At 42.3% G+C, this 71,256-nt stretch overlaps 2 protein-coding genes and 1 long non-coding RNA gene across 4 annotated transcripts; 1 reads left to right on the top strand and 2 right to left on the bottom strand.

Annotated features, from left to right (window-relative positions):
- Positions 1-15,497: 15,497 nt before the first annotated feature.
- LOC134416668 (uncharacterized) lies at positions 15,498-28,393 on the bottom strand. Its single transcript, XR_010027321.1, has 3 exons — positions 28,280-28,393; positions 16,406-16,578; positions 15,498-15,576 (listed from the first exon to the last, which is right to left on the bottom strand). It is a non-coding gene; the product is annotated as an uncharacterized LOC134416668 (long non-coding RNA).
- A 5,522-nt stretch (positions 28,394-33,915) lies between these two features.
- Positions 33,916-49,943, top strand: PDIA6 (protein disulfide isomerase family A member 6). The gene is made up of 13 exons (XM_063150832.1): positions 33,916-33,988; positions 36,894-37,035; positions 37,849-37,906; positions 38,539-38,665; positions 39,168-39,274; positions 40,642-40,775; positions 41,188-41,302; positions 42,203-42,343; positions 43,520-43,604; positions 43,698-43,770; positions 44,771-44,929; positions 47,515-47,611; positions 48,346-49,943. The coding sequence occupies exons 1-13, from the start codon at positions 33,955-33,957 to the stop codon at positions 48,412-48,414; spliced, it is 1,341 nt and encodes a 446-aa protein (XP_063006902.1). The 5' UTR covers positions 33,916-33,954; the 3' UTR covers positions 48,415-49,943.
- On the bottom strand, positions 48,105-69,914 carry ATP6V1C2 (ATPase H+ transporting V1 subunit C2). 2 transcript variants are annotated; one of them, XM_063150833.1, is made up of 14 exons: positions 69,858-69,914; positions 68,693-68,910; positions 67,487-67,554; positions 61,211-61,296; positions 60,604-60,633; positions 57,038-57,132; positions 56,241-56,332; positions 54,546-54,644; positions 53,434-53,502; positions 52,415-52,507; positions 51,912-52,005; positions 51,478-51,575; positions 50,928-51,057; positions 48,105-50,239 (listed from the first exon to the last, which is right to left on the bottom strand). In XM_063150833.1, the coding sequence occupies exons 2-14, from the start codon at positions 68,819-68,821 to the stop codon at positions 50,144-50,146; spliced, it is 1,179 nt and encodes a 392-aa protein (XP_063006903.1). In that variant the 5' UTR covers positions 68,822-68,910; positions 69,858-69,914; the 3' UTR covers positions 48,105-50,143. The 2 variants fall into 2 exon arrangements, with proteins under 2 accessions (XP_063006903.1, XP_063006904.1); XM_063150834.1 differs by lacking the exons at positions 60,604-60,633; positions 69,858-69,914 and having other exon boundaries at positions 68,693-69,504.
- Positions 69,915-71,256: the final 1,342 nt, after the last annotated feature.

The raw sequence follows: 71,256 nt of genomic DNA, 5'->3' as shown, positions 1-71,256 counted from the left end.
ACCTGTCTTCCCTCCTTGGCCCTCCTCTGGCATGAGGAAAGAAATGAGTTGTGTGCAGGCAGAGAAACTGAGGACAGCAGCTATTCAGGAGGGCTGCAATGCCAGCCTGCAGGAAAAACAGGGAAAAGCATTTAACATTAGAGAAACTGTATGAGGACTTGGAATTTTTCCTCTAAATTCCCCACATTCTCCAGACTCTTTGGGCACTATATTTCCAAATTCACATACCCATCTATAAATGATTTACCAAATTTCTAGATTTTTTTTTTAGGAGGAACTCTAGGATTGTAGGGGAAAAAAATGCTCCTAGTATTCTGGGTTCTTTCTCTTTAATTCCACAGAAGTTACCAGAGACAGTAATTAATGAGACATGGGACTGTGATAATTATTACTATCCTTTCCCATTATTGTGTCTTAAAACATGAAGTTTGCTCATATTTATTGTAAATCCTCAGCTGATCCTACCCAACCATTCAATTGAACGACACAGGCCCCACAGGTGGGCAAGATGCAATTTCCCCTTATACATTTGTACTATTACAGGTTTCTGAATCTCAGCAGTATCAGAAAGCAAACTCTTCTACCCTTTACAAAAGCTGATTTATTACCGTCTCAGAAAGCGAAGCAGCATCATTAAAAATGTACGGTAATTTGCTGCTCTTAAAATCAATCAAGCACAGCCAGCACTGGCTGCCTTATTGACAGGATAAAAACATGAGCCTGGCTGCTGCACCAGCTCCAGCACTGCTGGCTGCCATCTCATCAGGCTGGAGACAAAAGTGAACACTGCCAGCTGTGTCCCCACGGAGTTCACAAAGATCCAGCTAAGAGTAACTCAGAGGCAAGCAGAGAAGTATTTAACATTTCCTTAATATCCTTCAGAGGTGCTCAGATATTCTAGAGGTTGAAACCCAGCAAAAAAATGGGCAGCTGGGAGCTGTTAAGATGAGAAGAGATTGACTTCAGAGGGACCGAGGAAACTTTTTTGCTTTGAATGACTTACAGAAGGAGCAGGGAAAAGGAAGGTTTCCTGCTGCTCCTGTTTATCCCAGGGGAAATGGGTTGAACCAATGCTGTGCTGCACTGTCCAGCCCCACCACTGTGAATCCCTGGTCTTCAGGGTCACAGATACCACATTTCCCAGTGCCTCTTGATTCCAACAGGACACCTGAACTAAGGAACCCCCTTCCTCATGGCTTTCTGCAGATGAGAATACTGAGTTCTGTTAGTGGGAACAGTCACTTGGTATCTACCATAGGTCACAACTGCTGTTAGCCCTCGAGCCCACACTTAGAGTCACATCCCCTAAGTGAGGTGCTCTTGGGTGACAGGCTGCAAACATTAAGATCCTTTTAACCAGGACAGCCTGCCAACTGTGACACACTATTGAGTGCTGTTTCAAGGCTGTCTTCTCTACTGGTGAACTAAACAATGCCAGAGCCCCTCTTTTACCCACAAAGCCAGCAGTTACAGTGGGCTGGTGTCCTTATTGTCAAAAGCAAATGTGTGTCACCACATCCCAGTTGTCTACTGGGACAAGTCTCTGGCTCATGGCACTTTTTAGATCAGGAATCCTTTGCAGGCGTTCTAGTTGATCTGGGATTAAATAACACCATGTTTTTCTTTGCAAACCCAAAAATGTTCAATCTCAAGGGCCTGTGCCTACTTAACTGTAGAGGCAGCCTTCTGTAATGCAGATAGTCAATATCTATGATGCACCTGTGAAATTTTCATGTTCAGCAGAGGTTTTGGTGCAAAATTACGAAGAACTACTCTGGTAATGGATCATTTACTGGTTTAGAGGGTTGCAAAAATTCCAAAACCTAGAATGTAGGACCATCATATTCACTTCATGTTTTCCATGAGAGCCTCAGCAAGTCTGTAGCAGTTAATCTATCCCTTACTCTGAAATGAGTTTACAGTGAAATAATGGTCTTGAAGTCATCTTTCTACATTGTGAGAAGGCACTCAAAGCAGGGATTCTGCACAAATGATCAAAACTAGCTATTGAATTTTTTCTATTCATTCTAGGGACAAAAATCTCATATGGCAGCATTCTCCAAGGGTAAGGAAAAATGAAAAGGAAGAGTAGATTTTAAACAATTTTGTGCATTCTCAAGGAAATTTTAAAATATAGAAAATTTAAGGAAGGCATACTACTGATTTATTTTCTTGGTTTAGGCTTTCATTGAACTTCTAGAAGTCACTGGTTTATGCATAATATTCTCTGCCCAGGTACTAAATCACTGTGGTGATGTCTGTGGCATAGAAGCTGAGATAAGGAAAATGAATTTAAGGCTGTGGCAGATTGAAAGGTCTGTTGTGCTGTGACATCTTTGCTAACATAAGTATTGTAACCATGACATTCTTGCTACAGGGATAACATTATCCATCCTTCCATAAACCCACAGGGTAGTTAAAAACCTTCAGGGCAGATATACTTCCCAGTACAGCTCCAGTTCTTAGAATATTTGTTTATTATAAATGGTTAGGGACAAACTATGAACAAAATACCTAATCAGTGTCACAACTGCATCTGTGCTATCTCAGAACAATCTCCCCAAAAAGCAGACATCCTCTTCTTAACTATAGAAAACATTTCTCTAAGCTGCAGCAACTTGAATTCATCTCATTCATCTTTGTACTCCTGATGAATTGAGTCTAGACTACCAGTCGGGGAGTGGGGGAGAATCTGCCTCATGCAATTATCTGTATTTAAAAAGTGAGTGCAGACATTGGGACTAAACAGCAGGAAAAGGCTCTTACTCAGACTGTGCAAGGGCAATCACATTTTTGATTTGAGTTTCTTGTCTCTTACTTCATGAGTCAGCTTTGCCATTACTGTTAGCAGACAGACCAGCAGAAATATTTTGAGTATACTTCACTTCTCCTTCACTTTATGCTGCACTGGATCCCCCCGAAAATAAGTTCTTAATATGATCAGATACTAAATGAGGTTTCAGGTTTTGTCCATGCAAGTGGCATTAGAGCCAGCTGATTTTAACAAGAGTTTATGAGGGGCTTGACTCAACTCCACTACATTAGCTCCGGCTAATGATGGATGCGGTTTTGTTGGGAGCATTTAGATTTACCACATAATCATTGTTTCAGATCCAGACAGGCTCAATTTACAGAGCCTATTTGTCCTTAGGAAAGCTACATTTACTTTTCTGAGCAAAACGTCTGAATACTCAAAAGACATTTCCCTGGGGTGTGAATGAGGGGCTATTTGGCAGGAATGGAAGTGGCAGCCTGAGAGCCAAGGTCTGCAGAAATCTTGAATCAAATTGTTCTCTCAACCCTCTGATTTCCAGGACTACTTTCACATACAGCCACAAAATGAAAATATTTTGCAAAGGAGTGTAGGGATAGAGAAAAAATCCTACCACAATGTGCATGCTATTTTTATTAAGTTACCCTGCAGGGACTGGATTCTGCCCTCATCCAGATTTTCTATCATGAAATGCTATAACTTCTGTGATCACAGAACCACAGAATAGTTTGGGTTGGACAGGACCTTAAAGATCATCTACTTCCAAGCCCACTGCCATGGGCAGAGACACCTTCTACTAGACCAACCTGCTTAAAGCTCTTTCCAACCTGGCCTTGAACACTTTCAGGGATGGGGCATCAACACCTTCTCTGGGCAACCTGTTCCAGTGCTTCACCACTCTCACAGCAAATAATTTCTTCTTAATATATAATCTAAATCTATCAGTTTAAAGATATGCCCCCTTATCCTATCACTACAAGCCCTTGTAAAGTCCCTCTCTAGCTTTTTTTTAGACCTTCCAGGTACTGGAAGGTGTTCTAAAGCATCCCCAGAACCTACTCTTCTCTAGACTGAACAAGCTCAACTCTCTCAGCCTCTCTCTGTAAAAGAGGTGCTTCAGTCTTTTGACCATCTTCAGGGTCTCCTTTGGACTCACTTCAACTTCACTTCCATGTCCTTCTTATGCTGGTGGCCACAGAGCTGGCTGCAACACTCCGGATGGGGTGTCACCAGGCCAGAGGGACAGAATCCTCTCCCTTGTCCTGCTGCCCACATTCCTTTGGTAGAGTCCAGGATACAACTGGCTTTCTCAGCTGCAAGGACAATATTGCACTTCTTGAGTTTTATGATGATGCCCACAATCCATGTCCTAATCCAAGTCTCTCTGCTTTAATAGGAACAGTTCCACTATCTTCAGTGGAGCCATTACAGAAAGCCATGTAATAAGCAAAGCTGAAATTTCAAAGTCTGTATTTAATTTAGTGTCCTAATAACATTGCTTTGCTGCGGAAACTGAGGGCAAAGATCTCAGTCTCTTAAATGAAATCTTTCCTTAGCATTTGTGCGCCAGTCAAAACAGTCTGTTTAATTACTGAAATAAATAACTTATAGACATTCACCTTCTACAACACAGAGAACTGGGAAAGCATATGGTGTTAAGTGCTCAGTGAATTCTTTGGCAGATATTCTGGAAGAATAGTAAAGCAGGAAAGGAGACAGCAAAACATAATAGCAAAACAAAGAACATACCACATATAAATGTTTAGTGCTGCACTTTATTCAGAGTGGACCAACCTTTAAAACATTTGACATCAATTTCATTTGAAAGCTTTGAGCACTTACGGGATTTCTTAATGCAGTTAAGTAACTATATTGGAAGAAATGCTTTACTGTGAGGATGGTTAGACACTGGAGCAGGTTGCCCAGGTAGATTGGCAATATTCCAACTCTGGAAGTGTTCAAAGCCAGGCTGAACAAGGCCTTCAGCAAGCTGTTTTAGAGGGAGCTGTCCCTGCCCATGCCAGGGGAGACTGGGATTAGGTGATCTTTAAGGTCCATTCCAACCCCTTAACATTTTATTATTTTATTACACAAATCCCTAAGAGAGATGAATAATAACAATATCTGAGACATTAAAACCATTTGATTGCCTATGTGCTCTAACATCTTTGTGCTGGCCTGAAACCCCTCAGCAGCTCAAGCACAGCAACTTTAAACAAGTTCTGTAAGCTGCTGCAAGCACGTTGGCTGCCCAACAAGATGTCACCACCAAAATAATTTGCGCCTGAGGCACTACAACAGGTCATTGCACACGACTTCACCAAGAGTGCTAAAACCTACTACTAGGTTAGAGAAAACACTTGCAGGCTCAGAGTAAATGGCACTGGCTGTGCTGATAGGCAGACTGCACAGTGTGCATGATCCATACAGCAGATTGCTGCTGGAAATTGCACACCAAGTGCTGGCAGCTGTCTAAAGCCCTGCACAGTGGGAAGTAGGTATGGAGAGCAAAGTTGGGGTGGTTCATCCCTTCTCCTACTTTCTTTGAAGGAGCAGAAGCTATCCCTGAGAGTCACCACAGCCAGAACACAATGTCTTACAATATAGGAAAGCCCCTTTTCTACCTTCCTTAGGAAAGACATGTTTAATTTAATTGGCATGAGGTTTATTTGTTCCTAGATCATTTGGAATGCAGCTAATGTTCTTACATGTGTTTGGGAGACATCTTATTTATGGGGAGATCTGATAAAACTCTGTAATATGCTGTTAAACCCTTCACAGAAACCACTATCAGCTTTCAAAGGAAGGTTTGCCATCAGTCCCACCTCAGCCAGAGCAGCTCCCACAAGGAGTTTGGTGTAACTGAAGGGGTGGCCAGGGAAAGGCCTGGCAGACTATGAGTGCTGCCAGAGGGATTCTACCAAGTTTTCATGCAAGGATGGGGGAGAAGTACCTCTGTAGTTTCTCTACTGGCACAGCTGTGCAGGGACTGGTACATCTGCCCTCATGTCTTGGAGCAAACCTCTTGCTCTCACATTTGTCTTGAACAGAAACATTTACTTAAATCCAAAGGGAAAAAAACTGGTCTTGTGATTCTATGCATTGTGAAAACAGAGGAGACCTATAAACTGTGTGGTTTACCTGCTTCATGTGTCATCCCACCACATAGCTGGCTCTAAGGCCTGCCCAGAAATAGAAGTGGAAAAAACAGACAGGTATAAGACATCTCTAAATAAGACTTTCTGAGGCAGGGAACAGCAACCCATTCTAACCATCAGTTAGAAAGACACTATTTTCAGCTGCCAGCTATAATTAAACAGCTTATTTTCCTACGGCAGAAGAAGATCACAAGCTTCCTCCACAGAAAAAGGTTTCGGTTTTTAATTAAGTTGCCAAGGAGCTGCTCTCACAGCCAAGCCTGCAAGATCTTGAGATTGTGGGGTCGGTCTGAGGCTGTCAGATATGTCCACATTTCAGGAGAAAAACTACATACTTTAATGAAGAATTAAATGAGCAGCCTTTTAGGCATTTTACCTTTTTCCTGCTTTGTATCTTTGGACAAAGAAGTAGGAGCTATTTGAGTAAAAATGCTTGGAATTATCATGGTCTACTGTGAGTCAGTCTCTCTCAGAGGACATTTTCCCAACACTGAGGAGCAAACTAGGACTGCAGGCAAGAGGCAGGGTCCCAGGGTGGCCAGAGGGGTCTGGGAGGAAAGAGAGAGGGGATTGCAGTCAGGGAGGAACAAGAGTGGAGGCCCATCCATGGGAAGGGCTCTCCATACCACCTGTCCTGCTGGGACCAGCTCTCCTCTCTAACATCTGCTACCACCCAGGACAGCCACTTTGCATGTCCCTGTCACCTCCTCTCTCCAGGGACTGGGAGCCCACAGACAACCCTGGACTAGCTATAACATAAAGAATGGCCATGCCCCACAACATTGCAGGGAGAGCAAAGATAGAGACATAGACAAACACCACTGCACAAAACCAGTGTCATGGGTGTTTGGTGATATCATGTTATTTTTTTTCCCCTCTCTTCCCAGTCCTATTGTTCATTATTTACTCTGATTTTATTGTTCAGATCTTGAATTGCACTATTTTCTAAAGCATGTGTCTGAGACTCAGTGAGCTAAACAAATATGTCTTACATGGCATAGTATTGCTGCCTTGAGCAGAACTTTAAAAAGATGGGCTCTGTTTCCTTGAGCGCTCCTACAAGAAAGGCAGCATTTCTTTGAGACCAACATGCTGAAATGCAACTCAGCACTGCTCTGGTCAAGAGCGGCAGCTGGGATCACCCCCAAATGCTGCTCAAAACCCTCATGCATGGCATGGAGGGCTGAAGGAAGATTAGAAGCCTGTTTTAGAGTTGTGTAGGCTGTGCTTGTTGAGGGTCAGAGAGGAGAGGCTTACCTACCTAGAGACTAGGTTTGCACAAGGTATGGAGAATTAAATGAAACTGTTACATTGCTGTCTGTAATTACAAATTATTATTTTTCCCTAAGAACAGACAATATACTGCAGTTCCAGTAGGGGCATAAATGCCTTGCCTTATTGTTTCCAAGAAACCCTTTATTTTTCTAAGAAAACATTATTTCATTAGATACATGCTGCTTTCCAACACCCCAATCAATATTTACCCTTTACTGACAATGCAATTAGGCCATCTGTTTCACTTGATATCCATTTTTCTTCCTAACTTCTCCCATGTCCCTTCCAGTCCCCACCCTTGCAGAGCTGCTATACCCCCAATAGCAATGGCAACTAAGGCAGCCAAAAGTGGTGACAGCAGCCAATGCATCCAACAGACTCTAAAAGTTGTAAGGGAAAAGAAGGGCTTTCTACATTCTCCTTACTTTAGTAACCCTGATGCATCCACTAGGTCTGCCCAGGGGAGCCCTTGTGACTGAGAAAATTCAAAACTTGAACTTTGCAGGTAAGATATAATTATGAGGCTGTGTGTGCTTTTTTCTTCTTCCTTTTTTTTTTTTTTTTTTTATTGGGAAGCTGAAATTTGAGAGAAAATACTTGTATCTCTCCATTTGTCTCGATTTATATCATATCCCTGTAAATAAAGGTTTCTTTCTATGGCAGCAACATTAAAACTACTGAAGAAAGAAAAGGCATTTATTTTCCTATAAACCTTTTACACTCAACTGTCTCCCCCTTGGCACTCTACTGGGAAGTGGGACAGCTTGCTTTAATAACCCCTGTGTAGTCTGTGCATTCCTTTGAAGTTTTGGATTTCTAATACTTTCTAAATAAAACACCAAACAAACTCATCATATAAAGTGCATCCAGTCACCACCTGAATTTTAATGCTCCATTTCTGAAGTCTGTTTTCTGCCCCACGGATTTTTAAATATATGTTCTTATTGTGTGTCTGGAAAAAGACATGACTCAGTGACAGCTAAACCCATTTAAGTAGCCATTTGCCTCCAGATACAGAAAGCTTGTGCAAAGCTTGCAAAGCATTGATCTGTGCCCATAAACTGTATAAAGCCAGGGAATTAAGTGGAATTGCCTAACCTAAAGCTTATTTACAAAGAAGGAAAGCTAATCACATTTAAATACTCAAAAATGAGAAAACTGTCTGGGTTAGATGTCATCCAGGAACATGTCTCAAGAAAGGAGAGGGTGGACAGGATTTAGGAGTGTAAATATTTGCTATTCTCACAGAATCTGTCAAGCAGGTGTTTCTTGAATTCCTGAGCCAGAGGCTACATCCAGACAACTATATTTAATAGCTTCTGATGGACCTGGCCTCTCCTAATAGGTACAGTGCCTTTCTGAACCCATTTTCACCTGCTGGGACCATGATGTCCTGCAGCAATGAGTTCCACAACTCTGACTCTTTAGGAAGACATCTCTGTGCAATGCTTCTGACAAAGTCACAGGAGCAACTTGCTCTGTTTTGCAGCATACCTCTCACCTGCCTTACATCACAGGTCTCTGTTCTCCCTTCTGAGGTTTAGGGAATATTTGATTTCACTGGGTAGCACTAGCTACAGTTAGTACTGGAGTTGTGGGAACTGATTCCTACAGCACCTAAATGACTAAGTATTTTGTTCTCTGGTTTTTTTCTCTTAGTAATCCCTAATGTTGTCTTTCCCTTTGAATTTGAGTATCAGCTCTTCCCAGAGTGCTGGTAGCTAAATCATGTTTGCATTTAGCTAGGGCCATTCCCTGCCCTGTGCTTTACTTGCCATCACTGATAGAATTTCACCTGTCATTTTCTTACCAGGTCAGCCAGCATCGTGAAATTCTAGAGCAAGATGAACTATAGATACCAATTCAAAAATTTAAACAGAAAACAAACCAACTTTGTCTGCTGAAGGGTGAAAATGAGAGAAAATAGTAGGACAAAAGCACACTGTTTTACAGCACCTCATCCCTAAAGGAGCTGCTGTTCAGCTGTCTGCTTGGTAACACAATGTATAAATTCCTTTATCTTGCCAGAGATTAAATTTTCAACCCTGCAAAGGATCAGTGTTCAAATACTTCCCAGGTTCTTAACAGTGACCTTAAGAAGGACTTAGGTAGTGATTAAATTTTATAGTAATCTCAAGACACAGAGCATTCAATAAGGTCCTATTTGCTCAAGAAGCTAGAGACTTCTGAAGGAAACTTCTATATCCAAGACAGAGGGCACCAGCTCCACAGAGGCTCTGGCTGGTACCACAAACAGTTGTTTGTGGTTGCTGTGACTTTCATACCCCAAACCTGGAAATGGCTCATGGAGGGACATCCTGCCAAGGGTAGACTGCGCCCTAGAAACTGAACAAAACCATGTGCTTTCAAAGAAGTAAAAGAAATACAAAAGAGGTTGCATTTTTGAGCGACCCTAGGAAGAAAAACAGCCAGATAAATCTTGGTTTGTGTGTTAGTCAATTATTTTTAAAATTTACACCAGAAATATATAAGGCTATACATAGCAGAAGCAGAAAGGAAAAACAGAAAATGTTTCAGTGAGCAACAATAAATCCCAGGAACTACAAGCTCTAGCAGCTGTAATGGCACTAAAATTTTTAAGATGGCTTTAGAAAGTAGAGGCTCTACCTGTAGAAGTCAGGTTCTATTTAATTATTAAAGCCTCTGTGGAATAATAAAAAAACAGATCAATCAAGCAGATATTTAACAGTGCAGAGGCACTGGACAAAAAACATACTCAATAAAATATATTTAACCCTCTGTATGCATCTGCATACTTTATAAGTATGCTACATGCTGTAGCAAGCCCATAAGAGTGCACCTTCACAGCCTATTAAAAAAAACATTCAATTTTCCAGCTTGTGCTGGCAATGGACTCTCTTACCATTAGTGTTCAGTGCTTGGGCACTTCTGGGCAGGGAAATTAATAGTCAACAGGTCATAGCTCATACCCAGGCATGTAAGTAAACTTTATATTTTTCATGTGTGTTTCTTACAGAAAAATGTACTTAACTTTGACCCACAGGAATTTATATGTAACTACATTTGTATCTTGACAATCACAGGTAATTTCTTTTTTCTATCTCGTATGCAAAAGTATTAGGAATATTAATAAAGGTCACAGAATGATGTTTGTTAATTGATCTGTTACAGCTTTAGAACGCAATTCTGTGCACACAAATATAAAGAGACTAAAACTAGGATTTGCTTAATATACAGGATTCCATTTGCAGAAATGTTCAGCTGAACTGCATGAGTTTGTGTTTTATTTTCTGAGGTTGACAACAAAGAAGCAGGTTACATTTTGCTTGTATATTAATGTATATTAAAGATGTAATATACAACCCTTCAGAGGTGAAGGCAGGTAATATACATCTTTCTCATTTTCCACAATACTACTTGACTCCTCTGAATTTGAGCATTCAAAATTTTTTTATCTCATTATGATTAATTATATATAATTCCAAATAACATTATACTAATATTTATATGGAAAAGCAAAATGGCTGCTTTTGTTCAGAATTCAGTTTGGCTCCTTTCCAGCAAACAAATTGGAAATTTTCAGTTTTCATTAAATTTTCCCTTTTTTTAGGTATTACTCATTTCAGCCTTTTTAATCAAAGACCTTCAGTTTCAGAATATTTTAGCTGATTTCATTAAATCTTTTAATGTACATCTTATTTGACTAGATCTAAATAAATTGCTGAACTAACAAAAAGACCAGATATGTAAGGAAATTGTTTCCCTGAATTTAATTAGACATACAGGCTTCCTCTGGACATCCTCCTCTCCACAAAGTATTTCCTGGAGTGACTTCACTCTACTTCTATGTTTTAAATGGCCAGATTTTACAGGATACTCAAGTCACACAATAATAGAGTCACAGTCTAAAAGGGGGAAAGTAATTGGGCAATTGTTGTTCCAGATGCTTGTATAGAAATACATATTAAAAGAAATGCAGATAAGGAATACTTCGCAATATTTCCTCTTATTTGTACCCAGAACTTGCTGCATCAGATCAACAGTAAACTCTTGCTTATTACCTATGTCTCCTCCATGCTGTTGTAACAGAGGATCACTGCAGTCCCTGAATAAGTGGGTTTCAACTCTATCTTAGACTGTACACCCAGGACATGATTTAATTATCCTGCAGTATGAAAGTCAATTTTAATACTTTTAAGAGTGTGGATTTTGCAAATGTGAAGGCATTTAGATGTTCATTGGGACTTCCAAAAGCATCTAAGCATATGAAATTACCAGGAGTTCAGCCCTCCTACACAACCTGCACAGCGCCCATCTGCTTTGTTAGGCACTGAAATGCTTGTTAAAGTCTTGCCCCTTGCTAAGGAAAACCATGGCCCAGAACTGATTTTTTCAGCTATTCAATGAAGGCAATTATTGTGCCAGTACCGTAGCTGACCCACCTTCCAAAGTACTGCTAGAGGTGAAATCTCCTTCCTGTGATGAGCTTCGAGTGTGAACACTGAGAGTGATGGTGAAGCATTAACATAACTTCAAGGCAGAAACAGCCCAAGCCCACTGGTGTTAGGCTGACCCTAGACTTTCTAACTACTAATAAAACAGACTCTTCTCTAAAAGACACTAGGAGATATTTAATGAGGATGTTTTGGGTTTTCTTCCACTGCACAGGAGTTTTGTCCCAGTGAGAGCACTGACAGCTCTCTGAGCAGTAAGGCCTGAGCAAAGCTTGAGACTGACTTGTATTTGCAGGTGGATTTAGCGAGGATGGCTGAAAGAACCCCTGACCTGCTGCCCACAGAGCAGAGCAGCAAGGTAACACTTGTGTTCCCCCTTGTGCAGAGCAGCAAGGAGCATCACCCTGTGTATCAGCACGGCATGAAGTGCACACAGCTGGCACTGGTACATCAGGCTGTGACTCCTGCCCTTTGGAGGTGGATGAGGATCCTGTTCAGCTTCTCCATCTCCAGGGACACCAGGCACTGCAAGAGGAGTGGTGCAAACAGTGGGAATGGCTGCAGCTACACCCACAGCTCTGCTGTGAACACAGGCACCAAATGCAGCAGGAGCACATGCAGGCAGGGATGCAACAGTGACCAGACTTCAGAGATATGGCCAAGAGGTTTTTTTAAAGCAGCATTTCTCAGAACAAGCAAAATGCCCAGAATGGGAATGAGTCTTAAAAGAGATATGGACAAGTTCTTTCTCCTGCTGTCCTATGAAATGAAGAGCTGGTAAGGAACAGCTGTCCTCTGCAACGTAAACTGAGGATGAGGGACTTTTGGCTGCATTAATAAATTAAATAATTCTGGAGACCAATCCCTGGAAAACTTAAACAACTGGAATGGCACTGCAATGTCCCCAGTGTCAAACTGGATCAGGAGACTTGTTAACAATTTAACTGAACAGATGACTGGGCTACAGTGCTTGTATCTGTACCATAGCATTTTTTTATCTACTAAAAGGAACAAAATCCTCTACTGATATTCCTCAGTGGGCACTAGTCCACAGGAGTTTTGCAGCTCCAAAATCCATTCTGTTCATAGTTTGGGAACTGTCTCTGGTGTTTGCTGCAGTCATACTTCCCTGATTTCACACAAATTTCTGCAGGCACACTTGCTCAGTCTCTTGAAAAGGAACCCCACAACAAATTCCAATTCCCTCCACACAGCAGGCCCTGTTATTACTTCACTAATCAAAGCAAGTACTATCAAAGGACCTGCAGAAAGGAAACTTGCATATATACGTCAAGCTTGTTCCAATTTTAAAAATCACTCATTGCCTAATTCATTAACCAGTAGGAAGTAGAAATGAAACGTTAAATTTAGCAGAGATGCTACTGCTAATTATTAACCACAGTCTCTCATTAAGCACTTGCCTATCATTCTAATATACAGTATGAACAAAAGAGGATAAAATATAGTCTATCATTAAATTGAAACCTAATGATATCCAATTGAACAAGCATGAGGTCATTTTCTCAGAAGATCAACCAGTGGCTTTCTCTTGCTATTGTTAATTAACTGGGGCCTCATTGTCTGGACATAGTGCACATTATTTCCATATCACATTCATTAATGTCACAAATAAGGACAGAAGTGTACTTTACACCTGAACAAGAAGCACTGCCACAGGATGTAGCTTCAATTGCTATCTTTGTCCTGCTTTATTTGATAAGGGACAATTATCTTTACAGGACAAAATCTCCCTGTGTGACTGAGGTTTGACTCTTTGTGTGGTCAAAGGAGTTGCTTTGTGCAGAAATTACACAATTTACTGTTCTCTTTGCTGGGTTCCAAACCAAAAGTGTGCAACTCTTAACTGCCATATCATCAACTCTGAAAGGTAGATCAATATCCCATTGCTCTGTCCTGGTAGCAAGTTAGAAACCACCTATTCATGCTTGTGTTGAGGCCAGTGTTTCTCACTGTAAATGATGAAATTGCTAAGGTAAATGTTGCCTGTGTGGAACTCAGCATAATAGCTCACAGCAATATTTGCAGTTGTCACTCTTCCCAAGAAAATGCAGATTATAATGGCCTATGATTTTTTTCTGTGAGGCTTGAATCAAGATTAATCCAATGGATAAGATCTTTTCTGTGGCTTTCTCAATTTTTCCATCTAGCTTTGCAAATCTGAAGTGGGTACTGGGGAAAAGAGAAACTTTGTGATCTGTGTGAGATTCTGCTGCTGCCTTGGCCTAACTCAAAGAATTCCTAGGAAAGCACATTCAAATTTGAGCTTGCTTCTAAAAACACACAAATGGCAACTGCCTTCCTCTCAAATCCATTCTCATCTCCTACCATTTAGGAAATCAACTACAGATGAGCCCAACTGTGACAAACCATGTGAAAGTAAAACCAGTAGGATTTAAATGATGCAATTATAGATGTTGGAAACTTAGTTGCCTAGGTGTCAACTGCCATGGTCAATCCACAATCAAAAGGCAACTTCAAAGAGCAATTCATTTGACCAATCTCAGCCTGAGAGAAATTGCCTTCTGGAAAAGCCTGGTTTTATCCACTGACTACAAGAGTGTCTCTGCTAATTATCTTTGACTTAGCCACCTTTTAGATAGGTAGAGATGTATGTCACCTTACATCCACCATTCATGAAATAAAGATATTACATATTGATAGTTTTCAATATGTTAGAATTCTGGGTTTCCGAGCTGCAGAACTATTTTCTAGGTTGCCTCCAGTACTTCTGCCCTTTGACAGGAACAAATGCCCCTTGATTTTCCTTTACTTTTCAGCTCCACTGAAATGCAATGAATATTTGAGTATGGGTTTCACAATATTTGGAGGGTTTAACAGGTAGCTTTTAAAAACCCCTATCCTGCTTTGTTGTGCTGTCGTGAGCATACAGCAATTCCCTACAGCTAAGGGTTATCATTTTTCTTTGCACCAGAAGTTCATTTTAAGACATATCAAAATGGCTGAAAGAACACTTGAAGATGGTCTTTTCTGGAAGAGATTATTAATTTGCTTCCTGATTTTCCATGTTTGCTAAAATCTGCATTGCTCTTTTTGCTAATTCTTCATCTTCTAACCTGCCATTTAAGTTTATGCCCTTGGCCTTCAGAACCAAACCTTCCTCTTTCTTGATCTTGCAAATAGGTCAAGGGGCCAGTTCTTTAGTGCTTTCTATCACTCTCATAGACTTCACTACAATGAAGGCTTTGAAAACTTCTCTGGACAGTCAGCATTTCTCCTGGCTATTGCTCCTCTCCTTTATTATCAGAAAATTTCAAACTTTATTACCATTGCAACACCTTAATTTTTGTTAGATTTTGTGACTGTCTAATCAGCATTAGCAATTTAGTATAAGCTTGTCCAAAAGGTAACATTCATTTTGTCAGGACAGTAAAGGACTGAAAATGAGAGAATTTGTCTTCAATTACATATTACATAAAGATTTGCTGTGAATGCTGCATTCCTAAATTAAGCTATTCCTACTCCTTTCCTCTGACAAGAAAAGCTGTCATAGTCTTCCAGTCTGTTTCAATATTTTAATGTTTTCCTGCAACACATTACAAAACAATACAACCCAGTGCCCACCAGAACCTTCCCTGCAGCTTTTACCCCTCCATCTCCCTCTGCCAAGCACTCAAATTTGTACCCCTTGTTGCCTGCTGCCTTCATCTGGCATGGCTTAACCTGTAACCACTCTCATCACTGCTGATCTCATCACAGATTGATCATGTTCCTTGGCAATTGACTTTACCATGCCACCCAATGCCTTGGAAAGTAACTTACCGTCTCCAAAGTGGGATATTTGACTGTGGTTTTCACAAAAGTCTATCAGTTTTTCAGCTATACCTACTTTGGAATAACACTGTTCAGTTCCAGTCTGACCACATCCATGAGTAGCAGCATTGATGTATTAGGTCTAGAAAAAAAGCATTAATAAAAGATGTCAATGATAAGAAAATCTAATAGAAGGATGCCACAGTCCAGACAGCTGCGATACACAGAGCACCATCATACAATTTCAGAAAGCTCCAACCCATTACAGACTAACACCAAACCACACCAGAAGATTTCAGGTGTCTGCCCATACAGAGTAACACTTCACCACTTCAGAAGGCAGCAAGCATCTGCCCTTCTTGTTCTTTAGCCCAACCTTTTATACCCCTTTTATACATTTTATACTTTTATACATTGCACCTGTGTGCCCTCTGTTCCCTTTGGTGGTTGGTCAGTGCACCTGGGCACTCCATGGCTCATTGCTGTCCATGCTGTTCACCTGCTTCTCACAGGGATGAGGATAGGCCACAGCCCGTTCCCAATTGCCACAAACTGTACCTACAGGATTATACAAGCAAACCTAGGTATTAAATCATAGGACAGAACTGAGCAGTAATGTCTTCATGGCTCTCAGTGCCTCTCTGCAGTAGGGACAAGATTCCAGCTCCACTCACACCAGGGTCCTGTCTCTCTCCTTGGCCTCAGAGGCCCTGTTTGCAGTTGAACACTATGGCCATTGGGTATGTGCACACACAGGGAGGAATTTGTCTGGACTCAGGCAGGTGGTCCTTCATCTGAATCAGTCAGCTGTGCTGCCATCATTAATGGCATGTAGAAGTTCTAGGCTGTGATTCATCTGATTTATTTAGATATCTGCTTTAAGATGACATGAATCACATCTTAAAACTGCCTGTTTCTTACCACAGAGCTGAGAATGACAGTGATTTAAATGTATATAAATCACTACTTACCTAGAAGTAACATCCATACTAATGTTGTAAACAGTATCAGGGCCAGGTGGCTGGAGCAGCCCAGACAAACACTCCACTTCCAAGAAAGGATGGTGATGTGTGACCTTTCCATGGGAAAAAGCCCCAGTCTTGGATCTCTCCTCAGTTCTTCTTATGAGCTCTTTGGGGGAATGCTAGTTGAATGAGACCAAAATGATGTCAATGACTTTTCTAGCAAGTTTACAGCACGAACAATCAAGTTCATAGTTCTTGGTCTATGGCTTGTCACTCTTGATTTAATGTATGTTCCCAGAGTGTCATTGCTACTTTTTAGCAGAATCCTGATACCAGATACAGAATCCTAAATCCTTATAAGTTCCTCTCTCAGCTTTAAATGCTAAAACTGACTTGGGACCAGGAAATTTTGGTAGCTGTATTATTTCTCTCTTTTCTCAGGACACCTAGGAAATTTCAGGATCAACAACTTCTCACAGACAGTATTGCTTTGTTGAACTGCTTTACTGTTAAATCACAGTTTAGTATCACATGCCATCACCCGGTAACTTCAACAACTGCACTCACCTCCATCTGTTGTTAAATGTTTACTTAAGCCTGGAGGGAATGAGGTGCCCAAAGACACAGACACACAGTGGCAAAAAGCATTACTTTGTGATGCTGTTTCCATCAAAAAATTTACTCAGCCCCCATCCACAGCAGTTCTTCAACCTGTTCTACAGGATGGGAACCAGAGCTTCCCTGCCCACACGAACCTGCTCTCTGCTTATCCTGCCCACCTACATATGAACCTTCCAGCCCCTTGTACAAGGAGGAAGAGCTCCAATAGGAGGGGGTCAGCACCCCCTCTTTTTCATCCCAGAGCAATGTAGCTCAGTGCTTAGTTTCCATACATGCAACATAGGTCTGAAGCTGCTCAGTCAAAGAAGATAACAGAATAAGTAAGCTCCCATATTCTGTTTTATTGCTTTGGTTATACTGAGCTCTATTGGGCATCTATTAAATCTGCAGAATTACTGGGTCTTGTCAGGATATGGTATGAGATAAATAACTCTGCACAGCCCTGAAGAAAATAAGGTTATTCTGGCATGCAAAGAAGGAGTCCCAGCTCTTGCTGGAGCTGTTACAAAAAATTGAGCTGCCTGTGAAGCTCAAGCATCTCTGGCAACAACCCCATGAGAGTTTTGAAGATTTAAGTTTTTGATAGCAAAGATACAGATTAAGTTGGGTTTATGCTCAAAGGTCTCAGTCATTTGCCCAATAGAAAAAACGTCATTTCTCATGGTGGTATAAAAGGCTGACAGGGATAAAAAGGCTGACCCTGAATCTTGATGATATAGTGATAACTGTGGATTCTCTGTCTTCCAGCAAGTTACTTGGCTATGCTTTGAGGGTGGAGTTGATCTTGGGCCACTGGAATCCATTACAGAATCCCTAAAACAGTCTTTATAATGATTTTTCAATTTGTATAATCTGATGTTTTCAAGAAAGGCAATTTGAACACACTGAATATCTTGATGCAACCTGGTAGCAACATCATAGCAGGTGTTTCACTGAAATTTGTAATTAATGCAGAGCTAAAACACCTTTAGTTCATACTTTAAGATTAAATTTTCTCTCCACAACCCCTGCAGTAATTCTTCAGGGGACTGTAATATCATCTGTATCATATTTTTAGAAAAATATTCCCCCAACTATTGCTAGGGAACAATTTAAATTTCTCTATCCTGGATTTTAGTCTCAACTTTAAGGACTCCTTATCATCTGCAGCACAAGCTGCATGCACTTTTATACCACTTCTTCAAATATAAATAATCTTAAAATTCATCCACAAGAATGTGACCTCTGTATGTTTACCTGGCACAAACTCTAGAAAAAATTGTCCCTGTTGGGAAAAACTCAGACTGGGGAATCATTCCCTTTCTGACAGAACAGAGCACCAAGTTCACAGCCTTTGTTATTTTGAGACCTCTCTATCCACAAGAAGTTCTCTTGTGCTGCCCTCCTGCTTGGCCTCAGGGAATTTAGCAGTGCAGAATCAGGATTTAGCCTCTGCCCCACTAGAAACACCTTGTTCTTCCACCTTTGTGGCTTATTTCAGATGCAACCTCAGCCTATAGCAGCTTACAAGACTCTCACTGAACTGTCATAGGAGGAACAAAAAGTAAGACAGGGGCATGGGGATGGAAACAGTGATTGCAGCCAGGCTGTCATGCAGACTCCCACACCCATAGGGTGAGCATGATTCAAGCAGCTTTGACTCCTGGGAAATAATATGGTAATAGCTCTGTTCATATAAGCTTGTGGTTCTAGAAGGTTCCCCAGTTTTTTCCCCCTGATTGGTTGTCATTTGGTGTAGAGTTTTCCATATTCCTAGTCACTGTTTCAGATTGAACCCTTACCCTCAGATCCACCCCTCAACTGACCCTATACATGTATCCCACCTATCCTATTCTGGGTCTTTGGAATTAGTCCTATACCATTGCTGGGCTTCTCTTGTTTGCTGTTTTCATCATTAAACCCTTTTATTTTTTGGACAATTCCATTGCATCCATCCCTTTATTTATCACCACCTTAGTCCCGACTGACACGGTCCCGGGGTCACAGAGCCAAAGCCATGACAAGCTGCCTTTGCCCACCCAGCCCAGCTGGAGAGCTCTTCCTTGGTTCCTCACAGCATGAACAGGAAGAAGAGGTTTTGAATGACATCTCTTTATTTCCTTATCTTCAGAGGCTGCTTTAATGAGATATGCAGATTAGCAAACCAAAGTTAATTATTTTCTGACACAAATCAGGGGAGATGAATCACTGATTACTAAAGCAACGTTGAGATGTCTCTTTGCATGGCTTATGTAAAACAAAGGGAAAAGTGACAACCACACAAAGCTCTGGTGATGTCTGTAACACCCTCGAGGAAGTAAGTAGGGGTAGATATTTCCACAAAATATCTACCAAAATCATGGAATCATTTGGGTTGGAAGGGACCTTAAAGATCATCTAGTTTCAGTGCCCCTACCATGGGCAGGGAACCTTTCACTAGACCAGGTTGCTCAAAGCTCCGTCCAACCTGGCCTCGAGCACTTCCAGGGGTGGGGCACCCACAAAGACTCTGGGCAACCTGTTAGGGTGTCTTATGAAAAAAAAAAAAGAAAAAAAGTGAGTTTCCCAATTCATCTGCCTGAAGGCTCAATAAGGCATTCAACCAGGTTCTTCATACAGTTTCTGATAGAAAAAACCTAAGTGAGATTAACAGTTATCCCTCTTAACTATAAAGGCAGCCTAAGATCCCTTCATGGTTTAAATAAATGTTTGACATAGAAGTCAAGCAGACAGCTCCCATTCTAGACACCTCTTTTTGCACATTTGTCCCCTGGGCTTTTCTAATCACTCTGACAAATGGCTTTAAAAATACAGATTAAATGTTCTTACGAAGAAGTTATTGGGTTTTGTGGAAGGAAAAGAGTCACATGAAAAATTAGCTTTTCGTCTTCTCTCCTGGCTCTAGAAGTCATGGAAGAACTATACCCCCTGCAAAAAACAAATATGCTTGAACATCTAGGACTCTGTTAATATTAATAAATTAAGCTAGAGGCATAGGCCTGACCACTGGATTTTCTAGAGTGGCTACATCATTAGAATAATCCATGGCATAATTTTGTCTCAGGTCAACTAGCACTTTCCTACACAAGCCTCGGGTATAGTTTTGGAATTAATGTAAACTAGGGATTTTTGGAGTTAATACAAGACAGGGATCAATCAATCAATAAACACACAACATTTTTCAGAAGCTAAAGAACTCCATAGTGTGGTAATGGCCAGATAAGGCCAGCTGGCTTCAAGGCCAAAAAGGGCTCCAGGTTTTGCTGAGTTTACCACTGGCAGTATAACTGCAGTATATCAATAACTCAAAGCAATGAAACCAAAAGATCTATGTTGTCCCCTTAACCATTCTTCTGAAATTGCAATGAACTTAATCCATTTGTTGGTAAAAGGAGAAAAACTGGCATTATATGTTTAAGGCTAAAAATATAACGTAAGACTAACCATAATTTAATCCCCTTAGTGAAATCTAGACTCTGGATTTTGTGCTCACTGTTAGTGTCACTGTTTTCACATGCAGCAGTGTAAGGAAAGTCCTTGGGGGTTTTGAGGGGTTTAACTGAGATAATCTGGGCAGGTTACTGTGATATCGAAGAGTTGGGGTGTAACACCAGAGCTGCACAGGCTCAGAGGTTCAATCACAGGTTCTAACAATACTCATAGTTGTCCAAATTGTATCTTGCTTCCTGATAATGCATATTTGCACACTGACCTTTCACAAGGGTCAGTGAGACCTTTCACAAATCACACTGCCATGTGTGGCCAGCTGGTATGATCAAACTGTTTACTTCTATGTGGCACCTCCAGACGCTAAAGACATAAATTTGAAATGTAGATGTTATAAGACAGGCCTTTAAATCCATCCACTCTGTCTATTGTATTGCTGCCCTTTCTGTGTGATTTCAGAAGCTTTACCAATGCAAGAGCTGTGGAAAAACAGTCTTTTGCTCTGTGTACTGGAGCCTTGACATCTGAACAACTTCAATCGAAGCACAGTAGATTTTGTGATACCTAAAATCAGAGTAAGCCTTTTCTCCTCTGCCCACTGGAAAGGCTCTCAGGTGGCTGCTCACCTGAGAGGCCAACATAATAACTGCAAAGTTCTATGAAGTCCAAAGGTGAATGTGTGCCAATAAACACAAAATCAACATTTGTGAGCAACTGTGGCACGCAGGTCTCAAGTAGCGAAATGTTCTGTAAGTTTCCTTCAAGACCATGCTTACATTAGTATCAGAAAAAGTCAGCAAAGTCTTTACATCTTGTAGCCATGATATTTGCTGAAAAATCTTTTCCTTAGGATTTTTCCCCTGAGAAGCTGAGAGGCCTCGTAAACAATAATTATCTACTGCTGTGGAATGCAACAGGTAGATCTTTGATTGGTCTCATGTGGTTGTTTCTAATTAATGGCCAATTACAGTCAGCTGGTTCGGACTCTCTGTCCAAGACACAAGCTTTTGTTATCATTCCATTCCTTTTCTATTCTTAGCTAGCCTTCTGATGAAATCCTTTCTTCTATTCTTTTAGTATAGTTTTAATATAATATATATCATAAAATAATAAATCAAGCCCTCTGAAACATGGAGTCAGATCCTCATTTCTTCCCTCATCCTAAGACCCCTGCAAACACCGTCACAATATCTTACCCAAGTAACTCTCATAAGCAGCAAAGAATGTTGTGGTCCTAAAACTTCACATTTCACAATAGGAATACAGAACAATTTTGACTGTTCCATGTACATGAACTTTCAACTACTCAGTGTTGAGTCTCCATCTGAACCTCTTAGCATCCATTCAGGACCCTGCTCATTAAACAAATGTCCTTCAACATTTAAGAAGCTGCTTGTTCTAATTTTAGCAGTGCAGCAAGGACATGTTCTTACATTTCCCTTCATTGCCGTATTGTCAGCCTCCCAATTTAACACTAAAGATCTTATTTCCATGTCACAGACAAAGGTGACAGGAGAATTGATAGGGTTTAATTTCAAATATTGCCCTGTTCCCTGCAATTAACTTTATTTCTCTAAGTTGGATGAGAAGAAAAATGTCTTACTCTGCTACATCCGTTTCTGTTATACCTGGTGATTCTGCACTAGCATTTGCCTCATTAAATTGAATGTCCCTATATGACACTGATGATGTTAAGATTTGGAACAGAAACTTTAGGATCCATCCCAGCAGAGAAAGAAGATAAATGTCTGGATGCAGATGCACCATAATGCATGGAAGAAGCAGGGTGTAAGAATGGCATGTGTTGGCACCTAGATTAGCTCCTCATCAAGTTCATAGCATATCTACCAACAGTTTCTGCATGTCTCACACCCAGGCTCGGTTAAAAAAGGAGAGCCTAAAATAAAGAACATCCTACATCAAGACTAAAACAAAGATTCAAGACATTACAAGATGATGGTAGGAAGATGAGGAACAGGGAATTTCATTTAAAAAACCTTTTTTACCTGAAGGGATGTTTAAAAATGGTAGTTGTGGAGTCTTCACTCTTGGAAATACTCAAAACCACACCTGGTATGGTCTAAAGGAAATTGCTTTGGTTATCCCTGCTTTGAGCAGGTGTATTAGAATAGATAATCTTCAGAGGTCCCTTCCAACCTCCACCATTCTGTGATTCTAACAGGGCTGGATCCTTAAAACCTCTTCTTAAGGAGACAAATAATCATGAGCAAATTCTCTGAATGAGAGGCAATGGGATAGTGAGACGACATCAAGGTCATCAGGTCATCATCAGCTTCTGTGGGTGCAAAAATGCTTATCTGATATTATCAAGTGGTCATCAAACTATGGAGAACCCAGGAAATTTGATGAGTACTCAGTAATCAGAGTCCTTTGTATGTTTTTCCTCCAGAATGCACATGGACCAGACTACCTTGCCTACCTGATCAACTTGATCATCTCAGATGCCTGAATCATGGATATGTGACTTGGAGACACATGTCTTAGTGCTTGAGATCATTCAGGTATGAGGGTGGGAGAAAATGAGATAACCTTTCCTTCCATATAACATCTGCCTCTGAGCTTTATAAAATTGTTTCTACATTGGTGCAGCATTATTTCCTACAGTGATGTGATGCAATATGTGGCAGTGTGAGTGACCTTTTTCTTCCACAGAAGCACTGTAAAATTCAGAGCACAAGATTCAATGTAACATTTCCTCATAAGGGATAAATTAATACTGACCCAACTCCTCACCTTTGTTCATTTTTAAACTGCTTTTCTAAAAGATATGGGCTAGTTCAGGTAGAGGAAGCCCAAGGACCTTTGTTTCAACTCAGGTCAGCTCACACTATCAGAATTAACCCTTCTTGCCCCAGAGCTGACAGCTACATTAACTTATGAGTACTCAGTTAAAAAATACAACACATTATGTCTAATTTTGCACATATGATTTTCCATTTTAATACTAGCAAACAGTGCAAATTGTCATGTCAATGCAGTAGCTCAAACTAACCTTGTTTCTGGTAGCTTCCATCAAAATCTTAAAGACTGTAAGACTCACTCCTGTTCAACTCCTTTTACTCTTCTTCTTCCTTGATCTCCAATCTCAAGCACACAACACTTTTATGAGCAGACTGTTTTGACATTACCCACAGTACAATGATGAGATATGCTGCATGTCAAAGGCAAGCAGCACCATCTGCCAGCTCTTTCAGAGCACTGCAAGGAGCAGCAGGCTTGCACCAAACTTGGGCAATCCTGCAGTAGAAGTGGGTGAGCAAAGGAAAGATGATATTTCTCACACACTCCCCAATTCTCTATAAAATTCTACAGTAAAAATAACTGTTACGTGCCATTGAATCAGTTCATGACTCAAACTAATCAAGATTTTTTGAAATAGACCAAACTACAACATATTTTTCCGAACACTTTGATTTGTTGCAATAAAAAAGCATTCAAAGTAATATGCTACTTTAATTTAAAGGCTTTGGGGAAAAAAGTTTCCTAAGGTTCAAGATGGATATCTGGCAAAAGAGACCTGACCACAGGCATTCACATATAACCACTATTCTCTTGTCTCAGATGATCCTCTAATTTTTCCCCCAGAGAATCTCTAAGATAGAGTGTAGGGGCTGTCTCTAGCACACTCATTTAATGTTCTTTCACTCCATTTGCTCTCCATCCTCTTTCCAAACATGTGTCTGAATTAATATGTCTCCCTGCACAGGGACAATTGGTTAGAGACTTTCCAGATGTTCTTTTTAAAGAAACTTTTGGGAAACAATGCTTTTTCTGGTAGCATACAAGCAGGTTAGTTATGAAAACAACCTCCTCCTCTGAGGAGGAGTTGATGCAAGACATTCTCCCTGATAAAAGAAAAAAAAAAAGATAAAAAAAGTAAAACCAAGATAGTTTTCCAGACCTCTAGCTTCCAAAAAATAAACACATGCCACAGCTCTGATCTCCTAGAAAATACCCTTTCCTCAGACTGCTCTTCTATACAGTAGTGGGAATTAGCTTTCTGATGGATGACATGTTTTAATTAGTGACAATAGCAGACTGAGTGAGGGGAAAGGAAGATAAGTTAGTCTGTAGATTTGCAAGTTCTGGCACAGAAAACATGTAGCACAGCAAGATCTAAAATCCAAAAGGATCCAAATACTAACACAAGGCAAACACATGCCTTTTCAGATGCTTAATACAGACTTCACATACTTCTAAAAGCCATCAGTTGAGTCCAGACAGAGTACCAGCTGGTGTCTGGAGATAAGGTGTTTTGACTTCTAGCTTGTCACTCATTTGTCACTCAAAGGAAAAACTGCAGAACTCACAAGATGACTAAGACAATATTTGAAAAATAAAGGGCATCACTCCAAAGACAGTATTCCACATGCTAAACCAACAAGTGTAGGCAGAGGATCAGCACAGAGTTGGTAGCTGGTTCTACTCATATAGTATAAATCAAGCTTGTGAAATACTAAATAAAACAGAGTAGCATAAAATATGCATCTGGGATGTCCAGCCTCTGGCTCATCACACAACCTGCCTGGCCAGTGGCAAGACAAAAGGGACCCCCTGTGGCTTTCAATTGTGGTTTCATGTTCCTTTGCAACCTTGCTCATGCTGAACCTCTCTTTCCATGGGAAATCTGCAAATTGCAATGTTACTAACACACAATTTACTAAATTTAAATGTTTTTGTACTAGGAGGACTCAAGTGAAACTGGCTGTTGTTACATTTTAGCATCTTTCCTGATAAGTTATGTATCTTCCACATCTTTGTCACATGCACAGGGCTGCCATGTAGACATTTGCCTGCACTGTAATCCTCACTATCCCTACACTTACAAAGATGAAAATGTAGCAAATAAGACTAAATGCAAAATAGAATGTGCATAGGAGAAAGTCACAAGAGTCTTCACATGAGAAAAGCAATTTTTTTTCTGTTTCCCTATTTAAAACATGGACATATTCTCAGCTTCTTGATATTCATTAGCTTGATAATGAGTAACCCACACTATTTGCTTCTGGGATTATTTTATTTATTTTGCAAGTTCACCAAGTTTTGCAAATTCTCTGGAACTCAACGCACATGCGCACATTCACACAAGTCTGTTACAAATTCTTTTTGTCAGAGATCCACCAGCTGAAGTGAATTAGAGAAGCTAATTTGATCCCCATATCTAAGTGGTGTGAGAGAACATCTGGCACTGTGCCACTGCAGAATCTCAAGGGCAGACCTGTCCTATCTCACTGATACAAATCTAACTACAGTACACAGGGCTGCCATGCCAAATCACACTCCCAACCCTCACCACACAATTAGAACAGAGCAAATCATCTCACAAAAATCTATGCTATGCCAAAAGGATGGCATGTTTTCCTGCAGAGTTTTTTCCCTTATCTCAGAGGATGTGCAAGAATGAGCTAGGAAAAGGGAAAGGCAAATTTGCAAGCAAAAGAGCTCTGGAGGGAAAACGATTCATTTATTTTCTTTCCTTTTTTTTTTTTTTTTTTGTTTGTTTTGTTTTGTTTTGGTAATGCCTACAGTGTGGAGTCCCTATGTCTCATAACTGGCTTTAAATTGGCAACAGCAGCAAAGTTTGTTACAGAATGGTAAACTGCAATCCTTGACTGGACCTTAGACAAAGTGCCTGAGCCTTTCCTCCAGCTACACAGTCCCCATGGGATAGATCTTTCTGCAGCTCCAGGCTTTCTTTGGCAGCCCCTTTCCAACTCCACCCCAGCTGCAATCTCTGGGATGTCTTGGAATCTCAGCACCCAATACTAGGCTGGGGCACTAGCCACAGACCACTGTTATAGATGGATAATGAGATGATTGGCTCTCACAATTAAAAGAGAACTACTGTCACTTTGTCTAAGGTCCAGCCAAAAATTGCAGTTCAGTACAGAGACAAAAGATAATCTCAAAGCTATACCTGTAAAAGGTAGGAAGGTGTCTTTCCAAGTAAACTAAAGACAGATGCCAGAAGCCACTTTGGAAGAGCGCCATCAGCTCTGCTCCTGGAGCTCTGGGCTTTCTCTCAACCCAACACTGAAGTAAAGCAGTGGCATTACCAGAGCTCATATCCAAAGAATTCTGATTGGGAAAGATCACTGGCCTATGGCTTAGCTTATTGCTTGGGACAGGACTAGATCTGAGAGCCACAGAGGAGCAGAGCTGGAAGATGACAGAAAGGACTGCAAAAAGTATCTTCTTTGGATGTGGTGTAACTGGGAGAAGGTTTGAGAAGGTTTGAGGTCCCTGTCCAAGGGACACTCTAGGATTAGGTTTAGGGTCAGGTTAAGAGAAAAAGCTAGCACAAAACTACAGCTGTAGGGACCCAGGAAAGTATATTCCAAAGCAAACTAAGGGCTAATGCCCTAAACCTTCTCTAAGGAATATTCAGCCCAGAGGAAGCTCTTAGCTTAATGGCAGTGTGGTTTATTCTCACCAGAACTTTCTAAACCTCACTAACACTTTTCTGATTTAATAGTGACTAAAGAAGTTGCATACAACAGCACTGGTAACATCACTAGGAGATAAAATCACAAGGAAGCAACATGAAGCACTGTTGATTAGGTTACAACACAGTAGAGGGTGTCATCTATAGGGATTTTTGTTTTAATAATGTTTAGGTGCATTACAAAGCTCGTGCGTGTTTGTGTCCCTATCCAGTGGCCCTGAGTGCAGGTTTTACTGACTGTCCCCATGCTCACAGTCACAGGCAAGTGGCAACTCAGTCTCAGTACTGATCAAGAGGAGCTTATAGAAAAATATTGCAAACTTCTTACAGAGTAATGGCCACTGCTGCTTTCTGTTGTATAAGAACTAGACCCGGTAGCATAACCTCAGTGACAAAAAACCTTCCCTGCTGTCTTCTCTGTCAGCGCTGTCATAAATCTCTGTTGGATAATATGCACACAAAGCCACTCACACACATCTCCAAGTGTTCTGCTGAGGTCCCCATGAGCTAAAAGCATCAGAGCTGCCACTGAAAGGAACATACTGTGCTCGGGTCTGCAAAGGGCACGTAGTCATTCACAGAGAAATGGCACAGTGGCACCTAGTGGTTATCACTGCCTTAGCTGTGGTACTTACCAAGCAATAATCCCTGATTCACTAGGGCCGTGCCCTGCACCAGTGCTCAGACAGGGAAATCTAAAAACTGTAGGGCTATAAAAGCTAAATTATAAAATACAAAACCTAAGGGGCAGGTGAAATCTGGAGGTCTGTCTTTCTGCCTCCCTCTCCCCTGAAGAAAAGCCCCCAAGCATGAGGGGCCAATCCCAGGCTCAGTCATTCTCAATAGCTCTTCCAACAAACAGCTTTTATGAACTTGTCCTTAACTTCTTCTCAACTCTCCTTCATCTGCTTCCACATATTGGAAGCAGATCATGTGGATATTTGTACTATACAGGTATTTGTCATCTATTGTCATTGTTTACTCATTACCAGGAAACAGGTCAGTCCACTTCTTTCTAAACCTCTGTCACCTTGATGCTCTTCTCTAAAATAATTTCAATTTATTGTTGGGATTTTGTTTAGGAAAGCAGTTCCATTTTTTTGTCACAGTGCAAATAAAGGCAAGCTTATCTATTATTCAGCTAATGAGGGAATTTATGCTGTCCATTAGCAACTCAGGCTAAGAAACTCCAGAAAAGCAAACAAGGTTGGTGGTAACTGCCCTACAGAAGCTTTTATTTTCCAACCCCATCCCCAAAATAATCAATTTCTTAATGAAAGCTAGATAAGCATTTGAAAAAATAAAACAGCAATAGGAAATCAGGCCAAAGAATCAACAAAACTGTACCTTGGAAGAAAACTACTGACCAAGCTGAAAGGAGAGGAGCATGACAGGGCTGCAGAACCCTGTCCCATCAGCCAGTATCCCCAGGGATGCAGGTACCACTAGAACTGCCTGGAGGTGCAGGGTCCCCCTTCCAGTCAGACTTGCTTCCACCAACCTGAAACAAGCAATCAATCAAACAAACAAACAAACAAGTAGAGATCTACATCAATAACACCTAATAAAATACCCCTTCACTGCCACTCATGGTACTTTCCCCTTCTTTTTACAGTTTCCCTTGGTGTACATACACTGCTGGACTTTTCAACTCCCTCAAATATCTCCTCTTAGTCTTGTTCCATCACTTCTCAAATGTCCTTTAAAACCAACGCTTCTGAAAGCTTCCCTAAAACACAGGCAAAGCCAGGCTGGCCTCTGTTTATTGGAGCTTAAGGCAAACTGCTGTTCAGGGGTACAAGGGAACTAATACAGCCCAAAGCAGCTAAATGAGGAAGGTTTCTATATTCAGTGACTTAGTAAAGCAAGACACCAGGAGGGGAAGCTGAGGTGGACTCACAAGCTATACATGAGATATCTGAAAACACTGATTTCTGCTGAAACACATATTTGTAACAAGATCATACAGCTTCAGCCTTTCAGAAACAATTAGAAAACATTTCACTGGTTTTAAACTTACTTACAGTCCCTCTAACACAATCTGACAGGAAGGTCTGTGGTGCTGGCTCTTAGATTTTCAATGGGCTGATGCTTTGACTTTCTTGAGCAGAGATGTTAAGTGGCCAAACACATGCTGCAAACACGTGCAGTGCTTATCTAGCAGAGTAACAGTGATTTGATGTGTAGAACTACACAGAGCTATTAAGCTTGTGTGGCAAAAGCTTACCTCAGCAGACAGTCTTGCATAGAAATAGTTTGACATGCAAAAGAAAGCATTAACTATGCTCTGTTCACTGTACAAGTAGGTGGCAAAGATGGGCCTTCATAGAGTCAGGAACACTGGAGGTGATCCTCAGAGCCACAGTTAAATCTGGGTGCTCAGCATCAAATTCAGAGTTTTAATATCTCCAGGGATGAAGGTTGCAAAATCTTTGTGTGCCAGTGTTCAGTCACTCTCAAAGCAAAAACTGTTTTCCCATCACATAACCATTTCCTTTGTTGGAATTTTTCTTGGTTGAAACATCTTCCCTGGTACTTTCTCAAGACATAGTGGGAACTCAAGCTGAGGACGCTCTCCTCACCAAGGAGAACAATCTGTGCTCATGAGCATTCAGAGTGACTTCCAAGGCTTTTCTATACAACAGGTCAGCCTATATGCCATACATTCAAGTCAAACCTATTTTTCTTAATGAAAGACAGCTATTCTTACTGTATTACAACAGATTTTTCTCCTTGGGACAAACGGTCAAATAAAACAAGGCAGTCATTACTCTGAAAAATGTCAAGTCACTTACTGGACTTCCGTAACATTAATTATCCACTATATGTGTCTTTTCTTGACAATCCCAGGGTGACTTCCAAAGTGACAGACAGTGTGGCCTGCCATACAAGTACACATGACCTAGTCAGCCCTGAGATTCATGAAGAGACTGTAATTCTATGTTTAGTACAGAAGTGAGGCTCAACTGGAGATGCTCCTAAAGGATCTTCTGAACTGCAACAGTCCCTGCACCAAGCATCATGTTACTTCCTGAAAATCTTATTGGTTTAGTTGAAATGGTTTTGTGTAATTTTTTCTTTTAATGCAGAATATTCTGGTAGAGCTGCCAAAAGAGGCAAAGGATTTTATTTAGCTGCTGAAAACACTGTTTCTGTCAAGCCTTGTTAGATACTTCAAGCTAGAAGGCTGGAGACTTGCTGTGCTTGCAAGTTGTTTGATCAAGTTGAAGAAAACAGGGAAATGGACCCAGAAGCAACTCCTTCTCTTTTTTTTCGCAAAACAAGAATTTATTTTTCCATTCTGTTCCTACTCCCACTTTGAAAATGTAGTCACAGGAAGAATTGTTATTATGTACTCTTTGGGACAAATTTTGGGAAGTCCGCTCTCATATAACCAACTGAATTTGAAAGTTTTCATGCTTCTAAACTGGATGCTCATGCTTGCACCCTCTCTGATATTCTGGTACCCGAGACTTCTCCTCTTACATCATGCATTCTTTTGCTTCTCACAAGTTCAGCAGCATCCTCAGCACAGAGGCACCCTCAATAAACCAACACCTTATTGACTATTTTCCTTTTGCCACTGAAATCTGAGGCATAGAAGTCAGAACTGTTGGGGTCCTTCCAGACTCTTGCTTCTGAACCCACCCCTTCACTTGTGCAGATGTTTCAGGGAATTTAGATCGATTAAATTTAACTGCTGAATACAAAGCCAGGAGCTGCCAGCTGGGTCTCCCCACATTCTTACTGTCACTGCTTCCAGCAGCACCAGAATGACATGGTGTCGACACGAGTGACACCTTCATCGAGAATGGCCAGTCCTCCCAAACTTCTTCACGGGCAACAGTAAAATTAGTCTGGCAGTTATTATTGTTAGAAGTACTAAAAAATAGTATTTGCAGCTATTTTAAAGGAGTGGGTGCATCAGATCCCAGCAGAACAGAGGCTTCAAAGCTCAAGGGAGGGGCCTCTTACAGGTATCCTGCTTCAAACAATATTCTAGAAAATGCCACTGGAAATCCTTCGGATGCATCTTGCAATCTCGCTGTCCCACGTGGCCCAGACGAATGACAGATGACTTTCCATGTCAGAGTGTGTCACTGTTCCCATTTCACTTGCTATCAGGATATAACCTAAGAGAGAAGCATCTGGGAATGTGGTACCTTCTGTTATCAGGCATAAAGAATAAACCTCATACTGCAGCAGTCTGAGCTGTGGCTGCATGATCAGGTCTGGGTGCCTCTAAAACTACTGGGTTTTCAATGCCATTTTGAGAGTACAGAAGTGATGACAGAATGGCTGTGAAAGAGGCTAATCCCAAATAAATTATGATACAAAGAAGTGGAATGACAAGTCCCCCTGGGAACCTGAATGACCATGATAGCAAAGAACTGGGAGAAAGGCATGGATTTGAATAGGTGAATGCTCCATTTAAGCAACAGAAGAGGACAGATGGCTGATTCTAGCCCTTTGCTAACTCCAAGTGACTAAAATTAAATATATGTTAATAACACAAAAGAAAATTGTGTGAATTTGCCTGTTCAGACAAAGCATGTTTTACTGTGAACTGCACTACAGAAATACTCAGCCCCATCTCAATTTGGAAGTCAGAAAGCAATCAGAACTTGTAAACTCAGAATGCCTCTGTGTTATGCTCTTTAAACTCATCTGCCAAGGCAGGAACCAGGCAAGACCCGTGGAATACAAGATTATTTCTTACATTTATAATATTGATTATCTTGGTGTCCTATGTTCTTCAAACACAGCATTTCCTTTGTGTGGTAACCAATTTCAGGTTTGGTATCAGCTGGCTCCCCTGCACACCTCCATGAGGTGTCCCAGGCTCATACACGGAATGATGTATCCTCATCAGCCTGGAAAATCTGCCAAGTCCCTTCTAATCCTGTCCCTGCAAATATCTAGGGATCTTTAAATGTAGACTCAACAACTTGTCTCATTAACCTCTGCAGACTAAGTATCTTTCCTCTATTCCCCTTTGTGTGCACCATGAGTCACATGAGACTTTTGGGCACTAATACGTCAAAGTTCATGCTGCAAGGGAGAAACAGCATCCAAATCTCTGTTGAGACTCCATTCAAGCACTGTCCTCACTGAGACAGTAAAGCCCCATGTGAGCTCATTACCACCCTGAATGCCTTCTGTCTGAAGGCAACTCATTTATCACATAGCCTCTATGTTTCCTTGTTTCCACTGTTATTTATCACTTGACTAATATTTGTCCTGGTGCGGGATTTATTAGCACTATCCTATGCGTATTTTCAGAACACGCATTAAAAAAAAAGTCAAACTCTTCCTGTAGAACCGTTTCCTGCAGAAACTCACCAGGAATTTGACGAGGCAGTAAAAGTCTATGTTAAAGGTTCTTATTCGGCAGTAAGTACTTTAATACGTGCTTCTAGGTGCTATAGAAATGTTAAATACAACCATTCAACTTACTGTAACAGACACCCGTGGAAAATAAATCACTCTTTTCCTTCTGCTGATCCTTCTATTAGCCATTCTCTCCCCTCACCACCAATTCTCAATTTTCTCTGTTGATTTACACACCATGAAACGACTCCTTTATGATTTCTGGGTTTGAGAATTTTACCTGGAGCTAACGCCATGCTAATTGCTTAGTAGTGCCATAAAAGCTCATGTTTAGTTTTTTCACCATACCAGTGGAATGTACGAGACACTTTTGAGAAATACTCATTGATGGTCTGCAAAGCAGCTCCTGTTTGCTTTAGGAATCAGTAAAATAACAGACATGTTTTGTTTTAAGACCTATAAAGTGCCACAAACCTGAACCTGCCTGCTCTAGCAGCCTGCCCCTTTTAGGGATGGAAATGCCAAGACATCAGTACTTTGTAGCCATTCTGATTAAAATGTTTATTCCGTGTATTTCTGTGTCCCCATTTCTGGAAAAACTTGAGGGTGAAAACGGCTGTCTGTTCTTACCGTGCTAACAATTTCATTCTCTCAAAAAACAGGACTGAACCCTACTGAAAAGTGCTATTTGTGAGCATGAAGCAGTGGGGGTGTGGATGGGAATAAAATTTAGACTTCAGATCCAGCTGCTGAAAAAATCTATTTCAATGGTATGTTAAATTCAGCTATTACTACACTACAAAATTCACAGCTCACTTAATCGTGTAATCCTAGCTCTACAAAACTCTTTGTCTGGAGCTGTGCCCAATATAAAGCCCCAAACCCTAGGGCCCACCTGCAACGTGCAGTCTTTGGGGGAAGAGGGGGGTGGAATAGCAGTCTTTCAAATCAGTTGTTTCCAGTGGCTTTGAACTGCGATGCTGATATTTCATACCGAAGAGCCACCCACATGCTGTGCTGCTGGACTCAAGCCCTCCCAGCGCCTGCGGATGCAGGCAGGTTACCCGGGCTTTAACAGCCCTTTATCAGCATACACCAGTCCTCTCCCCCGGCTTGTATTGCCAGGCTAATTTCTGCAGGCGAGCTTGCGACTTCAGAATCTTTTTATTCTTTTTTTTCAGATCTAGATCCCTGCCTTGGTTTTCACAGAGGCTGTAGCAAAGCAGCTCGGCCACCTAACAGGACAAATACCTGGCCTGCCTTCCTTCTCCATGAAGGCCTGCACGGGTTCTGGCCCAGGCCCGGGCACCCAGGAGCGCTGAGGCGGAGGCGGCTGGGGGCGCTCTGAACACGGAAAGACCCTCGGAAACTGCTGGAAGTACACTGAGGGACCTCTCCCCAGAGCACCAGAGCTGACCACGGCCATGCCCCCAGCAGCTCTGAGCCTCCAGCCCCAGCCCAGCCCAGCCCAGCCCAGCTGCCACCGCCCTCCGCCGCCGCCCTCCTTCCCCTCCGCCCCTCAGCACCGCCCCAGCCCCCCCGCCCGCCGCAGCAGCTGGCGCGGCCGTTCCTCATTGGCTGCGGCGCTGCCCGGGCGCCAGCGCGCCCAATGCGCGGCGGCCACGGCGGGGCGTGTGGCGCAGGCGGGGCGGGGCACGCAGGCCGTGGCGGCGGCGGCGGTGGTGGTGGTGGCCGAGAGAGCGGGGCAGCCATGGGGGTGCGCGGCGTGGGCCGGCTGTGGTGGGGTAGGAGTCGTGAGGGCCCAGGGTGCGATATGAGGGGGCGGTGGGACACGGCGGGACACGACTTCCCTTTCCCCGGCTTCGTGGGCCCCGTCGCGGAGGGAGGGAGCGGGGCCCGAGGCCGTGCGGCCGCTCCGCGGGGCGGCGGGCGGAGGGGAGAGCCTCCTGAAAGGGGGTTGTAAGCCAGGTGGGGATCGGCCTCTTCTCCGAGGCAGCTTGCAGTAGGACTAGAGGATATAGTCTTAAGGTGCGCCAGGGGGGGTTTAGATTAGACATTAGGATGAATTACGAATTTCCTCACCCGTAGGGTGATTAGCTGTTAGAACGGGCTGCCCGGGGCGGTGGTGGAGTCACCATCCCCGTGTTTAAGGGAAGACTGGACGCGACACTCAGTGCCCTGGTCTGTTTGGCATAGGCCTGATCGGCCACAATCTCAGAGTGCTTTCCCGGCCCCACTGATTGTGTGGGGGCAGCGCTCGCAGCCGCGGTCCGGCTGTGGCCGGTCTGTGCCGCGGGGGCGGGGGATTGCTCGGTGCCTTAGAGAAGCGCATGTAGAGAGACCCTAAAGATACCAGCAGGAAAAAAAAGAAAAACCCAAACAAAATCCAAGAAAAGAAAACGATGGTTATCTCTCACCCTAATCAAAGGCTTTCTTTGATTTGAGTAAGCGGCGGTGTCGTGCGTGCCTGGCTGCCCTGCCTTGCGATCTGGTGCTTTGAGGGCAACAAGAGAGCAATGACCGAGGTCAAACGGAGGAGTCGATGGGGGCTGGTGTTCCCATCCCCTGCCCCTGCTGCCGCCTCTTGTGTGACGATTCCCACTCGGGCCCTTCCAAGGAAACGCCGGAGGTGCCGGGAGCTCTGCTCTGCTCGCACGTGTGCGGGGATGCGGGGCTCGGCACACCGAGCGCTGCTGCAGGAGGGGGTCATTGTAGCAGGAACTTCGCAGAATCTTCATCAGCATCCCGTGACAGAAGATTTTTTTTATAATAGATCTCCTGACTTGCAACTTTACTGTTCAGTTAGGACTAGTAATATCAGCATGGAGCTGCCTTAGCTGGTTTATTGATGCTTTTGTCTGTGTTATTTGCTTACATTGGAAAACGACTTTTTTAGTCAGAGTATCTGTTTCTTTTTTCCTTAATAACAAGGACAGATTTGCATTTATCTGGCTTGATGCTTATAGAAAAATGATCTTTTTCTTTGCTGAAGTTGAATTAAACCTTGACTGTTTCACCATAGAAAGGAAAGTTATGCCATCAGTTCATGACTCATAGTTTAAAAAATGATGCAGTGACAGGGGACTAGGTGAATTTCACCATGTACTTTCTTTTGTGAGTTCTCTTTAGCAGATATATTTTATATATATATATATCTTTCAAGGGACAGCTGAGTGAATTCTGTCTTTTGAATGTATTCTGCCAGAGATCACCCAAAAGGTGAAGCAAGAATATGCTGATTTCAATTTAATGGTATCATTCTGTCTAGAGGAGTTTTTTTCTCTTGAGAGTGACTGTAACATTCAAGAAGCTTTATCCATTTTTTTCTTACTCTGCCCCAGCAGCAGCTGCTGCTGTAGGTCATGGTAACATGCTGTGACAGCTACAGATTGCCCTGGAAGTCAGTTTTTCAATGCTGATGAAATGCTGCTTATCTATGGGTGTACTGAAGGGACACAGCCAATCTAACACAAACATCTGGTGGTGGAAACCGATTTTGGTCACCCCAAAAGAAAAGGGTTGGGTCCTCGTGCTAGAAGAAACCATTAGGATGGGGTAGTGGTGCAGTGGAGAGGGGACTGGTTTATAGTGGCAATTCAGTCCTGATCTGTGCTTGAGTAACCTGGAAGATGTTACTTCTGCCAGCTTGACTCTCCTGCAGAATAGGGGTAATGACACTGGCTTTTGTTGGGTGGGACTGTTAAAGTGTAGGTGATGCTGTGCAGTCTGTATAAGGTGCTGTAGAATTCCTGCATCATTGACCTGTTTTTCTCTCTTGTTGAGTCTTGAGAGAGGATCTGCAGCTTCCCATTCAAGTTGTTAACCACTTGCAGCAAAGCTTTTTTATGTCTGGTTCTAACTTGAGTGTCTGAGCTCTTACTCTGTACAGTCTTTCATGGATTAAGAAAAGTTTTTTGCTGGGTGGATTTTGTTACAGAAACACTTGTCATCTCTCAGTCTCCCTGACTAGGAAGAAGGAAGGATTGTGAGGTTTTAAATACAAAGTCTCAAGCAATAGTAAGTTCCAGAAATTCTCAGAAGTACAAATCCATAAGAGAAAGCAATTTCCTTTTATCTTTTAATGTTTTGGGGTTTTTTTAGCATTCTCAGGATGCTTGAGTTGGTAACCAGAGAGGTTTAGCTGTTCTTCTCCAGTCTGTTCCTAAAGACATAAATCAATGGTAGACTAAGATCCTCATGAGCAAGAATGGTACACTACCAGTGCATCAAGTGCTGCTCCTAAAATCACTGTAACTGTGCCAAGCCTAGTTGGGACAGTCCTGCATGATGTGATCCTTTAAAAGATGTGTTTGAGTACCTGCTGTGCAAGAGATTTGAACAATTGGCTTAGGAGTCTGCATAAGAACTAAAAGAAAACATAACTGATGGTGGTCTGGTGCCAGCAGGAGTTAGGGTAGGAGCTTTGACACAAGTCTCTCTGGGGAGCTATAGCAGGAGTGGTGTAACTCCAGCTAGCTTTAGGCACAGACCCTATTTTACATGATCCTGTGGAATCAGGTTTTAAGCAAGGAGGGAGAGCATCTATCTTGCCTTAACTTCCTTTTTTATCTGGTCTAACTGGAATCCCTTCCCGGCACTGCTGATTTGCAAAGATGGGGAGATTTAGCCATGGCAACAGGGGAGTCGTAAACGTTCAACAGCTGCTGATGTCTTTGCTTTTCTTTGTAGGCACGGTGAGCTGCACTTTGTTCCTGGCAGTTAACAGTTTATATTCAGCCAGTGATGATGTGATAGAGCTCACACCAGCTAACTTCAACAAGGAGGTCATTCAGAGCGAGAGCCTGTGGCTCGTGGAGTTCTATGCCCCATGGTAAGAACTGCAGCTGTGTCCTTGCTTGCTCGTGTGACAGAGAAGCAGCACAGGAATCTGCTGCTGATAGCTCAAGGTTTCATTTAATTGTTTGCAGCACAGTTGTCAGCTTGATGGCCTCATGACTAGCAAAATGCTGTACTTGGGATTCCTCCTTTAAATTATATTCATGAGGGGAAAAGGCAGGATTTGGCATTTCAAGTTTGCAAATAAAACCTAGTAGCAAAACCTATGCCATTTTTCTACTTGATTTATTCTGGTTAAATTAGTATTAAAAAATTACTGATTAAAGTGCAGTAGGTAAGTGAGAAACTTCTGTTTCTGATCCTAATTCTGATGTGAAAGCACAGATCTGAATTCACACTTCAAATTTCCAATTTCCATTTAAAAATACTGGCTTTGTACATCTTAATTTAGCATCCCTCTTTGTCTTCTGTCTGCTCAGGTCCAGAGTATGGAGTCTCTATTCCATTTAAATTCTGGTTATACATATATTCCATCTTTGTACAAATCCTCTGTGATATTGCCATCCAAAGCTCCACATTCTGGAGAAAATGGCCTTTTGTTGGGGCAGCTTGACTCTGGACCAAAAGGTTTAGGGAAAGCCTTGCTGTGCCTCTTGTAGTGTTGCTGCAGTCTGTATATTGTGGGGGTTTTTCTTCAGAAGCCTGAGTGATGATATGATCTTGTGGCAAAGGCTCTTTTCCCCTTCATGAGTAAATCCTCAGTCTCCTACAGTTTGCTGTGACTGTGAAGTAGTTGTCAGATCTGAACGACATTTATCATTTTTTGTTTGTTTGTTCTTTCTAAAAGGTGTGGTCACTGTCAAAGGCTAACTCCTGAATGGAAGAAAGCAGCAACAGCTTTAAAAGTAAGTTTAGCCTTTCGGATGTGCTTGTGGAAGTGTATTGAAGAGAGTTTGGCTGTTTGACATCTGGATTGGGAATGTGGAGGGGTTTGGTCCTCACAGCCATTATCACTTTCATCATACTTGTCTAGCCAGAAAAGTGTTATTCAGGCACCTGAAAACTCAGAATTTTTGTTTGGTTTGGTTTGTTGTATCCTTATTAAAAGAAGTCATTGAATTGTTGAGGAAGAAAGTCAGTTCTGTCCCTGTGAATTCTCATTACTATTCTTGAGGACTGAAAACAGCTTTGTAAGCCATTGGTGTTGACTGTTTTTTTAATTACAGAAAAATTAGTCATGTTGTGATTAGCTGAACCCTTGCCTATGAGAAATATGTATTCTCCTTCATAGAAAACCAAACAGAAAACCCCAACTAAATGATGACCCAAACAATTTAAAATTTATTTTGTCATGCTGAAGAAAGAAGTGGACATTTATAGTGTTCTGTTGTTTAATGCTTGTGGGGTAAAATACCTCTTTCTGTTGCAGTCCTAGTAACTGCCCCTCTCTCTTCCCTTCCCTTGTGCCCCCAGCAGGGAAAAGGTGTTAAATTGCTGTAGAAGTCTTGGGTGTCATTTTTTGGTTTTTTTTCTGCAGGGTGTAGTGAAAGTGGGTGCAGTAGATGCAGATAAACATCAGTCCTTGGGTGGACAGTATGGAGTCAGAGGGTTTCCAACTATCAAGATATTTGGAGCCAACAAAAACAAAGCAGAGGATTATCAGGGTAAATGTGATGAATTTTTAGATGTTGCATGCCTAAAACCTTCCCTGAATGCAGTAATCATGGTAGCTGTTAAAGCTGTGTTGAGTGGTTTTTCCTTCCTGTCTAGTGCTTGTAGTAATGGAAAAACAGATGGGTGGGAGTGGTTTGACCAAACTGTGTGTGTCTTAGCATTGTCTAACAGTCCCACCTGCAGTTCACAGTTGTTGGATCTTGATAGGGAGTTTCAAGGAATTATTCCTTTCTTCCTGTTTATTTGGAGCTTGCCATAGAGTCACTCCTCATAAGAAAAGCCAGGTAATGAAAAGGTGCAGTGAAATCTGTCTTGCTGCTTGTGTTTTTAAGTCAGATGTCCCACCACTAGTAGTGTATCACTCATAGCCTAGTCCTGCTTTTCCTGAAAGACCATTAGGAAGGTGAGGGAGGATTAAGTTTGTAATTAAGTTAGGAGCATACCTTAAACTGGCCTTTTGATGGTTTGATCATTTATTTTGCTGCACTGCAGGTGGCAGGACGAGTGACGCTATCGTTGATGCAGCTCTAAGTGCTCTTCGGTCCCTGGTGAAAGAACGTCTTAGTGGCAGAAGTGGAGGATACAGTTCTGGAAGACAGGTATTTGAGGGAATTGGTGTTTGTTTTTCAGCTGGAGAGCTGTCTTGTACAGGACATCAGTGCTCCTAACTCAGTCACAGAATTGGAAGAGATGTCTGGAGTTTAATCCAGTCCAGGTGCCCTGCTCAGTGCAGGGCTAGCTGGAGCAGATTGCTCAGTCCCTGTCTCCTAAAGTTGTATCTCCAAGAACTGAGACCCCAAATGGACTGCGTGCTCTGGGCTACCGCTTCCAGTGTTTGACTGTGTTCACAGTAGAAATCTTTCCTCTTATGTCTTAGGTTACAGAATCATAGAATGATATTTCTTATATTTCACCTTTGTCACTTTTGTCTCCTGTTGCAGCAAAGAGCCTGCCTTTGTTTTCTTTACTCTCCTGCGCACTCTCATCCACACATAGGATGCTCAAAGCCTTTAATCAGCTCTGACCACACTGGACTTGCTCCAGTGTGTGCATGCCTGTTCTGTGGGGGAGCCTAGAACTAGACACAGCACTCCAGCTGTTTCACATTGTGCTGAGCAGAAGATTGCCTCCTCAGACCTTCTGGCAACTCTCTGCCTAGTGCAGCTCAGGAGGGTGTTGACCACCTTTGCCACAGGATTGCAGTGCTGGCTCATGTTCAGCTTGCCCACCAGGGCACTTAAGTTTCTCTTTGAAAAGTTGCTTTCCAGCTAGTCAGTTCTCAGTGCATACTGGTATAGGGGGCTGTTACTCTCTGGGTGCATCTCCCTTTGAACTTTGGGGTTCCTGTTAGCCCCATTCTCCAGGTGGTTCAGGTACCATTTGCCTAATCCTAATCTAAATTAGACAGATTAAGTTTTTTACCTTGGTAGTGTTTTTCTGAAGTTGACTTGCTAGATTTCTTCCTGAAGGTAAATTGAAAAACTTCCAGCTCCTACTGCTATTTCTGAGTTGTGGTGCAAATACATTCTCACATCCTCAGGGTGGCCACACAGAAGACCTGGGTGGACTGTGCCCTGTAGTGTGTATCACACTCCCACTTGTTTGTTTTGCTTGGAAACCAGGACTTGGTTCCAGATGGCGTTGGGCGTTGGAGAGCACTTTATTCATGGACAGATCAGTGCATGAAGAACTGAAAAAGTGTTCCCCCATCTTCTTGGTAGTCTGCTTGACCTGATTTCTCTTTTTTCAAGAGAAGGTTCATTTGCTGTGTCTTGAAAATGTTGTGGGGAGTAGGCTGTGTGTACTGCCAGTTCTAAAAAAGGAAAGTTGTATGACCTAACACTGCCTGTTTTGTATCTTGCTCAAATAAAGATCGTTTGGTTCAATGTGACACACACAGGAGCTGGCCTGTGTGGGAGACCAGTTTTGGTTACTTCTTAAGCGAGGGTCTGTTTGTTTCTTACAGAGCCGGGAGAGCGGAGGTGGAGATAAGAAGGATGTGATTGAGCTGACTGATGACAGCTTTGATAAGAATGTCATAAATAGCGACGATGTATGGATGGTGGAGTTTTATGCCCCATGGTGTGGGCACTGCAAAAAGTAAATGAGGTTTTACTTTAACAGTTCAGTTCCTGTTAGTGCCTGTTTTGTGCAATACCCTTAATTCCCTAAAAGAGACCCTGCATCTCTGGTATACCAGAAGTGAGTTTTTTTGTAAGGTTATCTAACAATAATTCGTGGGCTTCTGATTAGGGCCCCTTCGTGCTGCTCTGGCTGCACTCTCCTTAGTAGTAAAATTCCCAGTTATCAGTAGAAATAAGATCTGGAAGTTATATTAAGCTTTTAATTCCTTCAGATGAAGGACATCAGTCTTGTTTGGATAACCCTCTTAGCTGTCATTCGCAGCAAGAGACTTTTTTTCTTCAGTAAAACATTCTGCATAATGTTGAAGTGTGGTATACTTTTGCTAGCTCTGAGAGAGCTTAGGGCACTTGTACTCTCTGTTTTTCAGCCTGGAGCCAGAATGGGCAGCTGCTGCCACTGAAGTGAAGGAACAAACTAAAGGAAAAGTAAAGCTGGCTGCAGTAGATGCAACAGTCAATCAGATGCTGGCAAGCCGATATGGGGTGAGTGTGCTCTGCAGTGGTTACAATTTCCTTTCCATCTCTACCAAATCAGATCTCTCTTCAATCCTTACTGAACTGTTCCTTAGTCTGGTACTACTTAAATGTTTGTGCCAAAAATAAGTGACAAATTCAGTTTGTTTCCCAGAAATAATTAATGAATGATAAATGAATGGAGAAAGAGGAAAAGAATTATTCTGGATGTTGCTGAGGAGAAAGGCTATTTATTTCCATAACATCTTGTATACCTTTATCATCTGGAGTGAGAGGTCTGTTTCTTGAGACTGTAGACTGGTTGGGCATCTCTGGAACCCTTGAAGCCAGTTATCAGGGATCACTCTGACAACATCAGCTGCCCAGATCAGGTGTGTTGCTCACCAAAAGAGAGTGGATACTCTTGAAATTTTAGTACAGTCCATGGAGCTTAGAGTGTGCTGCAGTTTCCCTCTAAGTGCACATGGCTGACAACATAGAGGGAGCACTGAGCAAGATTTACTGGAAGTGTAGCAGAAGGAGCTTAAGATCCACTTATTGCCATGTAGGCCCAGTGTTGTCCACCCCCAGATAAATCAGGAAATCAATGTTTAATAAATATCAAGGTAAAGATAGTCCTCGTGGTGCTTAAATCTGCAGTGCTTGGTGCATCTAAATTGAGGTAAAACCATTGCTGAGTCATCAGGCCAAAACCCCAAACAGCATTTTATTGTACATTCACCTTGTTTTGAATTGTTGCAAAGGTAGGAAGCTACAAAATTCAAGTTGAGTCAGAACATGTGAGACTCGATACACGAAGATGTTGAATCTCCTCCCTTGCTCTTAGTTTAGAGGACATCAGACAAGCAGATAATTTCTCCCATAAATATTCAGGTGTATTTGAGCTGATGGTTTAAACTTGTCTTGCAGATTCGTGGATTTCCCACCATTAAAATCTTCCAGAAAGGAGAAGACCCTGTTGATTATGATGGTGGGAGAACTAGATCTGATATAATTTCTCGTGCTCTGGATCTGTTTTCTGATAATGCACCACCACCTGAGCTCCTGGAGGTACCTATACATCATTTTCTCAAATTTCTTTTCCATCATACTCTTGGCAGCAGTTTTTACTGGTCTGTATGAACTCTAAATAAAACTGCCTAAGTGTGGTGCTTCTGCACTCTTTTGCCCCAGAAAGTAAAGGATGACAAGGTTTGAGTAACAAAAAGCTGAATGTTCATTTCTACCATCAATTTGTTGTTGTCTGGAAGATGGTCAGAATTGATACAGCAAAGGCATTGACAGGATGGTGCCAGGGTGTCTGAATCTGCTCTTGAGGAATGTGTGAAAAAGTTGAGTTCTGTTCCCCATCTCTTTTCTTACAATAAAAGGGCAGGGCCTTGCCATGTGCAGGCTGCCCATTAGGAGAAGCATGATGGGTAGTTTTGCTTGTTGTGCAAAAAACTCCACCCTCGGTCAGGCGGCTTCTTTTTTCAGCTTGCTGTTGGTAGATTTGAAATGGTGATCGCTCGTCTCCGAAGTGAGGTGCACGCAAGACAGTCAGTTGGGATGCAGGAAGGAAAAAACAAAAAAATATCTGTACTATTAGTAAAGATGTTTTTATATGGTGCTTATTTCATCTTTCTTATCCTTCTTAATTTTTTATTTTGTATGCATTCTAATATTAATACATCAATACATGTTGATGTATGTGTATATGCATACAATTGATTTATATATTACAGAGGCTGCATGCTTAGAAATTTATTTGCTGGTATGATGCACAAAGGTTGGAGACCACTGTTGTAGGTCACTGGATCAATTCCTTTTTGAGGCAGATCCCACAAAACCAGTGTTGCTGTTGCTTGAACATCCTCATCCACAAAGGCAAAGGCTGCCTCTGCTGGCTCTCCTTGTGCTCAGAGCATTCACATGGGCCTGGGGGTGCTCTTTCCAGCCTCTGTAATTTTGTGATTTTGAGCAAAAAAGTGACACCTGACTGTAAGCATTTTTTGGTGCTGCAGTTTCTTGTTGCTGCAAGTCTCAACAGAAGACTTTGTGAACTCTTTGTAAATTATTCTTGTGCTGGGGGACTAGTGAAGTAGAAGAGACTTGTAAGCTTTTGTGTCAAGTTGTTTCAATGCTTACTGCCTTGCAGGATGGAGTTATTAGGCTGTTGGAGAGAAGTACAGTTACAACTGAAGAACCAGATCTTACTATCATTGACTTTGTGCTGCTTTCTTCTAGATAATTAGTGAGGATGTTCTGAAGAGTACCTGTGATGCTCATCAGCTCTGCATCATTTCTGTCCTGCCTCATATTCTTGACACAGGTACATGTACAAGCAAGCAGACTTCTGTATGAATTTTTCACTTAAAGCACGTAGTTGTGTATTTTAACTTATCCAATTCTGTTTAACAAACAGGAGCTTCAGGAAGAAATTCTTACCTGGATGTCATGTTAAAAATGGCTGAAAAATACAAAAAGAAAATGTGGGGGTAAGTGTTATTGTCCACTGGTCATCTTGGAAAAGATGTGATCATTTCTGGGGGTAAATGGGATAAAATTTGTATGATACTTGTTTAAGCTACAGAAAGAGTGGTTCCTTGTTCAGGGTAGGATATCTTGGTATTTCACTAATTACTGGAGAAATGAATGCTGTGACTTTAAAATATCCCTTTTTTAAAAATTTCATCCACCTCTCAAATTCTGCATTTACAAGTGATATCTAAGCATTAATGAGATTAAACATCTTTCACTCCTCTCCTGAATAGTCAACTATTTTAGGGAGTTTTATTTTACCATCTTTAGCTGGTTGGTGAATGTGCCAGTGTGACTGTTGAATTCTCAAAGACACAAGTAAATTGCAGTTCATTAGCATGAAAGAAACAGGCCAGCAGGCTGTGCCTTTACTCCTCCTTCTCTTAGGTGCAGGTTAGAATCTCTTGGACTTCTCAGGAAAGTGAGAGCTGTTCTATCACACTGACTGCTGTGAAGAGGAGCAAAATGGCATGAAAGCCTGGGGGAAAATGCTGAGATTGGCTCATTCCAGAGGTTCCTCAGGGGTCTTGCTAAGATGAGAGGAACGGAGACTGAGTGTCCTTAGCTAGAAATCCTCCATAGTGTATTTGGGCAGGACTTTGGAATCTTTAGATCTGTGACTTAAGTCCTTTTAAACCTTCCCCTTAATACCAGCTAAAGTGTAGCTGTGTGTTCATACTGCTGACATAGTTCTTCCCCTGCACTGTGTTTAGTGGCTGTTCTTATCCAGCTTTTGGTGGGTGTGTGAGGGAGACTGGCCTAGAGGTGCTACCGAGAGGGAGCTTTCTTCTGTTGTAAGGCTCAGGATCAGGACTTTCCTTTTCCCTGCTGACTTTGAAAGTGTCAAGGGCAATACAGAGCCCTGCTTGAACTCTGCAGGGTTGCAGGATATGTGATTTGAAAATTATTGTGGTGCCTATCCTCATTATTAATTTTCTATTTCATCTTTTCTTCAAGGTGGCTGTGGACAGAAGCAGGTGCTCAATCAGATCTTGAGAGCTCTCTGGGGATTGGAGGCTTTGGGTATCCAGCAATGGCAGCTGTTAATGCTCGGAAGATGAAATTTGCCCTTCTGAAAGGATCATTCAGTGAGCAAGGGATTAATGAGTTTCTCAGGTATGAAATCTTTAAGTGACTTAAATCTTTCTGTATTTAGGGCTATGACACTTTAGACTACAAGCACACTCCTGCACCACACAAGACTTGCATGGTTAAGGAAATTAAGATGAGAATTCTGTGGAGTCGGGGAATGGTTTCAATGACAATTGCAATAAAGCAGTCATTACCTTTTTTTGGTGTGCAGAATTAAGTTGGCCATTTAGACTTAGATAGGTAGTTTTAGTACAATATTTGAAAACAGAAGTAGACTTTGATTTTGAAAAATTCTGTTTGTCTTAAGAAATAACTTACTAATGAATTCCATTTAATTCAGATGGTGCATTCTGACTAGTCATTAGGAATTGGAAAGTTTGGGAATCACAGTGGGTGCTCTTGAAGTTCTTGAGGTTGTATATGTTGCTGTTCATCTTTCTGATTCAGTTTGGTCCTGTCTTCCCCCTCCCAACTTTCCATTCTCCTGGCACTTGATAAATTGATTGGGAGAGTTGAAACAATCCATCCAAAAAGTCAATAACTCACTGCTCAGCACAAGTCCTGTGAAACTGCCTCTTATATAGCTGGGCAAGAGCCAGTGCTGAGAAGAATGAAATAGGGAAAGGAAATTAAGAGGATGACAGAAGGTGGCAGCAGCACTGAAACAGAGCAACTAAACTTAAACTATTACTTTAGTGTGGTCAAAGTGAAGTGGGAACTCTGCTTCCACACTGTCCTGGTTTATGGCAGATTTGGGAGAACAATCCTAAAGGGGTTCTTTTAGAAAGTAAATTTAAGCAGCCCCTCCCCCAGCTGGTTTGGGAAAAGATTTCCTTGGAGAAAAGTGGAAAAAAATTGTTTATTTAACAGGCAAAGCATTTACCAGCACAAAAAAGAAATGAACCATATTTAACAATAAAAGCTCTCGCTGCTCTGAAGAGATGCCTAACTCAAACTCCCTGGGCTGCAGTTCGGCTCACTCAGTGTGTTATCATCCCTCCAGTGCTGGAAATGCCGTGGCCCAGGCCCAGCCTGGCAGGCCACAGATGTGAGCTGCTGGTACTCTTCTGGGCTTTCAGTCCAGATCAGGTTTAAACCGTTCCAAAAAAAAAAAGAAAAACCACAGTCCAGGGAACTTCTCTGCCTTAGCAAGCTAAAAGCAAAGGAAAGCGCTCTCCCGCCGTCTGTCTGTGCTGCAGACAGCACTGTTCAGGAGAGCGATGTGGGGGAGTAAGTGCAGTTTCTGATAACAAACTGTGCGCTTCTTCTCTCTCTCCCTTTGCTCTTGGAACCACTTTTAAAGGTGCAAAACTTATTTCTGGCCTAAACAGACGAATGGGGATAGAAGCATTATGAAGTCACCTCAGGACACACATAAAGGACCAGCTGCTGTAAATTATGCAAGAGCCCTTGAGACCTTACATTAGAAGTGTTGTTTCCATGTTTGTCCTTGGAGAATGGCAGAGAAACAGCAAGAATTGCAAAAGCAGATGCCACAGCCTCTCCCCACCTTGCCATAAAAAGCACATTAATTGAATGCAGTTCCTACTGGATTAATGGAATCAGTGCTATAGTCTTATCTGTGAAAGTGATCAGACTTTCTTCTTGATGCCAAAAAAAGGAACATTCTTAGGGCATCAAGTTAAAGTCAGGATACAGATGCAAGATGAGAAATACCAGATGATTTGTACTAATGCACGTGAAAGTGTCTGCCTTTGTGAAACATGGCAAATTTTCTTAGTCTATAAAGTCCATCTTAGTGAGGCCTCTCCTGGGTGAGGCTGGATGGTGCTTCAAGGACATAACAGCCAATTTAACAGCTTATATTGCATTAGGTAATTGGTTTGGTATTGTCTTATCATGCAGCACTGCTTGTTAGAATAATCTCTTCCTGCCAGTTCAGCTCAGCTATGCTGCCTAGAGAAAGCAGTATGATCACAGCTGGTGTGGCTGGCCATTCACTCAGCTGATGTAGGCAGCTTCTGCAATCTAATAAGCAGTCTCAGCAGTGTTGACTACAAGTAAGGAAATTGGCACTATGAAGAGCAGAAAAACTCTGAACTCCATTTGGGGAGGAATGCTAATTCAGTCTTACTTGCCTCTGAAAGATGCAAAGGGATTAGCTCCTCAGGATTTTAATGCTGGGTTTTTTCAGCAAGCCTAACTAGCAAGCTCAGGATGGAGTGTCTCAAACAAAGCTGGTTACCTTGAACCCTATGGAACTCATGGAGGCTGCCTCCAGTAAAGAAAATCACTGGTGATTTCCACTAACACTTGCAGGTGACTTCCAGAACTAGAATTACTGGCTCCCTTTGGAGTTGCTTTAAGTGATAAACTGTTAAAGAGGCTGCACTGATATGATTTTTACACTGCTGAACAATGAAATAGTGTATCTCACAGATGTCTTTGAATCCACTTTTGAATTTTCAATGGTGCTTTAAGAACTCTGTCATTTTCTGCTTCTTGAGGTTTTTGCATTCAGATAGTTTAGATCTACTTAAAGAGATGAAATCTTGAACTTGTATTCCTCTTATCTGAAGCAGGCTCTGTTCCAGATGGCCGGAGGTTGGAGGAATTCCTTAAATTTAATTCTATTTGTTTTTTCTCAGGGAACTCTCTGTTGGTCGTGGCTCTACAGCACCAGTGGGTGGTGGAGCTTTCCCCAAAATTCATTCGGTTGAACCTTGGGATGGCAAAGATGGTGAGGTAAGAGATACTCCATTTCTGAAAGTGCTCAGCAATGGTGTTCAGAAGTGACAGGATAGAGTAACTAACAGCTGTCAGTGTGAAAGTTCCTGTTCTAACAAGATTGTGGCAAGTTGTATTGATGGTTTCCCCTTATCTTAATCCTGCCAGCAGATCAAATGGTACATTGATCATCTGACATTGCAGCCCAGATGTTTCTCCTGCTGTTAGGATGTGATCTGAAAGCTGGATCACCTGAGGCAGAAATGTATTACCACTGCTGCCTAAGGGAGGTGGTAGTGCATGCATTCAACACCCCCAGTGTTGTGGAGTTCTGAATATGCTGACCTTGCCATCAAGGTTTTAATGCCAGAAAGCTTTAGGTAAAGCCTGTGTCATAAATAACATGGTGACCAAGTCTGCCTTCTTAAGGTTTGACATTGGTGTAAAAACCAAAGTTACTGTAGTCCTTTGATCTACTTCAGATAGATAAAAACACAGAATAGGGTAGTAGTTTTGTTACATTGTTTATTTGTATAGCCTTCATCTGGAGTATTTTGATTAGTGAAAAACTAACCTCCTAGTCTAAACTCTGATCACTTGTCCTGTGCTTAGTGCACTTGGAGTTTTGTGAATGAAAGAGGTGACAGGAGACAGCTTTACTCTCAGGATGATGTAAGAATCTTTCCAACTCAGGGATCTCCTGGCATTAAGCACTTCTCAAAATGTACTCAAAACCTTCCCCTTTTTAACAGCTTCCAGTTGAAGATGACATTGATCTCAGTGATGTGGATCTGGATGACTTGGGTAAAGATGAGCTGTGAGATCTTCAGGAAACAACTTTTCTTGGGAGAGCCTGTGCAGCAGTTTGCAGCCTGGATCACAATCAGACAGATATTTCAGTGGCCTTTTTCTGGAGAAGTAGCACATGACACACTGTGCTATTGGATGCACTGCAGCAGTGGACTGTACGCATCTCAAGAAAACATTGCAGAAATTCTATGAATTGTCATAACCAGTAAACTTGATTGTATTGTGCAACAAATATTTTGAGGACAACATGGATATTTCTTTGGAACATCTTGGGTTTTATTTTGTTGATAATGTGCTGTTTGAGTGTTACTGGAGGCTGTTAGTGTAACCAATTTTAACTAATTTTTTTTCATGGAGGTGGAACCTGCTCAGCTTCTGTTTCAATTAAAGAATAAAATATTTTTTGACACACAGTGTTAGTCTTGTATAGAGTAAGAAAGGTGCACATAGTACAAGCAGTCCTATTTTGGATGACTCTTCAAAGTGAACTTTAGAATAGAGGTTTGTGCAGAGGGGAGTCCTAAACCACCTCCTTGCAGTGAGATCTTGACAATTTGGCTAAAAAGCTTGATAAGATGGACAATCTTAGTTTAAATGCTCTTCAGTCTTCCTTTTCCTGTTCCTTCTCAGGGGCTTTCTCTTTCTTTGTGCCAGGCTTCATAAGGTCATTATAACAATGGAAGTGGGTTGCTGCTGCTGCAATGAGAGATGCTGGGAGCTGTCAGTCTTTCCCCTGGATTAGTAATGAAGCTAATCTGTGTTTTAGGGCATAAGGATTTCCAGGTGCTAACAGACAACCACCCTGGTGCTGTCTCCAGCAAATAAAGTAATATTTCTTCACTTCCCATCTGGCATTGTTTTGATCTGAAATTGCTATTTCCTTTGGAAGGGGAATCAGGACTGTGAATAGGGATGTTTACTGCTGCTTTTTTAATAAAAATACCATTATTTTATTGCTCTCCATGTCTTGTATATTGGTGTCTAGTGAAGTGACTCTGATGTGATCAGCTTGTTTATAAATATGAATGAAAGAGCTGAAAGATTCCCCTTCTTTCAAGGAAATAACATAATGAGGATATTTGTCATCTGGTGTCTGTAAGAGATTGCCCGTAGTTCATCCTCGTGAAAGGCAGTATCAGAACCATGGGCAGGCAGCAGTAACTGCTGATGCTGTGCAGGACATGTGCTCCAACTCTTAAATCATCCCAGCAGAGGAGCTGTAATGGAACTGTTCTAACTGAAATATCTTTGCAAAAACTAAACTCATGAGTACTTGGGACTGTAAGTCATATTATGATAAGTTCCTCAGCACTTTCCTCTTAGGCTTTTGGGGTTTTTTGTTAAATTAAAGGAACTTTGGGCTTTGCTCTGATGCTTTCTACTTTTTCTGTTTGGATTTTTTTAAGTTTGCTTTGTTAGAAAAAGGACTGTATACACCTAGTAGATCCATTAGCCACCATACTTTTTAATTTGTTTTATTTCAAGTCCAGTAGATATTTCATCTTTGTAATTTACCAAAAAAATAAATACTACCATAGTACCTCTGCCTCTGAAATATGTTTTTGTAAAACTATGAATAAGAGATAACTTTTACTGTAGTCACTAAAAATTACTAGAAGTGGTAGGAAGCTCATCCTGCTGCAGTATTTGCATTTTAATTTGACTTTCAGCAGCTAAAGATTGTTTTACAGTAACATGACAGTCTTGAAACTTAATAGATGAAGCTTGAGCAATTCTTCTTTAACTGCAGTCAAGAAGACTGAGGTCAATCTTGAAATAGACATAAGGATAGTATTCTTGATTGCTCAGTTGTAACCCAGGGATGTCCATGCCAGGCTGCAAAAGGAAATGACCACTTTAGTACCTGTAAACCTGCACAGTTCCAAGCTCCAGGGGCTTGCTTTTGTGCTCCTTTCCCACAGGTGCAATGGAGCTTTGTATGTGCCATGCTTAAGGTAGGGAATTCACTGAGAATCTGCTCTGCTTCTTGTTTCAGGCTGCCTAAAGTAATTAGCATTGAGAATTCATGCCTGTGCTGTTATGAATTTGTAGCATTTTTGTGTGCTTCAGCTCCACAGCAACTCATCTCTTTGCTCCCTTCGTGCAATGGGACCCATGCTTGCTGGTTTTAGGCTGTTTTGAAGGCCTGCTACCTCATTTATTGCTTTAGCCTAAATTGTTTCGAATTGTAATTCAACATACGGGGAAGGAGAAAGCAAGTACTGCTGCTTTTTGAAGGCCTAGTTATTTATAAATGACAGCCTTTTACAGAGGACAGAGGTGTGACAGTCCTAGGTTTTAGTTCCAAATTAATGTTTCTTGCTTGTATTGATCTGAATGTTTATAGTAGATTTTAAGCTTTTTATGTAGGTGAACAGCTTTTTATGGGCTTAGAGCTGCATCCAGGACTCCTATCATTGCAAGATGTGAGCAGATGCATGCTCTAACCCCAGGACAGTGGAAGTGTTCATTCAGCTAAGCTGAGAGAAGCTACAGCATGTGCACCTGTGGTCCAAATACATACATCCATTATACTTGCTGCTGCAACTTCATCCAGGTGTTTGAAGACCACGTTCAGGACGTCTCTCAGGCGCTTCACAGACTTCCTGTTTGGCTGCAGCAGCATTGCTTGGAAATTCACAGGGAGGCCATACCTTGGAACACAACATACCTGATCACCTGCTGGGAAGGGTCACAGCTGTCTGCTCATGCCCTTCTCCCTCCTCAGCCTTCAGGCATGCCCACTGGTTGTGTGTTGCAGAAACAACACTGCCTCCTTATTGGAAAGCCTTTTCTTTTTGAAGCCAAAAGTCAACTAAACAGTGTCTTTCTGTTTTCCCCTTCCCTCTAAGTACCCCCAAAAAATTGTTTTTCACCAGATTTGTATGTCACCTTTTTTGTGGACGTCTATATTGTCTGCTGTGAGCTTCTGGAATGGAGTGTGTAAGGCACACACCTCGAGCAAGACAAAACAAGGTGAGTAAGGGTTCTTCCCACAAAGGACCTGCACCAGGAAGAGAGCTGTACATTTTGACTTCCCCAGGAATCTCTGCCTGCACTCTGTGTGTACTCACCTCAGGACAGATTCAACAAAAACTCTCAAGGCTTTCACATGAATCCAAGCCACAAATGCTTCACTGAAGTTCACCTTCAGCCAGCGCAGTAAGGGGCCCTGTGAGACCAGAACAGTGCTGTGATCCCCTCGCTGAGTGAAGCAGCTCCATAGCCAGCACTGCCACTGAGGCCATCATGGACTGCTGGGATACTTCCCAGGCAGCCTGATAGTAGCTCCCAGTGTATCAGAAACTCAAGTGACCTTGGCCAAATAATTATTTTTCTTAATTATGATAATTTTATTATTATCATTATATATGCCTCAGTTTTATGGACTAAATGAGCTCACCAGAGACAGTTGGAACCATAAAGCCATTTCTGAGAGAGGTGTTTAGGCACCCTGGTAGCAAAGGCTGCCACTATGTGGGCCACCAACTCACAAGGTGCTACTTACATATTGTTGCTTCTTGTCAGAAGCTAATTTCATCAGCTCTTCCTTTTCACATTTCAGTTCCTTCTCATCATAATAAAATTCTCGAACCATGAACCTACAATTGAATGACATTTGCTCTCACAAGCCTTAGTCCAGGCAATGTGAAACTCATTTCTTTTTTCCAAGGAGAAGCAAGTATGGGAAGTTGCTAGCCATTGAAGCCATTTAACAAGTTAAAGTATGGGGAGGGTAGGAGTTGAAATCACCCCCAGAAAGCCAGCAGAATGAGAGCAGAAAAGGTAATTGCAGCATCTGTAACTTGGAGCTTAAAGAACAGGATCACTCACTCTGCTACCACAGCTTCTTCCCACCCTGCCTTCTCAATGGCTTTAGGACCAACAGAAACACAAGCAGTCAAGAAGTCCTAAAACCAGTGATGGATTCGGCATCCTGCATGCACAACAAGCCTCACCTGATCCTCATCTCTTGCACGCCTGCCCTGCCCAGCAGTCAGGGCTTCTTACCTGTTCTCCCTGGCTTTAGCCTTAAAGTCATCCATCACTTTTCTAAATAGGGTCACAGTGAAGAGTCCTCCCTCTGCATCCTCAGCAATCATTCTGTGGGAGAGAAATCCACTGCTGTGATTTGATATGGCAAATCCCTCATGCCTTTTTTACCTACCTCATCTTCCTCTTTTGCAATTCTTTCTGTTTTCGTTTATGATACTGAACAACACCCTGCTTTTTCAAAACTGCTGTGACGGAAATAGAGAACAATGACTTTACTTGCACTGGCTATTCTATCTCAATGTAAAACTCAACTGGTTTAGTTCCTGAGCCCACTGAATACACACACATTCTGCCTGCCTGATTTTTCTGTGTTTCCTGGTAACATTCCCCCAGCTTTATATGCACTTGTGTTTTCATCGCAGGCAGTAGACAAGACTGTTTGTTTCTTTCTCTATGCTTTCCACCTTCTGCATTTCAGGTAATACCATGGTCAGCTTTTGTGCCCTGGACTGGATCTCAGAGTCTGCATGAGCTAAGTAATGGAATATTTAAGTCCTAGGAAACATTTTTTTACCCAGGCTGAAAGGATGAGTTAATATGGCTTTTGCTAGTTCAAATGACAGTATGCTGAATTATTCTATGCAACAACAGGAAGCAATTAAAAATGCAGATTTAGTGTTTCATCTTTTTATAAAGTACTTTCCATAAAGCTCTATATGATTGCATATGTCTGAACTATAGCTCAATTAATGTAATAAATTGCCTGTTTTACACAAAAACAAGCAACAGTCTGGTTGAAAGTAAAAACAAATAGATTACTGGAAAAGAGAAGCTAATTGTAAAAACAATGACCTTTCTTTCTTTCATCTGTACTTTCCTTCAACAAACTAATTTCTATTTGAATTGCAAATACATTAATGTGGAGCCTATGCATTTAGACTAGTGATTTCCTCTAGGATCCACCAGTTTGAGGGGCTGAAACAAGACAGGGATCTCTGAAACAAACACAGAGCTTAATTTGGAATTTCACTTACTTGGTGGAGCGAGGTACTACCATATCTGAGAGTGATTCATAGGTCTTCTGCCACTGTACGTAGCTTGACCTTTGAGCAACACAAAACAGAGCACAGTAAATAAATACTATATACTGGAAAGCAAATATTGATATATGTAGTTAATTATGCTAATTACTTAGGGTAGAAGGGTTGAACTCTTTGTGCTTGGTTATGTCATTAAAATGCATTAAGCCTCTCCTATCCTTTCCTCTCCTAGTTAGCAGCTGAGGAGATGCTTCCCTCAATGCTACAGCCTCAGTCTTCACTTTGGATCTTGGCTTGAGGAAGGGTCAGTATGAGGAAACTGATGGTGGGAAGAACGTGGCACATACTTCCAGGCTGCCACACAGTGTCCCATGCTCCAGGACCCCTGCACAAGCTGCTCTGGTCCATGGGTAGGTGTGCTACATCTGCTATGTGCAATCCCAGAGCTGATCTGGTGCTAGACTGCACTCATGGTGAATGCCAGCCCTGTGAGAAAGGAACAAGGGTATGGTAGGAGTTTGCAAAGAGAGAAGTCTCTTTTTAGTGTGAATAAACTCACATAATGAAGTCAACAAAAGTACTTCAGATAGCTTTTTGTAACCTGTTTCTCAGAGACAGAATAGTGATGGTGCTGTATGTGTGTGTTGGGACAGGGCTATATGGAGAGGAAAAGGTTTGTGTAGGGCTCTGAGGAGAACATGGTGTAACTTCCCCATTGTTAGCAGTCATCCTATGTATGGCCACTTACAAGGGTACAGCCAGCAGAGAGAGATTGTGAGTTGAACAGGTCTAATTCCTTTTAGAGACTGGCTAGGCTGCAGTCAAAATCTGGTTTTCTTTTAGCTCATACTATTCCTATCAGGAGACTGAGAACCCACTCATAACCATGAAGAACCCTCAGGCCAATTGTCCTGCTCCAGCTTTGGCGCAGTCTTTATCTCCCTCTTTTGTGCTAGCACCACTCTTGGCAGAAATTGTTCTTTCTTCTCTGCTAAGGGCTCCACCTGTGTCCCAGCAGGGCAGTCACGAGCTGCCCCAACCTGACCAGGTGTCACCTGGTTGTGGTGCTTAGGCCTGGGACTCAGTGCCACCCTCTGCTGCCTTACTTTGGCACCACGACGAGCAGCGTGATAAGATACTCGGAATTGAGAACAAAGTCTTCTTTGTGCACAATGTCTGCCAGGGTCCGGGTCAGCAGATTTCCCCTGCGGTGAAGAAGACAAAGTAAAAATAACAGTAGCAGGAACTCAGCAGTGGAATACTGGGGGCATTGTGCTGTGGGTGGAGACGCTAATCTATACTGGGGTAGAAGAAGGCCCAGAAAGAGGTGGCTAAAGGACACAGCTATACTTCTTAAATAGCTGTTCTGTTATTTTTACAGCAACTAAAAGACTCAAAAAGTAACTAATACTAAAGGACACAATATTGGTGACTAGAGAAGGCCAGTTTATGCCCTTTGTGCAAAACACACCATTCTGCTGCTATTGTTTTTACAGTAAGGGTGTAAATACTTGGGAAGTGCACATCTGCTCCCAGTCATCACTGCATCTTGTGGGAAGCACCTGCTCTCTCAGGAAGCCTGTTGAGCTGCTGGTGTGACTGTGCTACAGGCAGAGTGAAACATGTAGGTACAGACCTAAGCCATCACAGCAACCTGGCATTCCTGGACTGCTGTGGACCAGCAGGCTGAGACACTCCTGCTGAACAGCAGCGAGAGCAGCAGTCTCATGCACAGGTGGCACCTGCAGGAGGTCTCCACACACTGAGCTCACCTGATCACATTAATTCCTAGGACATGTAGATAGCCAGGGCTGGCTGTATGTGGCTGGAAAGCACTAGGTGTGAAAAGGAGCTCCCCTCCCTGTCACTGGGCAGGAGTGAAGAAGGACCTAAACTATTAGTTTTGGGTTTGAGGTTCCCTGGGCCAGTCTAAATATTAATTAACTAGCTGGTAACTTATTCAATGTTTGTTCAACCCAAGCTATCTAGCACTGGTGGACACCAGAGTTGACAGCATTTAAAGATGGACGGAATGATAACAAGATTGTTCCTGGCCATGAGGTCTCCATTCTTCTCCCTCTGCAAATTGGTGGAGCCCTGGCCAGCAGGCAGCCACCTGTGCCCTGTGCCAAATCCTGAGTAGGAACAATAGTATATATGAGCATGTGTTGGGTGAGGGCTTGCACAGCATCATCTAAGTTGTTTTAAATTTACTGCTTACTGGATTTTACCATTCTCCCTAGTAATATCCTAGGAAAAAAAAAAACCAGGTGTCACCACGGACATAGGCAAAGACCATAAGCAGATGAAGACAGGAGAGAGAACATTTGGGAAGCCTGAACACTGCACTACCTGAACCAACAAAAGGGACAAAAGAAAACAAAAATATAAGTGGGATGCTAATGAGGTGCAGGATCAAGCAAGACAGAGCTGTTTCCTTTGGGAGCTTTGCAAATGCTGTTCAGAACATAGGGCACAGCTTCATGTGGCAAAGGAATCCACCAGTTGACACAGCTCATCTAATTTCTGACTCCCTGAAGTCCCATCAGAGCAAAACAGTTGACTTTTTCCAAGACTGCCTGCTCACAGTGTCAATAAAATCCTATTAGGAACTTCAGTCTCCCTGAGCTGATTTTGAGATATGCTGACCACACCAGCTACCACCTGTTCTCACTGGGTCTCTAAATGCTCAGCATGTTCTAAAGCTGGAAAAGTTGCTCCCACCAGAACACAGCAATGGGTGTGAGCACACACTGCCCACGTTTCGGCCAGCAACAGCATCCCCAATGCAAAATACTTACATCGTTTTCTTCTCCAGGCTTTGCAAATTTCCTTTAATGTTGTTGTACGCAGCTGATCGGGTCTTCAGGTCTGCTTCTATTTGAGTCACTTGCTAAAACAAAGTGAAAAAAGGGAGTCAATGCAGTGCTTGAGGCCTTGCTCTCCCCTCTGTCCCACAACTACCACCTTAACACAGAGACACAGCTGCCAGCTCTCCTAAAACCACCAGCCTGTGGCCAAGAGAGAGCCAGGGTGAGAGATCCCCTGGGGCAAAGGCCTCAGCAGAAAATGGGGTTCAGTCAGCTGCTGCTGTTGGTGTGCTAAAGCTCTACCTAAGGGGCAAGTTCATGGTTTTATTTGTTACCTACATTGAACAACAACACATCATGCCTTTCTGAATGAACTGACAGTGTAAATAATTCATTCAGCCTGAAGGCTTTTGATTTAATGTCAGACTAACAATTTCATGAAAAACACCTCTGAAGTGGAGAATAATATGGCAGTATATGAAAAAAAAAAAAAAAAAAGAAAATTACAATGGAGGGGATTAAAGTGCACAAAACATATCAATGTACTCTAGTGAATCTGATAAAGGACCATATACTTACAGACTGGATAAATTTCAATATATGTATCATTATTATAATTTATACTGCAATAGTAATATCAACTGCTTTAGTACAAAGTGTGTGCTTCTGAGCTTGTTCCTGCCCAAAACAAAGGCAAAGGCTCCTCTCCTACCATAGGGGAGGGATCACAACTAGTCAAAAGACACACTTCCCCATGCTGACATCTTAAAATGTGGAGTACAATTTACCTTTGATAATGCTTCTGATATATTCTTCAGCGGCTGCTTTATAGGGTATTTGGCCATGTCCCACTCAAACCGTGTCAGGTAGCTAATGAGGTCAACTGAAAATAAAAAGAGATGCATGAAAGCAGATAGTGTACCAGATGGCAGGTCAAGCTTTGGGGAGTAGTCCCCAGCTATAGCTTAGGCATAGCTCTGATTAACTTCAGAGCATTAAAAACCAGAAGCCTACTTCTCAATTCTTATAGAGATTTGATCTAGATCAAATATGCACAGATCACCCAATCTAATCAACTTCCTAGACATCTCCACAAGTTAAAAGTTAAATCAAAGATATTTCTTGCATTACACCTAAAAGTACAGAGAAAGTGTAAAATTATCTGTATCAGTGGGACACAGCAGTGTACAGCTACTCTTCTTCACAGTAAAAACAGTTTTGTGTAATCTCAATCTAGATTTCTGCAATATGCCTGAATTTAAACCCAGCAACAGCTATCAGAAAAACGTTGTGCCCAGGATCAGCAGTAATATTCAGGGTTGCTGAGAGCCTGATCAAAGGTACTAAGACTGTAGCAGATGTCACTTCTCTGTGATTCAGTTAAGTGCTCACTAGAAATCAAACAAATGCAGGTGTGATGAGGAATTCCTCACTGACTTTTCACACAAAGGTCCCCATTTCACACAAAGCTAGAGGCTATTTATATAATAGATAAATCCAGTCACAGCATCCAAGAAGAGAAATTCACAGCAAGGAAAGTTGTGCATGCAACCCTCAAAACAAAGCACCCTTGGACCACAGGGACCCACATCATCTTTCCAGAATGAAGGGGAAATGAACACATACAACACCCAGCTCCTAGAACAAGGTTTTCCTGTTTCACTGTTTGAAGATCAAGGGCTCTTAATGTTAGGAAACATTAAGGCTTACATTATGGTACCAAATAAAGAATTCTCCTCCAGCAGCTCATGAAATCAAACAGCTCTTTGTCTGAGTTCTGAGGGCCTTTGGATGCTGAACTCACCACTACAGGGTGTTCTTGCAGACCTTTCTAGGATGGGGTAAAGTCATGCATCCTGCCACAATGAGAAGGGCTGGAACTCTCCCCCCCAGAAAGTTAGGGAGACAAGGGGAAGGCGGCAGGCAGGGTCTCAAGGTCTAGACAAGGAGGCCAGAAGCATGTCACCTAAAGGGTGGGCTTCCTTCCAGACCAGGAGAGTAGACATGGAGAATGTCTGGGAAGTTGCTCTAAGGTGATAGGGAGCAAAACAAGCTCAAGGTGCTAAGCAAAAGGACATGCATGCTGGGGCACTTCAGTGTTCTTTGCTGCCTTGTTCAGAGAGTTAATTCAGTCCCACAGCAAGGTCTGAGCACAATTTCTTATGGGCTGGACTCTGAGGTTTAGTTAAACCAAGATGCATGAGAAGGAATGTGAAAAACTGTGTAATTGCCATACTACCAGGCTGAGGGTACTCTGCAGTCTCATGTGATACTGAATACCCTTGGCAGGAGAGTACTATCCTTTCCATGGGCTTCTCTCACCCCACAACAGAGTCAGTTTACCCTATTAGATTTCCAAAGCATGGAAAATCTTATGTTAGGAGAAATAGGCTTCTTAGCAAGAGATAAACTGCCTGGAAGGCAGAGAGCCCTTGCCATGGCAGTGTTCTCCCCCTCTTGCAAAACCACAGCTGTGTCAATGTCCCCCACATTCAATGGTCAAGAGTCATAGGGCAAAGATTTAACCCTTCCTGCTGATACCCCATCAGGAATGAGCAAATTTTCCTGCACAGGGAGGGTGTAGAAAAGGGGCAAAATGGCAGAAGACTGGGAGAGCTATGACACAGCTGCTGCATGCACACTTCTCTGTTGATGCTTGCTCGTGATCTTTGTGGGGAAGGCAGACAGGTCAAAAATACTTCAGCAACCAAGTTCACACAGCATTTTCAGCACAGGGTACACAACACAAGGATTTCACCCTGCTGCCTTTCTTCTAAGCTTGTGTGCTCAGGCTTTGCAGACACAGGCTCTTTAAAGACAGACACTGACCAATTTATAGCTGATGAGATATAAAAGTTCCCTGAAGAACCTCACATGTCCTTTCTAACCTCACATTCCTTGAATCTCAGCAGCATCCAAATGTTGGGCAGTTGAGCACTGCTTGAGTTCTCAGCCCAGTTTTTCAAGCTCACTCCTGAGTGAACTTGCCAGTGCTAGCTGGCACTGGTGCAGGTTAGTTAAGCAGCCTGATCCTGGGGATGGAACAAACTACTGTGAACACACTAGCACAGCTGTGTTTAAAATGCCAAGCAGCCCCAGCACCCTGATCCTCCTGGAATGGCATCCCTCATTTATGGAACCTGTTGAGTCACTTCTAAAGGGCTTCACCCAGCTGCCCACCCAGGAGAGATGATTCCAACCAGCTCACAGCTGCCCAGGGAACCCACAGCCTGCATGTCTCATAATCCAACTTACATACCAGCTCTAAAACACAATGTTAAATACTTCCTCTCCAAAACACTCAATTCTTCAAAATTGTTATGCTTCCCATTTTGCTTTGTTTTGGGATCACTCTAAGGAATGGCTCCAACTCTTACCAATTTTTTAATTCATTTAGGTTTAACATTTCCATAAATGGAAGAGAATTTGGTACAAATCTTTGAAGGACAGCTTTACTTACATTTCAAGAAAGGTTTTTTATGCTGTTATGATATATTAAAAGTTTCTATATTACACAAGCACACATTTCCCTCTGTAAGAGGAAAATTTGCATGTGGCTGCTTTCAACAGTTATCCACTGGAAAGTTGAGTGTGTGTGTCATGTTAGTTACATGCAAGTTCATGTAACTAAAAGTGCTGTATTTTTTACTATTTTGCATTTTTGTTCCTAAAAATCTAGCAAAAAAACTTTTTAGACACATAGCCACTACCAAACTGCTAGTGGGGTTATATACAAGTGAGCTAAAGCCAGCGTTACTTAAAACAATCTTGGGATGGTCAAATAGTATGAAACAGGACTGTGCAACAATAAATCACGTCTTATAATTTTGGTTCTGATTTCACAGCCTCAAGAAAGTGTTCAACTTTATAGTTCTTTTACTAATCAGAAAGGGAAGGAGGAAGAACTGGTCCAGTAAAGTTGCTGAAGCTTATGAAGACTGACACTGGAATATATTAGGGGAATCCTCATATACTAAAGCTGACTTCATTTTTTAAGATGCAGTTGGTAATCTTAAAAAGGTTAATGCCCTAATTCAGTATGATTTGTTTGGATGACCAACCCCAGACAGAGGAAATTAGTAAGACATGCAAGTAATTTCCATATCCTTCTAATAGAACACATGCAGAGCTGATAGGGAAAAAATGGTGCAAAAAGGGGAAACAGAGGAAATTAATGAAACCTGTTGTTTCTCAAGTCATAGGGATATCGTGATCAAGCTACGAGGTTGTTACTTGAGAAATCCATCGTAACCTGATCACTGTATCTCTACAACCAGACCAAGACTTGTGTCTAGCACTAATATACACAAATGCATGCATGGAACAACACCACAACCATCAGTCCTCAACATACTTTGGAGACATTTCATTTTATCCTTTAGCCCTGAAACACAGTAAATGGGATTATTGTATTTCTCGAACAGTTGCACCCATCAAACATCAGTTTTATATCATTCAAGGACATTTCTAAAAGAACTTCCTCTCCATCCTTTATTAATACAGGTCTGAAGTACAACATTGCAGACAAAGAGAGATGGAGTGTACACTCTTAGTTTATCCAACAGCATCATGCTGTAAGTCTGTAATCAGCATGCATACCACATCCAATTTTGTTGTATTTTTCCAGAATAGCTGGGAAATGCAAATTACTGACAGATCACTGACAGCTGTCACACAACCATACAGAATGTGATTTAGGTGCCCTTAAGAAATCAAGCCCAGGCAGGGCACAGGAGTGTGCTAAATCATGTTAGGAGTGAACAAGGATGTCTCTTACTTTCATCTTCACTCCAAAGTTAGCTTCAGCTGAGAAAAATGGGAGCAGGCTAGACACGTTCTTATAAAATGTTGCTGATGGTTGTCCTTTCTGAAGTGTGAGGGTTTCAATTCCACATATTCATATTCTGAAGCAAGCAAAAGCAGTATCAATGCATTTAAACCCCCACATTCACAGCACCTACCTCCATTGGCCAGAAGATTTTCCTGGACTTTGTCTTTTGAGTCCTCCATAACTTCTCCTATGTACTGGGCTATTTTCTTTATTACACTTAAGTGTAACAAAAGAAGCTTTGTTAGTGAAGAAACAAAATTATTTAAAAACAGTTTCACAGCAATCTAATAAACAGAAATGCCCAAACAAAACATTTCTGAAGCAAGGCAGGTTAATTTGCAATTCAAATTTTAATAAAAAATCTAGGACACAATGGAGAACTCCATGTCTTACCTCTAAATACACTGATCTCTGCAAAAACATAGGTAATGTCATTTTGCCTGTGTTCTGGACTTACAGAATATCAAGATTAAATCTTTTGTACACCTATTTTATGCATAGCAGAAACCAGAAGGCAAGAATGGCAAGAAACTCATGTTTAAAACCCCCACGGCAATGAAGGCAAAGGAGGCTGCATATAGACACTGACTAAAGATCTGTTCCATAGGATGCTAAAGACATCCTTAGGGCTCGCTGAGAAAAGGTTCTCAGAAAATACTCAGGGGAAAATAGCAGTGTTATCTTGTTTGATGGGAATTTCTTTCTTATTCCTTTTCTTTGCAAGACTCCTTCTCTCTTCTCTTTCAGCATGGTGGACAAGACACTCCTTTAAGGTGCAGGAGAGCTAGATTCAAATGCTTTCACCCAGTCCAGAACAGTGATTTGTGCAGAGACTCTCCTAGAGAACACAGTCTCCACTGTGTCATGTAAGGGGGTAGAACATAAGTAAATAAAGATAGTACAGAAAGTAATCTTACCCCCTAAAGAGTTGCAGCTGAGCCCCAATTATTAGAGACTGGGAACAGGCCTGATGTTAACAGGCCACAGCTGTAGCCAATCAGCAGAGTGTTATAAAAGAGTGGATTGGTTGGCTGAAGGGAACAGGAGTCAGTGGCTGCTGTGAGGCCAAGGAAGAGTCAGTGCCTGGAGGAGCTGCCTACAAGAAGCATCAAGGAGGTACAAAACCCTGGCAATATGGAACCCTTGCAATGTAATGGCAATAGAACTCTTGCACTATATATGACAACAAGTGGTGACCTTGACATGATTTGAGAAAAAGGACTCAAATACTAGAGTATATGGCCCTGTGTATTCAGGATTAAACTATATAATCCTGTGGATTTGGGGAAACAGGATTCAGCTATATAACCTTGTGGTTTTGGGGAAAAGGACTTGAATACTAAACTATTGGTAAAATATGTCAATTGCAGCTATTAGTGTTTGTTAAATATGAGTATAAAAGATTTTGAAGATAAGTACTTTGTAAACTGAGAAAAGCTGCAAAACTGAACCAACACTCAGAAATATACATATTTGTACTATAATATATTGTCTGAACACTTGTATAACTCAGTTTTAAATAAAATATATGGATGTGTCATAATGTTAATTTATTTGAATATGCCCTTCTAGAAATGCTGCTACTCTAATTAAAAGGGGGAATTGTAGGGGGGTAGAACATAAATAAATAAAGGTAGTATAGAAAGTAATCTTACCCCCTAAAGAGTTGCAGCTGAGCCAATTATTAAGGGTTAGGAACAGGCCTGATTTTAACAGGCCACACCTGAAACCAATCTGAAGAGTGTTATAAAAGAGTGGATTGGTGGGACTCAGGTGGCTGCTGTGAGGACAAGGAAGAGTCAGTGCCTGGAGGAGCTGCCTACAAGAAACATCAAGGAGATACAAAACAAAAATATGGAACCCTTGCAATGTAATGACAGTAGAACTCTTGTGCTATATATGACAACAGTGCCACTTATTCTTTGCCTGTTTTAAGAAATGGATTAATCGAGTCCCTTCAGCAGTAGTCCCCCCTGTCTCTAGTCAAAGTACCTGTCTCATACAGGCTGCAAGACTCTCTGGTTGTTCAAGTATCCTTCTGCACTCAAAAGTATTCACAGAATTTGGCCTGCAGTTCCCTAACTGTCCTAGGTTGACTGCACCTTGTATAGAGCCCAGAAGCCACAAGGTTACTGCCTGACCATTAAATTGGCAGAGACACAAAGTGGACATTATCCTTGGCCTTGTGACAGGGAGTGCAACAGCAGGTTTCACTTCTGCTTCATTTCTCTTTCTTTCCTTACTAAGAGGAGACTGCTACAGCTGCAGATGAGCTGGAGACTGAAAAGGCATCTACAGTGTTTGGACAATGTGGTGTTGTGACCAATCCTGTGGTTTTCAGGAGCAGAAAAGAGACTTTGGGTCAGGTATACATACCACAAAAGTGTTAGAAAAGAGGATTTTTCTTTCATGTGCTGCAAAGCAGTTGCATTTATCTTTGTTACTGTGAAGAAACTTAGAGTCTTGGAAAAGGTTTTCCAGTCCTATGACAGCTAGGAAAAGTCTGAGATTGTTGATGCTGCCAAGAATGCAGTACTCAAAATTTGTGCTATTTGGGGTCAATTCAGTCTGAAGAAGAGATGATCTTGTGACTTCAATATATAAAGGGCTCCTATAAGAAAGTTGGACAGAGGCTTTTTACCAGTGCCTATAGTGACAGGACAAGAGGCAACAATTTTAAACTAAGAGAAGATTTAGACTGTATATAAAGAAATTCTTTACTATGAGGGTGATGAGGCATTGGCACAGGTTGCCCAGGGAAGTTGTGGATGCCCAGCCCCTGGAAGCATTCAAGGCCAGGTTGGATAGGGGTTTGAGCAATCTAGTATAATGAAAGGTTTTCCTGCCTATGGCAGGGGGTTGGAACCAGAGGATCTTTAAAGTAGCCTTTCAACCCAAATCATTCTTCCCATGACCCTGGACAGATGCAGTTCAGAGTGCCTGTAGGAGGAATCTATACCACTGTGCTCTAGTTCACCTCCCTTTCTCAGAGCTGCTGCAGTGTTTCACCACCTGCCTGCAGCCCCATAGGGACTCATCTGGAGGTTGTGAGGGTACAGCACATGTCTCCCACACTCAGGCTGTGGGGGGGTTGAGGGATCCAGGCAAAGCTTCCCTGACAATTGCAGCTTTACTAAGCACTTCTGCAAACTTCAGCTTGTAGCTAGAGCTGGGTTTTGTCTCCTTCACAATGCTCCAAGAGCCCAAAGAACACATAATGAGACAGCAGTTGGTAAAACCAACAGCATAGCAGAGGTTAAAGACATTATGGAGAAAGCAGTTCACAGGGACATGTATAAACCAGGAGCTTCTCCAAAGGGCCTGAGCTGCTTTCAGGACTCTTGAGTGCATCTGGTGGCTGACTGACAGGTGGGAGACAGCTCTGGCCCCTCCATGGATACAGAGCAGGGGACAGGTGTGTGCTCTCATGCACCTGACAGTCCTACCTGCCCAGGCAAGGCTTGGCTCCCTTCCCACCCACACATCCCATGGTCCCCGCAGCAGGGTACAGCCACACTGTGTGTAATACACTGTGCCAGAGGAATGTTCTCCAGTCCTGCCTTAGCCTCTGTGCCTTGCATTGCATCCTGTGAAAGCAAGTGAGATTTGCTCACCCAATATATTTCCCATGCAAAGACAGAACCTATCCCCTCCACACCACTGATGTCTGGAGCAAATGACAGGAATCAGACCCCTGGAGGAGCCCCACTGACTACACTGACATCCAACAATAGACAGTTTTCACAGCTAAGTATCAGATCTCTGCCTTTAGATAAGATGAATCCCATTTTGTGCAAATATCATGATCAAATGACAGTTTCAGCAAAACTGCTTCAAGAAGTAGTAATAAAAATCTGTAGAGGGAGTAACTCTATTTAACCTACTATTATGTCTTGTGCAATGTCTTTAGCTTCCAAAAAAACGTCTAACACACTTTAAATGATACTGAGAAAGAAAGGGTGCTACCCACCCAGGCCTTCAAAACACTGCAGGGAGCAGAAGTCCTGCAATCTGAGGCCACTCCCAGGTATGCCACTGACCCAGCACCAGAGAGAACCCCTGGGTAAGAGTGACCCAGGAAACTGTCAGCTTTTGAGAGAGCTCCATGCTACCACAGGATGACATGGAAAAACACTCCTCCTCCCTGTGTAAATAAATAATAAAAGTATGTGGAAACAATAGCTCCTGCAAACTCTTGCCCCTTCTCTGCTGTCCTGGCAGGAGGCAGTGCTGACAGGTTTGCACTGCCTGGCTTTACTGGCAGCTGTGTTTATCCAGCAACAGTTCAGCAGGCAGCTCTTTCACAGAACCAGGAACATAAATGCTCAGGTCATCTGAACAGGCTTGTAACCCTCTGGATGCCATTTACTTCAACCAAGTGAGAGTGCCTGGCATTTTAACCATTGAATCACAAGGGTTTATACATAAAACCTGAGGCATTTATTTAATGCAAAATGCTTTTGTAGGTCCTTGTGGGACTCAGTCTGCTAATACCTCTGATTATTCTGTTATTCTCTGTTACTACTCTAATGCATATTTCTTATTTTTCAAAACATATTTCTTATTTTTAAATCTTGTTGATCTTGACAGGCAAATGAGACAAACAGGAAGAGTCCTTGCCTCAGCAGATTACAGTGGATGGGCCTCACTGACCCCTTTGCTCCGTGTCCCCAGAGCCCATCAGAGGGTAAGAGTCATTACTGACATTAAAGGGACAATTAGTGCAGTAAAGTGGTGTTCAGCTTGAACAAGCAGCTGTATCCTGCTGGCAAGTAAAGACAAAGATAACAGGAGCCAGTGAGCCTAAGGAGCTCTTACTGATATTTCACTTCTAACTGCCCTCCATGATCTTACATGGATTCTGAACTCAGCTTTTCAGAACTCCTAATGCTTCACAAAGCTGGGAATTAGTTATGCCTTTCTGAAAAATCAGTTCTGATAATTTCTGGCAGCCCTCAAACCCAGAACACACAGCTGCTTCCTATCTGCTACCCTGATTAGAGACACAGAATCACAGAATATTCTGAGTTTGAAGAGATCCACAAGGATCATCCAACACTTTCCATTAGAACAGATAGCAGGTATGGGCACTGTCTCTTCCCAAATTTGCCCCCCTTTCCACTTCCTCAAGAATCTCTACAATTGAAGAAGAAGCTGGAACATGTTACAAAGAATATGGGGCAGTATCTTTGGCAGGGTCACAATGGAGATGGTTTTGTTGATAAATTAGGTTGCTTTGCCTTGCTTAAAGTCCTGAAGCATTAGTATGGTTTAGTTTTAGGTAGTTCTGTGAGAAGCAGGGTGTTGGACTCAATGATGGTGATGGGACCGTTTCAACTCGAGACATGAATCATATCTATGATTCTAAAAGATCCATCTTGTGTGCAACCCAGAATTATCATATGCAATCATTCTAATACAGCCCTTGTGTAGCACTAGGAAAATCAGGAAAAAAAATGCTATGGAGAAATGTATTCTAGCAGACCAACATTCACCTAAACTGCCTAGCATAGATGCGTAGTTTATATCAGGGTTTCTGTATTTCTTTGCAACTGCCACACAAAGATCTATGAAAGGATTGAGCATATTTAGACAAGAAAATGCTTATCAGTCTGGACTGGGAGAAAAAAGGCAAAAAGACCCAGAGCTAATGCATGTGTCTGTGACCAAAACTAGGTAAGCTGCCAAAGCAAAAAGTAGAACAAAGCAGAAAAACCCAGCAGCTTATACCTTCACTCGTCATTTTCTTTGCTTGCTGTACTACATTATTCTTTTGTATGCCCAGGTCAGTTTGTCCCAAAAGGCAAACCTGGTAATTGTCAGCAAGAAGATCATGTGAGTCTTTGCTTAAGTAGGTTTGATGCAATATGAGTCAATATTCTGGTTTTTAAGGAGTTTAAAAGCCTGAGAGGGAGCAGTCTGGACTTCATTCAAACGAATATAATCATTAGAGGTCCTCTATCTAGTTGAAAAGGGATAGAAGGTTCAATAGAAATACTCTGTCAAAACAAGATCAGGGAGGGCTTCACATTCTCTAAATGTTGTTTTATCAAGTTTCTGGATGAGGTGGGAGGATGTTCTTTAAAACAAAAGCACGAAACAACCCCACAACCCACCATTTAAAACAGTTTCCTTATGAAAAACAGCTTCCCTAGCACTGCCACTTGAATGGATTGCTGTGCTGACAAAGCAACTGTGGATATAATTCATCTAAATTTTAAGGAATGAGTCCTTCTTTGTGATAACTCCATGACAATCAACACAAGGGTTAAACAAAGCCTATCCACTTTAGTCCAGTTGTAGTCCAGGCTGAACTGAGTCAGACCAAGGTGAACACAAGGACATACCATCCCATAAAAACAATGTCTGTTTCTCATTTGTAGGTGGTAAATAAGATCTATTTTACCTTTCAGCAAAGGTATCAAGTTTTCCCAACTCATCTGACAGACCAACAAGAGCATCCAGTGTCCCCACCTGTGCAAAAGATGAGAATTAGGTGAAAGATGCACAACTCTGTCTAAGGCTTCTGTTGGCAGAGCCTTAAGGGGACTGACTTGTCCTTAGTACACATGAATTTAACAGTTTGGCAGAAACTTATTTACTTGGTGGAAAATAGTAGCAATTCCTTTACCCAAGAACTAGGGCATAAAAAGCCTTTTCCAATAAAGGAAAAAAGTATGTGTAATCTCAGGATTACACGTCAGTGTCTTTCTTCCTGTTTTTGTCCTCTATCATCAAGCTCCATAGAATAGTCTTAACCAGACAAAACAGTGACTGGAAATGCACACAAATAATGCACAGATACAAACAAGTCACATGTACTAAGAGAACAAAGGGAAGCAGCACTTATTCAAAAGGGGGTGTCTGTGTTCTCTGTTATTACCAAAGCAAGTCTCTCAAAGTCATTTCTGACCAACATCTGCTTTTTGAATCACTGTCAGTCATAACCTCATATTTATGGTATTGCAGCCTATTGCCAAACCTTTTCTTGTAATGTTGCCAGCTCAACATTATGTTGGGTCAATCTAAGAGAGAAGAAATAAATTTTACATAGGACAAATAGAATGCAAATGGACATCTTCAGATACTCCAAATGCTTTACTTCCTTCAACATAAGCAGACTCTCACCACCACCAGTGGGGTAAGGTCCACAGATATTAAAAATAAGGTCCATGGATGATAAAAATCTTATCAATCTCTTTGTTGTGCACACAAAAAAGCAACACTCTTTTCTCTGTCAGTAGTCTTGCTGCCATGGCTGTGGATAGTCAGCTGCTCCCTTTGCATTAGCAATCCAGGATGTACCGTGCTGTATGACTTTCATGACTAGGAGCACATTGTACATGGAATGCAATAGATCAGCTATTTAACATCTCACTCATGTTTACTCCTTATACATCTACCCTTCCAATGTGAAGCTCAGCTTCAAGAACAATGACTTATTTCTCTCTGATCAATTTTCAGTTGACTGAACACAACTCATCCCCCAACCATAGGCTCCTTCTACCCCCTGCATATTATCCCAAATGATAAATCTCGTATTTATGCCAAAAGTCTTTAGCACTGGCTAATGCTGCTGTTTTGCCCATACACAAACCCCTTCCTCACTTACCTTTAAGTCTGGAATATGGAATTTACTGTTGCTGGACAGGTTGGATTTAGATGTCACAGTGTTCATTCTCTCCCATGCCTGCAGATTTGTTTTGTCTCCTGGGGCAGAAATTAGCCAGAACTCTGACATGATCTAATATTTTCCCTTCGCTGCTGGTCACTGTAGAAACTCAAAGCAGGTAAGTGGCTAAAAGAGCACCACACAGAATGTGTCCTTCCCTAAGAACAGAAACAGTTAGGACAGATCACTGATTTCTTTTCTTCAGAAACACCAGGAGAGTGAGTCAGTTGTGCATCTCAGGCTGAAATGGAACATGACCTTCTCCAGAATGTCACGGAAAGAGTGTGGCTGTTCCTTCCTTCTCAGGATTGTTCCATCCAGTTTCTGCATGAAGAAATTAAGCTTCCTCCTCCCCTTTTCCCTCCCAGCCTGTTCCGTTTGCCTTGCGCTTTAAGTTCAGTGCCTGTTGGGGAGTTTGGGGGCTTCACCAAACCACCCAAAAGTAATAATGAATTTCCACTTGATAAATATTCTCTCTCAAATTGTTGGACATTTGCAAGGAAAAATTAAAGCAAGACCGCTGCTAAACATAGAGGCTGCAAAAGGTGCCACTGGCAGCACAGAATATTGCTGTCCTCTGTGTTTTTTCTTCCCAGGCTCGATAGGAAGGAGCTGGAGGAAGGCAAGCCCTGGCGTACCGGGACAGTATCGGCAGAGCCACACAGATGGAACTGTGGCGAGAACAGAGGGACAACTACTGTGGCACGAAGCAAAGAGATGAGGGCAGGAGAGCGAGCAGCTGGCACCACACCGCAATCCTCCGTTCCTTCCCGAGCTCCCGCGGAGCATCCCCGCCACACGTTCTGCTCTCAGGTGTGCGGGACAGGCGGGTGCGGCACTCGCCCCTCGGCACCCGCGCCGGGCCCGAGCGCTGCCAGCCCGTCTGTGAGGGGAGCCGGGGCTCCGCGGGGCACTGCCCGCTGCTTTACCAGTCCGCTGCTTTACCAGCCCGCTGCTTTACCAGCCCGCTGCTTTACCAGCCCGCTGCTTTACCTGCCCGCTGCTTTACCAGCCCGCTGCTTTACCTGCCCGCTGCTTTACCTGCCCGCTGCTTTACCTGCCCGCTGCCTCTCCTGCCCGCTGCCTCTCCTGCCCGCCGCTTTACCTGCCCCTGCCGCTCCTGCCCGCTGCCGCTCCCGGCCCTGCCGCTCCCCGTGCCCGCGCCGCTCCCGGCGGCTCCCGGCGCGGCCGTGCCCGGAGCGGCGGCCGGGCAGGGTCGGGGCGGAGCGCAGCGAGGCGGCCGCCGCATCCACGGGTGGGTGCAAGGGGGCCGGGGCTCCCCCCGGAGCACAGGGCGCTGCTGCACCTGGTGCCCTGAAAGCTCTGTCACAGCTCTGACTAGGGCAGCTTCGCATCTCCTCGCTGTCTATTTGCTGGCGCAAATAATGCAGAAGCCATTTGTTTCTATTAAACACTGCCTACCTTCAGCAAGTCTGAAGCTTTCGGAATAATTAAAGACTTCTAGGAAACTCTTGTTTCCGGGACTTCCCTAAGTGCTTCACTTAACAAAATATGTAGCGGACTCTGCAAAATACGTTCCTGGTGATGCTTCTTCTTTCATGTGTAGCTGTGGCTTTTAGTCCTTAGCAACTCTTCAGCTTGTCTTACATTGCCTTAAGCTTGGTTAACACATTGGGAGTATTTCACAGGTTGTGTGGAATGATATTCTCCAGGCATTTCTAATCCAGACATGCTCTGAAGGTAACAAGTGTCTAAACAAGTGTCTCTGAGAGGCACCTCTGCAAGAGGGAGTCGAGCCCCCTCACTGGGGGTTATCCAGTTCTCATCTTCCAGCTGAGTTGTCTAATACTTAGGAATCCTTGTCATGCTTAGACAAACTCTGCTATTGCTGGGGGCTTATTTTCTTCCACAAATGGTGTATTTTTAACTCATGTTTCTTTGTAAATGAAGCCCCTACAAGAAATCAAACAGAAGGATGCTCTTGGTTTTCCAAATGATCTGTCATAAACTGAGAGGGTTTGAGATGCTGGGGGCAGGCAGGTCTGGTCATGCACAGAAGCAGAGCTCTTGACACTTCCAAGAACCTTAAATGAAGACCCCTGAAATATTAAAGTGTCTTCAGGACTAGGAAGAAGCAGCTGATGCAAGGCATCCTGAATGATGCCATGTAAATAATGCTTTAGGTAGCTAACATGTAGGTCAAGGTCTTAGACCCTAAATGCATAGATTCTTTAGGTTAGCCAAAGATTCATCTTTCTTTACTTCTCTTTAACATTTTTAGTGATATATAAAAAGCAATTCATGTGTGGAGGAAGCGAGTCTCTACTGAAAGCACTCACAAAAAGATACTGAGATTTGTAGCTGAAATAACCATTTTGTAGGGATTTTTTTGTTTGCTTGTTGTTTTTTTTTTTTTCATTTCTAGGCTAATTAAACATTCAGTTCTCATAACTGCTATGATTCAAATTCTTTTCAATCATAGCGTCCCCTTGGGCATGACAAAGGGTCTTCCAGAAGTAATGGGAAAAAATGAACATATTGAT

The sequence above is a fragment of the Melospiza melodia genome, chromosome 3 (genome assembly GCF_035770615.1).
Source record: "Melospiza melodia melodia isolate bMelMel2 chromosome 3, bMelMel2.pri, whole genome shotgun sequence".
In the NCBI taxonomy this organism is placed as follows: domain Eukaryota; kingdom Metazoa; phylum Chordata; class Aves; order Passeriformes; family Passerellidae; genus Melospiza; species Melospiza melodia.
This window is presented reverse-complemented; position numbering and strand designations above follow the sequence as displayed.

Bases quoted from the DNA above. Each gene is read 5' to 3' on its own strand.
- PDIA6 (XM_063150832.1), top strand. From the start codon at position 33,955: ATGGGGGTGCGCGGCGTGGGCCGGCTGTGGTGGG. The intron at 41,303-42,202 runs GTGAGTGTGCTC...CTTGTCTTGCAG, and splicing joins TGCTGGCAAGCCGATATGGG to ATTCGTGGATTTCCCACCAT. The intron at 47,612-48,345 runs GTAAGAGATACT...CCTTTTTAACAG, and splicing joins GGGATGGCAAAGATGGTGAG to CTTCCAGTTGAAGATGACAT.
- ATP6V1C2 (XM_063150833.1), bottom strand. From the start codon at position 68,821: ATGTCAGAGTTCTGGCTAATTTCTGCCCCAGGAGACAAAACAAATCTG. The intron at 56,333-57,037 runs GTAAATTGTACT...ACTTTGTTTTAG, and splicing joins TATCAGAAGCATTATCAAAG to CAAGTGACTCAAATAGAAGC. The intron at 50,240-50,927 runs GTATGTATTTGG...TTCCTTTTGCAG, and splicing joins CAGCAGCAAGTATAATGGAT to CCTGGCATGGACATCCCTGG.